Raw genomic sequence first — 63,938 nt, 5'->3', positions numbered from 1 at the left:
GTCCACAGGAAACCAGAGTGAGGGGAGCCCTTCAGTGTGTCCAGCAGGGGCCCCATCCACACAAGCGCTCTGGCCAGTCAAGGACTGGCTCTAAAGACCTCACCATATCATGGTTTTGACTTTGAGACTCCCATTCTCCTGTTCTTCATTTTGTATTCAATAAGCAGCCTTCTGAATTGGCTCCCTGATGCCTTGATATCAAAAAGGACTGGATGGTTTCCTGGACGAAAGTCAAGCATATTCCAGCTCCTGCAAGCAGATCTTCCCTGTGTGGTTCTTCACTCCACAACTGAGAGACCCATCATCTCTGGATAGACAAACACTGGTTCCTGAGCCCATGAGGCCCAGATTCCAGACCCTGTTAATGTGAGATTCTTCCAGAAAACCTGCTATGGTCCAAAGTGATGTCCCAATCTAGGTGCTGCCCGCACACTGGAAAACTTCCATGGCCTCCTCAATCCCATTCCAGGGATTCAGCTGGGGCCAGGTGGCTGCTTCTAGGGATTAGAGGGGCTTCCTGTTTGGGCAGCGTTGGACCAGGTGACCTGTAAGATCCTGTGTGGGAGATAGGATGAGTCTTTAAGGACAGAGAAGTGTTCTTGAGCCAGGTAGGGACAAGTGGCTGTACTTTTGTCCCTTTGTAACAACTGCTCATGGTCACCTTGGAGAAAGCCTGGCTGAAAACCTGGGTGTTTAGAGTTGCATCAGCCAGACACCACCCCAGGCTTCTGGCCTTTCCCTTCCTCCAGTGCACAGAAACAGAGTGTGTGTCTTGAGATACAGTTCATAAAAAGCCTTGCTCCAATATGGTTTTGGCTGGACAGAATGGTTTTTGCTGACGGAATGGGCACTCTCAGACCATTTAGATGCAGAGATTTAGAACTTGGTTGCAAAGGCTTGAGGCCAGTCCTGTCACCTCACAGATTCTGGCTTGGCAGAAGGAAACATTTCCTACCTTCTTGGAGAAACTTGTCTGAACCGCCCTATGGTAGAAGGACTTGGGTATCCCCAGAGTATTGTTTCTAGTCAATTTATTCATCTAAACATCCAAGAATCCATCTGACATCAAGTGAACCTCTACTCTGTATGGGTCCTTATTTCTGGGCGTTGAAACAGTCATGGATCCTGCCTTCAAAAAGCCTCCAGTCCAGGAATGAAAGTGGACGTGTCACTGACCCAGGAGAGAGCATATCCCGTAAAGGAGGTACTGATGAGAGAGCTGTGAGTTCAAAGAATTCGGGAAGGCTTGGTGGAGGAAGTGATATTTGGACGAGGCACGAAAGGGGAGACAGGACGCAGAAACGGGAGCGAAGGCATTTTGGACTGAATGGCCAGTGCAAGCGAAACCTAGGAGTGGGATGCTCCGGTGTTTAGGACGGCGCTTATTATGGATGCACAATTAGTTTGGAGAAAGACTGGGAACTTCTTCAAACACCTCTCGTGTGCCTTTCACTACTGGAAGAGTAATGCTGTGCTTGCTGAATGGATTCTCAAGATGAGGCCTGGGTGCGGTGCTCACGTCTGTAATCCCTGAACTTTGGGAGGCTGGGGCAGGAGGCTTGCTCACACCCAGGAGTTCAAGACCAGCCTGGTCAGCCTAGCAAGATCCTATCTCTATGCATGCACACACAAAATTACTGGGGTCTGGTGCTGGGTGCCTTTCTGTAGTCCCACCTACTCAGGAGGCTGAGGCAGGAGGATCACTTGAGCTCAGGAGTCTCAGGCTGCAGTGAGCTATATCACACCACCACACTCCAGCCTGGGTGACAGGGTGAGACCCTGTCTCAAAACCCCAGAATAACAAAGATCTGCCTGACTGCTTTTTAGTGTCTGGAGCCGGCCTGCGTGTGCATTCTGACCTGGGAATGTTACAGGTAGCTCCTGCCTGGAAAAATGCTGCACCATCTACCTCTGCCTCTGGGGGACATTAGCGTAGAATTCAACTGAACAGGTACCTGTTTGGCATCTACTATGTGACAATTGCAATTGGAGAGCAAAAATACAGAAGGTGGCCAAGCATAGATGGAGCAGCTAGCGTGCCCCGGGCACTCTGGATACATCGTCTCATTAGAACTTGAAAACCACCCTGTGAGGCTGATGGTTCTATTCAGGAATAAATAATGGGCCCAAGATCACAGCTTAGTAGCAGAGACAGGATTTGAACCCGGAGCAGTCTGCCGCCACCATGCAAGGACCCAAATAATGGGGTAAGCAGTTCTAGGAAAGGTATAAACACAGCTTGGCAGTTCAAGGAGGGTGAAATCTGCTCCAATTGAAACTGCATCATGGAAAAGGTGACATTTGGGACTGGGCAGGGTGGCTTATGCTTGTAATCCTAACAGTTTGGGAGGCTGAGGCAGGAGGATCGCTTGAGGCCAGGAGTTTGAGACCAGACTGGGCAACCCAGTCTCTACCAAAAATAAGTTGGCCAGAATTGATGGCACACAGCTGTTGTCCCAGCTATGTGGGAGGCTTGCTTGAGCCCAGGAGGTTAAGGCTGCAGCGAACTATGATCGTGCCACTGCAATCCAACCTGGGCAAGAGTGAGACGCTGTCTCTAAAAGGAAAAGGTGACATTTGGGATTCACTTTAAGCCCATGGATTTTAGCATGGTGATGAGCCTGTGAGCAAGGGAGGCTTTTAGGTTGAGAGAAGCTATTGCACAAGGGTATGAAGGCAGGACAGCAGAGGAGCTTAGTAAATAGATAGGGCTGCATAAAAGAGGCTGGAAAAGCAGATGATACCAAGCCTTGAATACCAGGGGCTGGTGGACAATGGGGAACCACTGATGGATCAGGAGCAGAGGAGAGACATGATGAAAATCAGGCTCTGGGAAAATGCAGCTGGCATCGGTGGACAGGATGGAGACGTGATGAAGGATGGAGGGTTTAAGAACCATTAATCCTGATACTTTCTTCTTAGGGGTGTCACATTACTTGCTAGTGTAGAATAGTTGCTGTTTTCTGTCTGCTGGTTGACTCTGTCTGATTCGTGTCTATCTCCAGCATCCAGCAAAAGACCAGAAGCACAATTTGTACAAAACTTATTGAAGAATTAACTTTAGTATTCAGTTCTCTGGTGGTGACAATGCAAAGAACCCCAGTGAAGCAGACGCATGTCCATGAAATCCCAATCAGACTCTTCATTGAACTTGGGAATTCGATTGTGATTTCTGGCCACTTATTGAGCAAGGTATTTACCTTTGCACTTCATGCGTAGCTTTTGTTAGGTGCTAAGTAGGAATAAAAGCAAAACCAATCCAAATCCTGTCATCAAAATTGGAGAGGCAAACTACGAAACATTTAGGTGAGAATGTCCCCTCCCCAGCTTTGACAGTCCCGTGGCCTAGTTTACTCATCCAATGAATTAGCACACATAAAGCACTTACAATAGTGCCTGGCAAATGCCAAGTGCTCAGCAAATGTTAGCTATTGTTAGGACTATCCATTCATTCATTCATAGAACACGAGTGATTTTTCAGTGCTAGCCATTATTTGTGCATTTTCATGCATGCTAACTCAAACTGCCACAACCAACCTGCTGGGGAAATGTCATACTTCCATTTGACAAATGCAGAGACTCAGGTTGTGACCATTTATCGGCACTTAGATTTTAATGTGCACACGAATCATCAGGGGGGCTTGTTAACTTACAGATTCTGACTTCAGCAGGTCTGGGGTCAGGTTCAAGATTTTGCATTTCGAACAGGATCCCTGCTGCTTTTGCAGCTGCCACTGCCCATGGACCATGCTGAGTAGCAAAGGTCTAAGCAGAGCCACTGCTGCTAAGTGGCAGAACAAAGTGCTCTACCTGGAACCTCTGAGTTCAAGTTCAGGGTTCTTTCCTTTTTTCAGTCCCTTTTGCAAGTCTGCTGCCGGGGATCAAGTGATTGTTCTCTAGATACGCACACATAGGCAAACAGGATTTAGGCAGGCCCTTTGATGCCATCATCAAACATTTATTGAGTCCTGGGAAAGCAAAGGGGTAAAGGCTGGTCTGTGGCCAAAAGACTCACAGCCTGGTTTGAGTGGGTGGGGGCAGGGGTCACAGCAGGCTGCGCTGGAGTCTTGCTCCTAAGTTTCAATGTTTGTTTCGTCGGACAGTCATACAACTGTAAGATCATCAGGTAGGTGTCTCATTGGTGCCTTAAATCCATCATGCCCAGGGTGTCACCTCTCTAATCTGCCCGTATCAGCTCCTCCCTGTGTTTCCCGTTTCTGCAGTGGCCGTCATCCTCAGATGGTTGTATGGCCTTCTTTGGCATTTTCTCAGTATATTTATTTATGAAAATGCGAGGGGACCAATTTCACTAGCTCAGAAGCACACTTTGCCCACCTGAAGAAGAGAAATCAAGGTTTAAGCCAGGCGCAGGTTTCTCCCTAGTGGCCTGAATGAAATGGACACCAGAGGGCGCCTCAGAACCACTTTTCCTACAAACGAGGTTTGCACTCTTCCCCCAAACAGGCCGTTTTTGCTTTAAGACATGGTCTTCTGGTGATACTGGGCGAGGATTTGAGTCAGTTACAACAGCAAAGTACACATGCCTGTCTTCTCTTTCTTCTCCTTCCTATTGCTAGCACAGAGCTTGTTCACCTTTAAAGGTCACAGCGATACATCCCTTTGATTTTTTTTTTTTTTTTTTTTGAGATGGAGTTTCACTCTTGTTGCCCAGGCTGGAGTGCAATGGCACGATCTTGGCTCACTGCAACCTCCGCCTCCCAGGTTCAACGGTTCTCCTGCCTCAGCCTACTGAGTAGGTGGGATTACAGACGTATGCCACCATGCCCGGCTAATTTTGTATTTTTAGTAAAGACTGGGTTTCTCCATGTTGGTCAGGCTGGTCTCAAACTCCCGACCTCAGGTGATCCGCTCACCTTGGCCTCCCAAAGTGCTGGGATTACAGGCATGAGCCACTGTGACAGGCCATCCCTTTGATTTTCTTTGCTTTCCTCCCTGCCCTCAAGGTCTTGAATGCTGTGCACAGGCCCTGGGAAGGGTAAAGGGAATAGACATTTGTTGAGTGTCCACTGTGAGCTTTGCCCTGTGAAATGCATTGGCAGGTGCTCTGTCATTGAGCAGGGGAATTCCTGGTCCTGTAAGATTTCATCAGCATATAATAGATAATTCTATCTTTAGAAGTAACATCTGCTGAACTAGATTGCTTCCAGAATAGGCTGCATTCCTCCTGGTGGGAATCCTTGAGTGCATTACATTCTTCATGGCTTCAGAATTGGAAGCTTGGAGTCGGCCGTCGATGCTGAACCCCTTTCCTCCTCCTCTTCCTGTGTCCTCACAGCTGAACTGCCCTGGGCACTCTGGTCTTTCCAAGATGACAACCAGCAGGCCTGGTTAACATGGCCATACCAGAGCGTAGGTGGCTGATGACAACTTCATGAAGAAATGAAGGGCCAGGGATTGGGGACACCCCCTCGGGTAGAACATCCCCTCTCTGGCCCCCAGGGGCCTATCAAAGAAGGGGTGTGGATAAGACCATCTAGAGCTGCTTCTCACTCTTAACCAGTCTTTGCCAGTGGGGGGGATTTGAGGCCTGATGACACAGTGGGGACCATATTTTTAGGTTGGTATTTTTCATGCTTTTCACATTAAGCCATATGGCCAGAAATATTCCTTCTAGAGATTGCATTATTTTGGATAAGATTGTAGAATGTTAGAAAGAGTCATAGGGCCGGGCGCAGTGGCTCACGCCTGTAATCCCAGCACTTTGGGAGGCCGAGGCAGGCGGCATGAGGTTAGGAGATCGAGACATCCTGGCTAACACGGTGAAACCCCGTCTCTACTAAAAACACAAAAAAATTAGCCGGGCATGGTGGTGGGTACCTGTAGTCCCAGCTACTCGGGAGGCTGAGGCAGGAGAACAGTGTGAACCTGGGATGCGGAGCTTGCAGTGAGCTGAGATTGCTCCACTGTACTCCAGCCTGGGCGACAGAGCGAACTCCATCTCAAAAACAAAAAAAAAAGTCACAGAAACTTACTGTCATGGAAAATTAAAAGAATTTAATGCTGGAATTGCCAGCAGGGCCACCCATGTCAGACTTGTTCCCAAATTATTCCAATGCTTAGCACGTTGTCAGTACAAGGTAGGTGATCAGAAAAATAATGAATGAATGAAACTTCAGTGAATTAAACCCTAGAATGACTGATAGAATTTGAGACTCAGAGAATATTAGAATTATGGGAAAACGTTATTCACTTATTCAGAAGAGGGAGCTGAGATCCCAGAAGTTGGTGACAGTCTTCCGGGTGCTGAAGGATCCACGGCTCCTGGGGCAGGGTTCTTTCTACAGAGAAGGGGTAGCCTGGGAGGCTAGTGATGGTCCAGGACATATCTCTGAGCTCTCAAGCAGGAATGGGTTTGCAGGAAAGGAATTTTCCAGAGGGAGGGCCTTTGGTGCCAATGTTCCCCAGGACTGGGACTACAGCAGCCCGAGGCAGGACCTCGAGGGACAGGGAGGAGGCCGAGCACAGCCTCAGCAGGGCGGGGTGGGTCCGGTACACAGCCTGTTGGGGTAATGGGCATATTTGCGGTTGTAGGTGCCCAGGTTGCGACGAAAGCAGAGGGCGGCCCTCTTGTCACACTCGCAGGTCAGCCGCTGGCAGGTGGTCCTGCCGGCTGGATGGGACAAAGTGAGTCAGGGACCACAGAAGCTCAGGATATGTGTGGGACAGCTCTTGGCTGCTCCTGGGTCCACGTTCTTGACCTGGACCAACTCCATTCTGATGGAAGCCCAAGCTCTCGCGTTCTTTCAGGGATGGGTGAGACAAGGGCGGGGTGCACTGTGGCTCGGGACACCAGGGAAGCTGGAAGCTTGCCCACGCTGACTGCCCTTAGCTCTCTCCTGCCTTAGAGACACCACTTGGCTCGCTCTCACTGCCCCCAGCCAGGGGGATTTCTAGGCAACCCCTGCACCCCTGTGTGATGCATTGCTGATGGCGGATTGTGGCCATCAAGCAGAGAGGACAGCTACGAAAATGACAGCAACTCACTCTGACGGCTACGTGTGCCCCGGAGTGGCGTGGGCCCAGGCTGGAAGCCACCGGGACCAAAGCTGGGGTCTGCTTAGGGCCCTCTGCCTGTCCTCATCAGAGTGGATAGAGCCCAGTTTTCTGCCCATGCCCAGCCTGGGAGTCAGACTTCTACCCTGACCTGCGCTCCCAAGAGCCAGCTGGCATCAGCTCTGTAGGGGCCCAGAAGGCTCCTCCTCTCTCCACTGCAGCTGCCTTTGTCACCTCTGCCTGCAGTGGCTCCGGCTCCCTTTTGTCCCCATGACTGTATCTCACAGCTCAGACCAGGTGCCTAATTTCCCCACGTGAAGGTGAGCCTTCCTCTGCCGTCAGGGCTCTGCCCACGCCTGCTATGTCAGCAACACTCAGGGTTGGAAGGGACTTAACACTGAGCCGGTCAGCCTCTTTTTGGGGGCTCTTTGCAGGAGCTGGACTGAGCTGGGGAAGTAGCTATAAGCCTCTCCGTTTTATAGATTACGAAACAGGGGCTTTCCAGGGATTATATCACTTGTCCAAAGTCACAGGCAGGTGGAAGGTGACGCCCTGAGTAGAATCCAGAGCTTGTGTCTCCACCTACCTGCCTCCTCCTCTAACTCTTTCTTCCAGCCCTGATCCTGGCAGGTGGCTGCTCCTGCCTTTCATGGACTTCCAGCAACAGGGACTCAGTACCTGGCACATTGCCCTGCCGAGTTGATGACTGCAGAGGAAATGGAGCCAGCTCTGCCCCGCCCCCAGGACAGAATTTAGAGACCTGAACTGAGTCTTCTACGACCTCCCGAATCCTTCCGCGCTGAACCATCCGCCCACCAGGCCCTGCCCTTCTTTCAGGCTGCTCCTGGCTTTGTGGCAGGGAGAAAGCTTGGCTCTCCCGTGTGGGGTCTCTGCACACTCTCACTTGGTTTAGGCTGCTTGCCTGGGCCTGGGACTAAAGGAAAGCTAATTGGTCCAAGTGGGCATTGGACATGGCAAAGCTGAGCAAATGGGTCCAGCCTGACAGTCCCAGTGAGGAATCAGCCTTTGGAAACCACGTCTGCTGTCCCCAAAGCCCCAGCTCGTTCTGTCTTAGGGACTTCACCTTTAGCTCCTGCTGAGGCCCTGGGAGGGTGCCTGAGTCCAGCTCCTCTGGGCCCTGGCTCAGCTCAGCCCCTCCGCTCCTCTTTCCAGAGGCTGGAGCTGGGAGATACCTGGGGCTGAGGGCTGCACTGATGGGGTGTGGGCTTCTCTAGCCTGGGTACTCAGTGAACATCTGGGTCTCCACTGTTACATGGTGATGGGAAACCCCATGCCTCCAGCCCGGGGTCTGGCTCTGATAAGGCCCAAGGTCACCATCAGGAGGGGCTTCCTGTCTTAAGCTGCCTCCACCCACCTCACCACAGGGTGTCTGTGTCACTTCAGGGCCGTCCACCTACCGCAGAAAATGCCACGTTTGCTGACAGAGAAAAGATACTTTTCCAGTTTGGGCTCACAGCCCAGCTTCTCCAGACGTCCGTAGCAGCAGTCGTGGGCGTGGCAGCACCTGTAAGGGTCATGGTCGACCTGGGGGGACCTGTGGGCCAGGCTGGGTTGGACCAGGGGCTGCTCGGGGGCCCAGAGCCCAAAGCGGCCCAGAGGAGAAATCAGCCTGAATTTTCCAGGCGCCCCCCCTTCTCCCAGGATCCTCCCAGGATCCCCCAGCTCTTCCATCCCCATGGAGGTCCCCCTGCAGGCTGCCTCCTTACCAGTCAGTCTCATCCACTGGCCAGTGGGAGCCGCCGACACCGCAGTAACAGCCATAGTCGTTGTACTGCAGGGCAGACTTGCCTGTCATCTTCTCGATCATCACCCCGAACTGGACCAGGTTCCCTGTGACCAGGGCCACTGTGGAGAGGGAGAGGGAGAGGGAGAGGGAGAGGGAGGGCCCCACCCTCTGCAGCCAACTTCCCCGATGTCCCCTCAAATCTGATCACAGGCATCTCTCCAGTTGTCCAGTTAAGCTCACCTCCCCAAAGCAACCCACTCTCAACAACAAGCATGGTAATAAGTAATATTGCCAGTGACATCCTTTGCACCTTTATCTCCCTGGTCTTCACCTCCAGTGTGTCGGCCCCTCCAATGTCCACTCCCACTATTATCTTCTATCTACAACACTATCACTCGTTCACCCCTTCCAGGGGCTCCTCACCAGCCACCGGTCCTCCCTAGGTGTCGGCCCTTATCTCACCCAGGAACACTCTGTCCCCCCAAGTCTCATCAGATGGCACTGGACCTGTCTCCTGTCCACCTCAGCTGACCTCCCTGAATTCCTCCCGGTGCTCCTGACTCAGCCATGGGGCTGAATCCTGCTCACCTCGGCAGGTTGGAGCCAAACATGGAAGCTAGGGTAGGAGAAGGAGCCCAGGGTGTGCTGTCCAGGATGCTCCAGCCCCTGGCCCATGTCCCTCACCCCTCCCAGCCTGCATTCTCCTCCCTTCTGCTCCAGCCACTGCTGGCTCAGGCAAAACTGGCCTTGGGGTCACCCTGGTGGCAGGAAGGGGGCAGCCTGCAGTGTTTGGCATCCACCATGCCCTCGGTAGGGCCAGGCTCAGGGGCATCTAGGGAGCTTGGGGTTGCCAGATGGGGCAGAAGAAGGCTGAAGCTCACAAAGATCACTTACCCAGGAGGCAAAGGAACACCAGCACGTGGGGAGGTTTCATCCCAGGTTGCTGGGAAGGGAGGTGCACAAGGAGCACAAAAGGCAGCAGAAGAAAGCAACGGGGGCACCTCTGATCTCAGGGCACCTCCTAATTAGTTAAATACCCAGGTCCTGTCCACTCCCTGTCATTAACCCATGAGTGCCCAGTGATGCAACAATTCTTCCAGGTCTGACACTTTGGCCAAGTCCCCGGGGAGGGGCTAGCTGGGGCCTGTGGGCTCTGCTTCCAGGCAGTGTAGGGTATGGCGGGCAATCTCGTGGCTCTTTATACTCACACCCTTCCCGTAGCCCACCCTTTCCAAGAAATCATCCATTGACCAAGCTGCAAGGTGCGGGCTGTGCCGGGTGCTTGTCATTCTTGATATCTTTTCCTCATCCCCATTTGACTGAGACTCAGAGAGACTGAAAAACTTCAGTTCTCACAGCCTGGAAGTGCCCAGGGCCAAGTCCGTCCTGTTTCCAAGTTTCCACCCAGGCAGAACCGGAGGCAGGAGACCCCCGGCCTGGCCTGGTGCTTCCCCTCCCCGACCCTCCTGCTCTGGTCTGTGACTGGGATCACTGACCGTGCACCTTCGTCACTGTTCAGGGCCTTGGAGTCTTGGTTCCACTGCATACTAGGCGGCCTTGGGCAGATCCTTTCCCTTGCTTGGAACCTCGGTTTTCCTGCCTGTATTATGGGGATAGAAGGTGTCCCTCTTGCCTCCCGCACAGGAGGATGGAAAACACGCAACCAGGCAGCCAGTCCTCACCAAGTACTGGCTATGCACCTGGCACCGTGCCGAGCCCCTTTCAAGCAGGACCACAGCCCCATCTTACAGAGGAGGAAACTGAGGCACATGTGTAAGTGATGAGCTAGAATTTAAACCCAGGCAACCCAACGAGCTTCACCTGGGCCAATTCATCCAGCACGAAGTGGAGGTGGTGCCTAGCACCCATGCTACTTTTAGTGGCCCCAACAGAATGTGTTAATTTCTTATCAAAGTAGGAGAAAAACAAGTATCATCACACCTGGATTATATTTGTCTTCAAACCAACACAGTCATAACATTTAATTTTAATTTTTTTTTTATATGGAGGAAGAGCCCACAAAGGCCAATGTGCCCAGGGCCCATGACAACCGGGGTGCTGCAGCCCTGGGCCTAACCAGCAGGCTCCTGGCTTCAGGAGCTGGTCTAGGGCCTGGTGCCAGCCTCCCTTCCAGGAGAGGAGACTAAACCCAGTGAGTCTGGGTCTCACCCTACAGGCTGGAAGGAATCCCGACGCAAATTCCCTGACCCCAACCAGCTGGAGGATAGAGGCCCAGGGAAGTTTCACCTTGGAGTAAGGAGAGGAGGGCTGAGCGTTAATACTCTTGTGTAAAAAACCTTTTGTTGGCCGGGCACGGTGGTTCACGCCTGTTATCACAGCACTTTAGGAGGCCAGGGCAGGTGGACCACTTGAGGTCAGGAGTTCGAGACCAGCCTGGCTAACATGGCGAAAACCCATCTCTACTGAAAATACAAAAATTAGCCAGGTGTGGTGGCAGGCACCTGTAATCCCAGCTACTTAGGAGGCTGAAGCAGGAGAATTGCTTGGACCTGGGAGGAGGAGGTTGCAGTGAGCTGAGATTATGCCACTGCACTCCAGCCTGGGCGATAGAGTGAGACTGAGTCTCAGAAAAATCAATCAATCAATCAATCAATAAGAGTAAAGCCCAGGAGGCCGGGCGCGGTGGCTCATGCCTGTAATCCCAGCACTTTGGGAGGCCGAGGCGGGCGGATCACAAGGTCAGGAGATCGAGACCATGGTGAAACCTTGTCTCTACTAAAAATACAAAAAATTAGCCGGGCGCGGTGGCGGGCGCCTGTAGTCCCAGCTACTCGGGAGGCTGAGGCAGGAGAATGGCGTGAACGAGGGAGGCGGAGCTTGCAGTGAGCAGAGATCGCACCACTGCACTCCAGCCTGGGTGACAGAGCGAGACTCCGCCTCAAAAAAAAAAAAAAAAAAAAGAGTAAAGCCCAGGAAACCCTTGTCTCCTGCCCCTCCCACTCATTTCCTGCTAATAACTCCTCCTGGGACTCTTTTCATGCTGGATCCTTCTCACCCTGCTTCAGAGAAGACTTCGAGGGAGAGGGTCAGAGAGGTGAGTCCACCTGCCCAGGATCACCTAGCAGCTGTGAGTCATGGTCTCCTGAGAAGGGAGACCTTTGTTCACCATTTCCTTTTGATCTCCTAGCAGCCCCTGGCTCTCCTGGCCTGGGTTATGAGAGCCCAAACAGTGAATCACTGAGGAGTTACCTTCTAAACAACTGAAAATTAGCGTCGATTCCCTGGGATGTTTGGCCCACAGCCATTCCTGTGGTGGCATAAGGCGTGTTTCCCAGGAAGGGCCAGGTTTCGGAGACGATCCCTTTTGTGACCCATTTTGAATCCTGGCCCGGCTAGGACAGGGCTCCTCCAAGTCCCTGCAGGTCTGTACCTGTAGCAGAAAAGTAAAGACTATAGGGCCAGAGCCAAGCGGAAAAAGCCAGGCAGGCTTCCAGGTGAAGGTGCTCTCAGTTGAGGTTTGAAGCTGGAGTGTTGGTAGGACTTGGACTTGGAGGGCAGTTCAGACATTTGGGGAAAGGTAATTGATTTTATGGTCTTCACCCATTGGCACAATGTGGTAGAAAGCATCAGCAAGACCAGGGCTTGAGTGATGACCCCTGCACTTAGGGGCTATGTGATCTTGGCCAGTACCATCACTTCTCTGAGCCCAGCTTCATCTTCCATAAAATAGACTGTCCTCCCAAGGTTGTAGACCAGAAGAAAAGGAAATGAAATATGTAAAGCCTTTGCAGGAGGCCTTGCCCAGGAGCCATAAATATCGGGTCCCTCCTTTTCTCCTTTCCCCGGCCATGGAGGAAGCAGATGCTGTCCCAGGAGCTCAAGGCACTTACTCCCACTGGGGTGTAGCATGTGATCCGGCCAGGGCTCCAAGCACTTTGATGGGATTACTGTCCCTACTTGACAGATTTTAACTTTCATGATGGAGGGTTGTTAGGGTAGAGGTGAGTGGAGGGAACAGGGCCCAGCCTCTCAGTGATATCTTTTTTTTCTTGATATAAACTTGTCCCTTTTAGCTTAGAAGTCACCATCATCATCATCATCATCATAATCACTATCAGTATCATCATCATCAATAGTACCATCATCATCACCATCGCCATCACCATCATCATCACCATCACCATGAATATCATTAATATGGTTTTATCTGTGTCCCTACCCAAATATCACATTGAAATGTAATCCCCAGTGCTGGAGGTGGGGCCTGATGGGAGGTGATTGGATCATGGGGTTGGTTTCTAATGGTTTAGTACCATTCCCCTAGTGCTGTTTTCCTGACAGAGTTCTCATGAGATCTGGTTGTTTAAAAGTGTGTAGCATCTTCCCCCTCCCTCTATTCCTTCTGCTCCAGCCAGGTAAGACATGACTGCTTCCCCTTCACCTTCCACCATGATTGTGTGTTGGGGACCAGCCTCAACACCACCTGTAGGGTACCTGAAGTCCGGTGGCAAAAAGAAATGAGAAAAGACAGGTTAAGAGTTCATAAAGGTGGGAGCCAGGGGGCCAGTTACAAAATGGAGGCTGCAAAAGGCTCAGAGCTCTAGTCTGCACACTATTTATTGAGTACAATCACTTAGATCTAAGAAGCAGATGTTCAGGGTGGAACAGTGAAAGGATGGCAGTGTGTCGTAGGCGTAATTTATAGCAATAGCAGTTTAAATGAATCTCCTTTATGCTCAAACAGTATATCTTTAACTTATCGGAGAGTAGCTAGTGGGAGTGGGCTTAACTAGGAGCCTGCATGTCTCTCCACTTTCCAGTGCTTCAAAGGAGTGTCTTTCTCCTTGAACACAGTGTTTACAAATAAGAGAGTGGGTCTTGCTCTGAGCATGGGAACATGACGGCAGTTAGGAGGCTTTCCTCCTCAGAGGCCTCTTGTGGCTTTCCACAATTTATTGTCCTATATTTTTATGGCCAGTTTATACAGACACCCCAGAAGCCCTTTTCCCAACATACCCCCCTTTTTTCTTTTTTAAATCTGCCATTGCTTTATGGCTTGTTCGTGGTGTCTGTTTTTTTTTTTTTTTTTTTTTCCAGAGGCATCTTTCACATCTGTAGACTAAAAGCAAACAGTGTAAACAGATACACATTAAAGCACAATTTGCAGTCGTTGATCCTCCAATGGTCTTAATTCATTTAAGAGGAATTACCTTTGAAAGTCCATCAGCAGCTCCAGTGAGAGTGTTAGTCCTAGGCAGGAGAGTTAAATGAGCCTGAGATGCTTTAAAAACCTGTTCCTTAAATTTGGCTATATTTAATGTTAAATTTTTATTCTTTCCTTCCAGATGATGTCTAACTTTTTTTCTAATGATCTTTAGTAGCATTATACAAATGGGGAGTTATGCAGAAATCAGAAGTATTCCAATTACATTTGCAAACGATGCTCTAAGCTCATTATACGATCTCCTATCTAAATAGCAGTCTAAGATCATTTGTTTGATTTGCCAATTGTTGGTCTATCCGGGTCTGAGAATTCTACAATTTTGAGGAATTCTTTTGTCAATTATTTACATATTTTGCAGTTTGAACAGAGGAGTGTAAAGCAATTCTAGCAGCCGCAGCAGTAGCTGTGACTGCAATAAGGGTAAAAATAACTTTTGTTGTTCTGGTAAACATCCTTTTAACATTTCTGTGATGATATGAATGGAAGGAGAGGCTTCTTAAAGTCTATTGAGGGAAACCGGTATCCAAACTCCTTCTCTAGCAACACAGATGTTTTTACACCAAACATGGAATCAATACAGGTGAAAAGGCGACAGTTTTGACAAGTAATAGTTTGAGAATTAGGTCGAATATCAATACTTCCGACCATCAACATAAAAGGAGGCTTGACACAACTTTGAATGGGCACCGTTTGGTTGGAAGAAAACTGGTACACAAATTGAAGTCTCTCACTTTTTTTGAGATAATAGTTTTCTTCCTAAACCTGAATATGAGATTGGGCCATCATTAACGTCGATAATTTGGGATGTTCAGGGTCTATTATTGCATTAATCATTTTCGGATGTGGGCCAGCCATACCAAAATCAGTCCAAATTATGGGAAACGGGGCACGTTTTTTAGTGTAAATAGTGTCATCTTTTTGACAGTATAGTTTCTGTTTTAGTCTTGTCTTGGATCTATTATTCTGATTGGTACAATTAGCTGCAAAGGGTCCCCTTAGGGGACCCATCAATGACGATTCCATAGGAATTATTTTGTAGTACCACAGCGTGATCAGAGATGCAATTTTTCCAAATCAATATTTCTAAATTGTTTGACCATTGTTGTGGTTTTTGACACCTCTCTTTTCTGGGCTTGAAGTGTTTTAATTGAACCGAACTTTGTGAATGATTCAGGCTCCATCCACAAAATAAATGATAGGATACTGATCTTTGATTATGACCTGGAATTTTAACTAGCCAATGTTGTCGGTAGCCTTTTAAGCAACCGATAGCCATCCCTATGCAAAGAGAGGGGAAGTGATAACCTGTGGACACATTTATTAACATTCCTTCCTTGTCTGGGTGACAGGGCCCACGAATATCTGTAGACTGAGGCATCCAAACACTATCATTAACATAAACCTTAACTGGGGGTTCCAACTATGTGACAGGCCTAATTAAAGGTGGAAATGGGACATATGCCTAATAGGTATAATTTTGGTCTGCTGTACCCACAGGGAGACTTATTGCCATAGTAATTACCACAGTTATAACCACTATCAGGTTACTTGAGGTTAGTGGTTTTTTTGTGCCTTTAGGTTTTTTTCTGCAAGCTGGGTCAGCCTCTTGATCTATCCTCAAATCGGTGGGCTTGCTTGATGGGTTTTGTTGGTCTTTTTTTAAATAAATTATTATTATACTTTAAGTTCTAGGGTACATGTGTACAACGTGCAGGTTTGTTACATATGTATACATGTGCCATGTTGGTGTGCTGCACCCATTAACTCATCATTTACATTAGGTATATCTCCTAATGCTATCCCTCCCCACTCCCCCTACCCCATGACAGGCCCTGGTGTGTGATTTTCCCTACCCTGTGTCCAAGTGTTCTCATTGTTCAATTCCCACTTATGAGTGAGAACATGCAGTGTTGGTTCTGTCCTTGTGGTAGTTTGCTCAGAATGATGGTTTCTAGCTTCATCCATGTCCCTACAAAGGACATGAACTCATCCTTTTTATGGCTGTGTAGTATTCCATGGTGTATATGTGCCACATTTTCTTAATCCAATCTGTCACTGATGGACAATTGGGTTGGTTCCAAGTCTTTGCCAAGTCTTTGTTTATTGTGCCTCTATAAACATACGTGTGCATGTGTCTTTATAGCAGCATGATTTATAATCCTTTGGGTATATGCCCAGTAATGGGATGGCTGGGTCAAATGGTATTTCTAGTTCTAGATCCTTGAGGAATCACCATACTGTCTTCCACAGTGGTTGAACTAGTTTACAGTCCCACCAACAGTGTAAAAGCTTTCCTATTTCTCCACATCCTGTGCAGCACCTGTTGTTTCCTGACTTTTTAATAATCACCATTCTAACTGGTGGGAGATGGTATCTCATTGTGGTTTTGATTTGCATTTCTCTGATGGCCAGTGATGTTGAGCATTTTTTCATGTGTTGGCTGCATAAATGTCTTCTTTTGAGAAGTGTCTGTTCATATCCTTTGTCCACTTTTTGATGGGGTTGTTTGATTTTTTCTTGTAAATTTGTTTAAGTTCTTTGTAGATTCTGAATATTAGCCCTTTGACAGATGGGTAGATTGTAAAAATTTTCTCCCATTCTGTAGATTGCCTGTTTATTCTGATGGTAGTTTCTTTTGCTGTGCAAAAGCTCTTTAGTTTAATTAGATCCTATTTGTCAATTTTGGCTTTTGTTGCCATTGCTTTTGGTGTGTTAGTCATGAAGTCCTTGCCCATGCCTATGGCCTGAATGGTATTGCCTAGGTTTTCTTCTAGGGTTTTCATAGCTTTAGGTCTAACATTTAAGTCTTTAATCTGTCTTGAATTAATTTTTGTATAAGGTGTAAGGAAGGGATCCAGTTTCAGCTTTCAACATATGGCTAGCCAGTTTTCCCAGCACCATTTATTACATAAGGAATCCTTTCCCCATTTCTTGTTTTTATCAGGTTTGTCAAAGAGCAGATGGTTGTAGATGTGTGGTATTATTTCCAAGGGCTCTATTCTGTTCCATTGGTCTATATCTCTGTTTTGGTACCAGTACCATGCTGTTTTGATTACTGTAGACCTGTAGTATAGTTTGAAGTCAGGTAGCGTGATGCTTCCAGCTTTGTTCTTTTTGCTTAGGATTGTCTTGGCAATGCGGGCTCTTTTTTGGTTCCGTATGAATTTTAAAGTAGTTTTTTCCAATTCTGTGAAGAAAGTCATTAGTAGTTTGATGGGGATGGCATTGAATCTATAAATTACCTTGGGCAGTATGGTCATTTTCACAATATCGATTCTTCCTATCCTTGAGCAGGGAATGTTCTTCCATTTGTTTGTGTCCTCTTTTATTTTGTTGAGCAGTGGTTTGTAGTTCTCCTTGAAGAGGTCCTTCACATCTCTTGTAAGTTGGATTCCTAGGTATTTTATTCTCTTTGTAGTAATTGTGATTGGGAGTTCACTCATGATTTGGCTCTGTGTTTGTCTGTTATTGGTGTATAGGAATGCTTGTGATTTTTGCGCATTGATTTTGTATCCTGAGACTTTGCTGAAGTTGCTTATCAGCTTAAGGAGATTTTGGGCTGAGACGATGGGGTTTTCTAAATATACAATCATGTCATCTGCAAACTAGGACAATTTGACTTCCTCTTTTCCTAATTGAATATGCTTTATTTCTTTCTCTTGCCTGATTGCCCTGGCCAGAACTTCCAACACTGTGTTGAATAGGAGTGGTGAGAGAGGGCATCCCTGTCTTGTGCCAGTTTTCAAAGGGAATGCTTCCAGTTTTTTCCCATTCAGTATGCTATTGGGTGTGGGTTTGTCATAAATAGCTCTCATTATTTTGAGATACGTTCCACCAATACCCAGTTTATTGAGAGTTTTTAGCATGAAGGGCTGCTGAATTTTGTTGAAGGTCTTTTCTGCATCTATTGAGATAATCATGTGGTTTTTGCCTTTGGTTCTGTTTATATGCTGGATTACGTTTATTGATTTGCATATGTTGAACCAGCCTTGCATCCCAGGGATGAAGCCAACTTGATCATGGTGGATAAGCTTTTTGATGTGCTGCTGGATTTGGTTTGCCAATATTTTATTGAGGATTTTTGCATCAGTGTTCATCAGGGATATTGGTCTAAAATGTCTCTGCCAGGCTTTGGTATCAGGATGATGTTGGCCTCATAAAATGAATGAGGGAGGATTCCCTTTTTTTCTATTGATTGGAATCATTTCAGAAGGAAAGGTACCAGCTCCTCTTTGTACCTCTGGTAGAATTCGGCTGTGAATCTGTCTGGTCCTGGAGTTTTTTTGGTTGGTAGGCTGTTAATTATTGCCTCAATTTCAGAACCTGTTATTGGTCTATTCAGGGATTCAACTTCCTCCTGGTTTAGTCCTGGGGAGTGTATGTGTCCAGGAATTTATCCATTTCTTCTAGATTTTCTAGTTTATTTGCACAGAGGTGTTTATAGTATTCTCTGATGGTAGTTTGTATTTCTGTGGGATCGGTGGTGATATCCCCTTTACCATTTTTTTATTGCATCTATCTGATTCTTCTCTCTTTTCTTCTTTATTAGTACTGCTAGTGGTCTATCAGTTTTGTTGATCTTTTCAAAAAACCAGCTCCTAGGCCGGGCGCGGTGGCTCAAGCCTGTAATCCCAGCACTTGGGAGGCCGAGACGGGTGGATCACGAGGTCAGGAGATCGAGACCATCCTGGTCTACACGGTGAAACCCCGTCTCTACTACAAAATACAAAAAACTAGCCGGGCGAGATGGCAGGCGCCTGTAGTCCCAGCTACTCGGGAGGCTGAGCAGGAGAATGGCGTAAACCCGGGAGGTGGAGCTTGCAGTGAGCCGAGATCGCGCCACTGCACTCCATCCTGGGCGACAGAGCGAGACTCCGTCTCAAAAAAAAAAAAAAAAAAAAAAAAAAACAAAAAACCAGCTCCTGGACGGGCGTGGTGGCTCAAGCCTGCAATCCCAGCACTTTGGGAGGCCGAGACGGGCGGATCACTAGGTCAGGAGATCAAGACCATCCTGGCTAACACTGTGAAACCCCGTCTCTACTAAAAAATAGAAAAAAATAGCCGGGCGAGGTGGCGGGCGCCTGTAGTCCCAGCTACTCGGGAGGCTGAGGCAGGAGAATGGCGGTAAACCCGGGAGGCGGAGCTTGCAGTGAGCTGAGATCCGGCCACTGCACTCCAGGCCGGGCGACAGAGCGAGACTCCGTCTAAAAAAAAAAAAAAAAAAAAAAAACCAGCTCCTGGGTTCATTGATTTTTTGAAGGGTTTTTTGTGTCTCTATCTCCTTCAGGTCTGCTCTTATCTTAGTTATTTCTTGCCTTCTGCTAGTTTTTCAATGTGTTTGCTCTTGCTTCTCTAGTTCTTTTAATTGTGATGTTAGGATGTCAATTTTAGATCTTTCCTGCTTTCTCTTATGGGCATTTAGTGCTATAAATTTCCTTCTACACACTGCTTTAAATGTGTCCCAGAGATTCTGGTATGTTGTGTCTTTTTTCTCATTGGTTTCAAAGAACATCTTTATTTCTGCCTTCATTTCTTTATGTACCCAGTAGTCATTCAGGAGCAGGTTGTTCAGTTTCCATGTAGTTGAGCGGTTTTGAGTGAGTTTCTTAATCCTGCTTCTGGTTTGATTGCACTGTGGTCTGAGAGACAGTTTGTTATAATTTCTGTTCTTTTAGATTTGCTGCAGAGTGCTTTACTTCCAACTATGTGGTCAGTTTTGGAATAAGTGTGATGTGGTGCTCAGAAGAATTTATATTCTGTTGATTTGTGGTGGAGAGTTCTGTAGATGGCTATTAGGTCCACTTGGTACAGAGCAGAGTTCAATTCCTGGATATCCTTGTTAACTTTCTGTCTCATTGATCTGTCTAATGTTGATACTGGGGTGTTAAATTCTCCCATTATTATTGTCTAAGTCTCTTTGTAGGTCTCTAAGGACTTGCTTTATGAATCTGGGTGCTCCTGTATTGGGTGCATATATATTTAGGATGGTTAACTCTTCTTGTTGAATTGATCCCTTTACCATTATGTAATGGCCTTCTTTGTCTCTTTTGATCTTTGTTGGTTTAAAGTCTGTTTTACCAGAGACTAAGATTGCAATGCCTGCTTTTTTTGCTTTCCATTTGCTTGGTATATCTTGCTCCATCCCTTTATTTTGAGCCTATGTGTGTCTCTGCACATGAGATGGGTCTCCTGAATACAGTACACTGATGGGTCTTGACTCTTTATCCAATTTGCCAGTATGTGTCTTTTAATTGGAGCGTTTAGCCCATTTACGTTTAAGGTTAACATTGTTATGTGTGAATTTGATCCTGTCATTATGATGTTAGCTGGTTATTTTACTTCTTAGTTGATGCAGTTTCTTCCTAGCATCAGTGGTATTTACAATCTGGCATGTTTTTGCAGTGACTGGTACTGGTTGTTCCTTTCCATGTTTATTGCTTCCTTCAGGAGCTCTTGTAAAGCAGGCCTGGTGGTGACAAAGTCTCTCAGCATTTGTTTGTCTGTAAAAGATTTTATTTCTCATTCACTTATGAAGCTTACTTTGGCTGGATACGAAATTCTGGGTTGAAAATTCTTTTCTTTAAGGACATTGAATATTGGCCACCACTCTCTTCTGGCTTGTAGTGTTTCTGCCGAGATATCCGCTGTTAGTCTGATGGGCTTCTGTTTGTGGGTAACCCGACCTTTCCTCTGGCTACCCTTAACATTTTTTCCTTCGTTTCAACTTTGGTGAATCTGACAATTATGTGTCTTGGAGTTGCTTTTCTTGAGGAGTGTCTTAGTGATGTTCTCTGTATTTCCTGAATTTGAATGTTGGCCTGCCTTGCTAGGTTGGGGAAGTTCTCCTGGATAATATGCTAGGGAGTGTTTTCCAACTTGGTTCTATTCTCCCCGTCACTTTCAGGTACACCAAACAGACGTAGATTTCATCTTTTCACATAGTCCCATATTTCTTGGAGGCTTTGTTCATTTCTTTTTATTCTTTTTTTCTCTAAACTTCTCTTCTCACTTCATTTCATTCATTTGATCTTCAATCACTTATACCCTTTCTTCCACTTGATCAAATTGGCTACTGAAGCTTGTGCATGCATCACATAGTTCTTGTGCCGTGGTTTTCAGCTCCATCAGGTCATTTAAGGACTTCTCTAGACTGTTTATTCTAGTTAGCCATTCATCTAATCTTTTTTCAAGGTTTTTAGCTTCTTTGCAATGGGTTCAAACATCCTCCTTTAGCTCAGAGAAGTTTGTTATTGCTGATCATTGAAGCCTTCTTCTCTCAACTTGTCAAAGTTATTCTCTGTCCAGCTTTGTTCCATTGCTGGCAAGGAGCTGTGTTCCTTTGGAGGAGAAGAGGAGCTCTGATTTTTAGAATTTTCAGCTTTTCTGCTCTGGTTTCTCCCCATCTTTGTGGTCTTATCTACATTTTGTCTTTGATGATGGTGATGTACAGATGGGGTTTTGGTGTGGATGTCCTTTCTGTTTGCTAGTTTTCCTTCTAACAGTCAGGACCCTCACCTGCAGGTCTGTTGGAGTTTGCTAGAGGTCCACTCCAGACCCTGTTTGTCTGGATATCACCAGCAGAGGCTGCAGAACAGCAAATATTGTAGAATGGCAGATGTTGCTGCCTGATCATTCCTTTGGAAGCTTCGTCTCAGAGGGGCACCAGGCTGTATGAAGTGTCAGTTGGCCCCTACTGGGAGGTGTCTCCCAGTTAGGCTACTCAGGGGTCAGGGACCCACTTGAGGATGCAGTCTGTCCATTCTCAGATCTTAAACTCCATGTTGGGAGAACCACTATTCTTTTCAAAGCTGTCAGACAGGGACGTTTAAGTCTGCAGAAGTTTCTGCTGCCTTTTATTCAGCTATACCCTGCCCCCAGAGGTAGAGTCTACAGAGGCAGGCAGTCTTCCTTGAGCTGTGGTGGGCTCCACTCAAGGTTCGAGGTTGCCGGCCGCTTTGTTTACCTACTCAAGCCTCAGCAATGGTGGATGCCCCTCCCCCAGCCTCTGCCACCTTGCAGTTCAATCTCAGACTGCTGTGCTAGCAGTGAGCAATGCTCCGTGGGCGTGGGACCCTCTGAGCCAGGCGCGGGATATAATATCCTGGTGTGCATTTGCTAAGGCCATTGAAAAGCGCAGTATTAGAGTGGGAGCATCCCGATTTTCCAGGTACAGTCTGTCACAGCTTCTCTTTGCTAGGAAAGGGAATTCCCAGACCCCTTGCACTTTCTGGGTGAGGCAATGCCCTGTCCTGCTCCATGAGCTGCACACCCTGTCTGACAAGTCCCAGTGAGATGAACCCAGTACCTCAGTTGGAAATGCAGAAATCACCGTCTTCTGCGATGCTCACACTGGGAGCTGCAGACTAGAGCTCTTCCTATTCAGCCATCTTGGAACCTCCCTCCTTGTTGGTCTTCATCTGGCCAGCTGAAATGTTCATTCAAGCCATCAGATGTGCTTGGAGGTGGAGATCTTGGTTCCAAAATCCTTTTCTCTTCATTGGAATTTTGCTCATGGTAAAGTTAAGATGTCTTGTAGATACCTAAACTGAAAGCTGTTTTTCTCTTGGGGAAATAAAAGCAAACCCTCTTCCCCATGTTATAACTCTCCTTTTTTCCTAGGTCTTTGTTTTAAAGTCCTTCCACCACACAGGTTTTGCCTCATGAACATTTACCTTCTGTCCTGTTAAATGTTGTTCAGTTGCTGTAGTAACCTGATTCTAAGAGATGTTCAAAAAATTTAAGGTAACAAGAGCCAATTGTAATTGCATATGAGGGGTGGAATATTCCTTATCTCCCTCTATTTTCTGTTTATGTAATTGCATTTTTAAGTTTGATTGGTTTGCTGAGCAATCGCTTGCCCTTGAGAATTATAGGGGATACCTGTACTGTGTTTAATGCTCTTTTGTTTTAAAAATGTTTGGAAAGATTTACTACAGTAGCCTGGTCCATTGTTGTTTTTACGACAGCAAAACAGGAAAGCAAGTGTCTTTTTATATGTGCTGCAGTCTCACTGGTTTGGCAAGTAGCCCATATAAAATGGGAATATGTATCTATGGTCATATGGACATAGAAAGTTTGCCAGATGCAGGAACATGGGTGATATCCATTTGTCAGATCATGTTAGGTGTCAACCCTCAAGGGTTTACACCAGTTTCTTGATGTGGTAGTTGTAGTACCTGACGTACCTGACACTGAGGACAATGTTGTGCAATGTCCTTGACCTGTTTTCACATAATTTGATATTTCTTTTTAAGTCCTGCTGCGCTAAGGTGTGTTAATGAGTGGAAACTTTAGGTATCAGTACGTATGGGGGAAAGCAACAAGTCAGCTTGCTCATTTAGTCTCAGTCAAGCATCCTGGAAGATTGGTATGTGCTCAGATATGAGTTAAATAGAAAGGAAAATCCTGAGTATGCACAGTTGTTTGTAAAGAGTTGAACAATGATAAAGCTGTTCACCAATAATATATTTAAGGAAGGCAGTTTCAATATGCTGAGTAGCTTGCACAACATAAGCTGAATCTGAAAGAATATTAACTGGCTGATTAAAATCTTTTAATACTGTAATCACTGCCTATAATTCAGCTCTTTGGGCAGAGGAAAAGTTATGATGTGTTTTTGTTGTTTTGACCCTTCTTACATTGTTTTTTAGTATGTCCCATTTGTCCACAATTTTAACAGGACCCTGAGAACTTTTGTGTTATTTCTAAACTTTTAAACCTGCCATTGCCTGGGCTAGGAGATTAGTTTTGTATACATGTCCTCCATTGCCATCACAGGCTTTAATATATTCACTTAATACCTTGTCTTTTGATGCTTTTCCTTTAACAGGTCTAATGGCTGGCTGGCACTCAGAATTAGCATTCTCAAAGGCCAATAGTTGGACAATTGTCTCTTGGGCGTGTGCATCCAGGATAACCTTTTGAGCTGCATCATGCATGTGGGCAGTGAAGTCCAGATAAGGTTCCTTAGGGCCTTGTCTGACTGAATTAAAGGAGGGATATGTAACACCGGGATCCTGAATCTTCTCCCAGGCCCTCATACACACTGATCTGATTTATGCAATGGCTTCATCATTCATCACTATCTGTTGTTCTATTGTACCCCAGGCTTGTACTATTCTAAGCAATTGATCAGAGGTAATGTTAACAGGAGGCTGAGATCTAGCATTTCTATGCACCTGATTAGTGGCCTCATCTGTCCAACAAGCCTTAAATTGTGAAAATTGAGAAGGGGATAAAGGAGACTGAGCTAATGTCTCCCAATCATAGGGACACAGACATTTGTCATAAGCCACAGCCTGTAATAAAGTCTGAGCATAAGGTTAGTTAGGTCCATACTGCCCTATTGCTTGTTTTAGATCTTTTAATATTTTAAAAGGAAAAGGTTCCCAGTGAGCCTGAGCATGCCCCCCAGCCTGCTGAGGTGGTATCATAGTCACTGGAAACTGCCAAGTCTCCAAGTCCCCACTTTCTCTTGCCTGATGAATGGAAGCCTGTATGGCCCTTTCTCCATAGTGAACTGCAGGATGAGCCTGAATTGCCCCCTCTCCATAATGAACGCAGGTCGGGCAATAATGGGCACTGCGAGCTGAGTCTTGGATTCCCTCCCCCTGCACTCACTCGGCTGAGGAGGAGGTGGCTGTTCCAGACATTCCTCTGAAGGAGCTTGGGCTGAACAATTTTCTGAGTAGGTTTAGGGAGACTGGGGGGATTGGCAGAAATCACCTCCAGACTCTCTTTTTTGTTAGTACTTGGTAGAGGTGGTTCAGAGTCCTGATCATTAAACTCCTCTCTCACCTCCTCTGACTCAGCCTCATCATCTGTCTGAAAAGGCTCCAGTGCTGCCTGCATCAGTAACCAAACTGACTAAACAGGCAAAGGATTTCCTTTTCCTTTCTATGTTCTCTTTTAAGGTCCTTTCCAACTTTTCCAGTCTTTTAATTCCAAAGTTCCCTGTTCCAGGAACCAAGGGCAAAATTGTTCCACAGCATGAAACAAATCCATAAGATTTTCTGTATCAACTTTTATCCCACCACACTTCAAGAGCTGCTGTAGCAAGCTCAAATACATGGTGTACTTACTTTCAGTTTGTCCCATTTGTGTCCCTAGCTTTCTCCGAGTGCCCTGTTACCTGCAGAGCTTAAAACTTTTTTGTCCTAGGGAGTCCTTTGTCCTTCACTCCTCCATTTCACATACTCGAATGTTCCTTCACCGAATTCTTTCAGGCCCCACGTTGGGCGCCAGAATGTTGGGGACCAGCCTCAACACCACCCATAGGGTACCCAAAGTGTGGTGGTGACAAAGGAATGAAAAAAGACAGGTTAAGAGTGGGAGCCAGGGGGCCAGTTGCAAATTTCGCTCTGGGCATGGGAATATGATGGCAATTAGGAGGCTTTCCTCCTCAGAGGCCTCTTGTGGCTTTCCACAACTTATTGTCCTATATTTTTTATGGCCAGTTTATACAGACACCCCACAAGCCCTTTTACCAACAAATGTAAGTTTCCTGAGGCCTCCTGAGAAGCAGAAGCCATTATACTTCTTGTACAGCCTACAGAACCTCTTTTCTCTATAAATTACTCAGTTTCAGGTATTCCTTTATAACAATGCGAGAATAGACTAATACAATCACCATCATCATCATCATCATCACCATTAATATCACTATCCTTATCACCATCATCATTATCAACATCACCATCATTATAGTCACCATCACCATAATTATCACCATCAACATCACCATCATTGCCATCAACATCATCATTATCACCATCACCATCATCATCATAATCACTATCAACATCACCATGATCATCACCATCACCATTATCATCATCATAATCATCATCAAATTACCATCATCATACTCACCATTATTATCACTGTCACCACCATCACAACCACTAACATCACCACCACAACCATCATCATCATTATCCTAACAATAAAAATGGCAGAACAAATGAGTCTCATTTGTTAATGCCCTACATGGTAGCAGTGTGCTGAGGGCCCTTATCTGCTACATCTCATCACTTGTCACAGCCTTGTGTTGGTTCCCTCAGACCTTTAAGAATTTCTGGCCGGGCGCGGTGGCTCAAGCCTGTAATCCCAGCACTTTGGGAGGCCGAGATGGGCGGATCACGAGGTCAGGAGATCGAGACCATCCTGGCTAACACGGTGAAACCCCGTCTCTACTAAAAATACAAAAAAAAAAACTAGCCGGGCGAGGTGGCGGGCGCCTATAGTCCCAGCTACTCGGGAGGCTGAGGCAGGAGAATGGCGTAAACCCGGGAGGCGGAGCTTGCAGTGAGCTGAGATCCGGCCACTGCACTCCAGCCTGGGCGACAGAGCGAGACTCCGTCTCAACAACAACAACAACAACAACAACAACAAAAAAGAATTTCTAAGCAAAATGAGATAACCTTATTCCTGGAAGAATTAATTGCTTCTTCAGTCAATAAACTATATTGAGGACCTACTATGTGGTGGGCATCCATCAGAGAGCAAAACCAGGTGTGGTTCCTGCCCTCATGGAGCTTACAGTCCACTGGGGAGATAGATATTTCTCATTACATACTGAATGGACACTTACAAATAGAGATAAGTAGCTTGATAGAAAGTTCCATGGGGTGGGCCGGGTGTGGTGCCTCACACCTGTAATTCCAGCACTTTGGGAGGCTGAGGTGGATGGATCACAAGGTCAGGAGTTTGAGACCAGCCTGGCCAATATGGTGAAACCCCATCTCTACAGAAAATACAAAAATTAGCTGGGTGTGGTGGTGCGGGCCTGTAGTCCCAGCTACTTGGGAGGCTGAGGCAGAAGAATCGCTTAAACCCAGGAGGCAGAGGTTGCAGTTAGCCGAGATTGCACCACTGGACTCCAGCCTGGGTGACAGAGTGAGACTCCATTTCAAAAAAAACAAAAAAACAAAAAAACAAAAAAAAAACAGTTCCATGGGGCTGTGAGAGTGTTTTATGGGGCTGTCTCTTCTGGGTAGGGAGTCAGTGAATGCTTCTCTATGGAAGAAATGAATGACTGGGAATCTCAAGAAGTTCCCTGGGTAGAGAAAGAAGTAGAGAGAGTTTAAATGGAGGAACAGCCTGTGCAAAGGCCCTGTGGTCCGAGGGAGATGGCACCCAGGAAAGGCTGAAAGGAAGCTGAGGACCTGGGGCTGGTGGGGGGTGGGCCTGGAAGGGCATGATTTGCTGGGAAGCTGACCCTGGGACCTTGACCTCCTGTTCCCTTGACAGAAAGGCTTTTGCTTGAGCTGTTTCAAGTGGCTTAGAGCCTGTAGGTAGTGGCGAGGACCAGGGAGTCCCCCAGGAGAACGGGACACTTTTCTGACAGACCCTGTGCTATTTTCATCCTGGTATTGCTCCCCGCAGCAGGGAGCCTCTGTGGGCACCCAAAGGCCTGGGAGGCTTGTCCCTCTAGTAGGAAGAAACTTTGCACAGCTGTCATCACACAGCTGGGCTCCCCTGTCTGTGATGGAAAGTAAAGAATGGGAGTCCATGGTGTGGGGTTGTTGTCATCTTTTAGAAGGTCACCAACATCTTTGTTAAGTGGCACAGCTGGGCCTGGTTGGTCTTTGTCCAGGGAACAATGGAGCGCCAGGGGACCACTCCTTCAGAATCTAAGGAGTCTGAGACACAGGAAAGAATCTCACACGGGGTAGCGAGAGATGAGGCTTCTGGCTCTGTCCCTAGCCTTGGGAGGCACCCCCGGGCCTCTGTTTTCTCATCTGAGAGAAACTGCAGGCGCCCATGCAGTTCTAAATCGTGCCATAGCCTTGGCTCTGGTGGGAGCTTTAGTGGGGGATGACAGATGGGAAAGAGGCTGGGTTCCAGTAATCTGTTGCTAGTGACAAGCCACCCCCAAACACAGTGGCTTTTTAAAGCAACAGCATTTTTTTTTTGTTTTGTTTTTTGAGACAGAGTCTCACTCTGTCACCCAGACTGGAGTGCAGTGGCATGGTCTCAACTCACTGCAACCTCTGCCTCCCGAGTTCAAGTGATTCTCCTGCCTCACCCTCCCAAGTAGCTGTGATTACAGGTGTGAGCCACCATGTCCGGGCTAATTTTTTTTTTTTTGTATTTTTAGTAGAGATGGGGTTTCACCATGTTGGCCAGGCTGGTCTCAAACTCCTGACCTCAAATGATCTGCCTGCCTCAGCCTCCCTAAGTGCTGGGATTACAGGCGTGAGCCACCACACCCAGCCAACAACAGCAATTCTTGGGGTCAGTTGTATTTCTCACAATTCTTGGGGTCAGTTGTATGGTTCCTTTGTTGGTGTTCCCTGGGCTTGCTCAGACGGCTGTCATCCACTGGATGGCCAGCTTGGCTGGAAGGTCCAAGATGACCCCACTGCCATGTCTGGTAGCTGGTGCTGGCTGTCAGCTGGGGCACCTCAATGCCCTTCCTCCACTAGGATGAGGGGTGTGCCACTCCTTCATGTGGCTTGATGGGCTTCCAAGAGGGCAAAGGCAGAAGCTGCTTCACCTCTGGAAGCCCCGGCCCGGGGACCCACCTGCAGTAGTGCTTTTGCCACATCCGTTTGATCAAAGCAAGTTACAATGCCAGTCCAGATGCAAGGGGCCTGAGAAATAGATGCCACCTCTGAAGATGGGGAGTAACAAAGTCACATTACAAAGAAGCTTACCTGCTGGGATGGGAGGCATTTGTGGCCATTAAACAATGTATCACAGACTGATGGGAAAAGCACCATTCTCTGGGATAGCTTCAAAATGACTTATACAAGGCATTGGCAAACTTCTTCTGTAAATGGCCAGATAATATATATTCTAAGCCTTTGTGGGCCATATGGTCTGTTGCACTACTCAACTCTGTCCTTGTAGCTCAAGAGCAGCCATAGGCAATAGGCAATCCAAAGGGCATGACCATGTACCAATAAAACTTTATTTACAATAAAAACAGGCTGGATTTGGCTCATGGGCCATAGTTTGCCAATCCCTGACTTACACATACACATTGATGATTACTCTGGGAACATCTTGAGGGCAGGAACAATATTTCATAGAGATTTTGTAGAGATTCATGTCCCTGCTTTTAGACATGATAAGTTCCTGGAGTCCGTTATGTTTCAGCTTATTCATTCTTTCAGTAAATATTATTGGGCGCTTACTATGTGAGGTGCTATTCTAGGCACAGGGCAAGGAAGACAGACAGTTCACTTGCTTTCTCAGAGCTTGCATTCCACTGGTTGTAAGGAACAGAAAAAAATGGCTTAACCATTACAGGGAATTTTGGCACAAGTAACTGAAGAGTCCATAGGTAGATCAGCCTTCAGGTTAGGTTTGATCGGGACTCAGGTTCAGTTTCTCTGTGATTTTCCACTTGCTTCTGCTTTCCTCCACATATTGGATTTGTTCCCTTTATTCTGAGTTTTATTTTGCCAATAGTAGCGATATGAGCACCAGCCAGTGGCTTCCCGGGGCTACCTGCTTCCTCGTTCTCATTCAAGAGAGAGACCTCTTCCTCCACCATCAGCAAGAGCTCTAATGGGCTCACCTTAGGTCCTTTGCTGACGGACTCAATTGTTGTGCTTGGGAAAGTGGAAAGTGGTAGTTGGCTTAGATTTGGATTACCATGACCAGTGACCCCTGATGGCTTACACTCATCAGAGCCCACTTCCTGGGACTAAGCCTGGGGCCAGTCCCGTTTCCTGCTGAAACAATGGGTGAAGGACAGGATGTATGTCAGAGAGGCCATCACAGTAAATAGGAGCCATTGCTAAGCAAAAGTCACAATCTATCTTCCAGTTATTCCATAGGAATCAAAGCACGAGGGGTCAAAGCAACAAGCAGTGAAGTACAGGGGGTTATTAGGTGGTGTCAGAGGAGCAGGGCAGTGAGACATGAATGGTCAAAGCTGGAACTGGCTTCTACTTATAGGCCTTGGGTGTATCAGGCCTGAAGAGGCCTTAGAGATTATGTCATCCAAACCTCTCATAGTATATAAGGGGAAACTGAGGCCTAGAGAGGAGTAGGGATTTGCCGAAATTCACTCAGGGAGTTAGTGGCCAAATTCGAGGTAAAATTTGGGTCTCTGGCCTTTCTGTTTCTTTGTTTCTCCCTCACATTGAGCACAAGCCCCTGCAATTAGCAGGTATTCAGTAAAGATGTTGATTTGCTTTCCTTCCAATTATGGCGAATCCATGCATGGGGAGGGGGTATATTCACAGTAGATGTATCTCAAGACATTCACGAATCTCCAAATTTACAGCTGATAGCAGGCTGCCTATTAACATACCATGATAACATGCATCGACTTTGGACAAACAGACCTGAGTTAAAGTCCCAGTTCTGCCACTTATGAGTTCTGTGACCTTGAATAAGTTACTCAGCCCCTCTGAGAACCCTGCACACTCGGGGCCTGGCAGATTGGACATACGTGAGGCATAACTGAAAACCATTAAGTAACCCCTCACACTGAATAACTGCCCAGGCAAAAGACAAGTAGAGAATAAAGAGCCACATTGCAGTATAGATGCTGAGGACTGGCTCAGTGGGTTGCCCAGCACAGTCTATGAAACATGATAGTTGTACACACCAGCCTTCTTTTAAATCCTTATCTGCTGGTGGCTCATGCCCGTAATCCCAGCACTTTGGGAGGCTGGGGCAGGCGGATCACTTGAGGTCAGGAGTTTGAGACCAGCCTGACCAACATGGCAAAACCCTGTCTCTACTAAAAATACAACAAAAAATTAGCAGGGCATGGTGCTGACTGTCACACCAACTACTCGGGAGGCTGAAGCAGGAGAATTGCTTGAATTGGGGAGGCGGAGGTTGCAGTGAGCCAAGATGGCGCCATTGCACTCCAGCCTGGGCAACAGAGCTAGAGCTAGACTCCATCTCAAAAAAAAAAAAAAAAAAAAAATTCCTTATCTGAACCCTATTCCTTTCTGGCCAGGAACAGTTCCCTGGAATGTTGTGGCTCACACTCTGCTCTTTAACCAGGTAACTCCTTCCTGTCTCGGCACTGACGTCACTTCACCAAATAAGCCATATTAGTTAAGATAATGCTAGTGGCTGCGACAAACAACTCCTCAAGTTTCGGTGACTTAACATAAGTTTATTCGTCTTTCATGTAACAGGAGAATGCAGGTTGGCGAGGGTTGAAATGGGGTCACGGGGTGGGGCACTCTGCCCGTGCCGCCTTTCAGGGATCCAGGTTGATGAAGGCTTTTCCGTCTTTGACATGTGGCTTTCAAAGTCACCCTGAGTACTGACATCAGCCAGCAGACAGGGAAGAGAGAAGGTGTGGAACAAAACACCCATTTCTTTTTTTTTTTTTTTTTTTTTTGAGACAGAGTCTCGCTCTGCCGCCCAGGCTGGAGTGCTGTGGCCGGATCTCAGCTCACTGCAAGCTCCGCCTCCCGAGTAGCTGGGACTACAGGCGCCCACCACCTCGCCCGGCTAATTTTTTTGTATTTTTTTTTACTAGAGACGGGGTTTCACCGTGTTAGCCAGGATGGTCTCGATCTCCTGACCTCGTGATCTGCCCGTCTCGGCCTCCCAAAGTGCTGGGATTACAGGCTTGAGCCACCGCGCCCGGCCAAAACACCCATTTCTTATTCATTTATTTTAACTTTTAAGTTCAGGGGCACAAGTACAGGTTTTTTATATAGGTAAACTCATGTCATGGGGGTTTGTTGTACAGATCATTTCATCACCCAGGTATTAAGCCTAGTACCCATTAGTTATTTTTCCTGATTCTCTCCCTTTTCCCACTCTCCACCCTTTGGGAGGCCCCAATATCTATTGTTCCCCTCTATGTGTCCATGTGTTCTCATCATTTAGCTCTCACTTATAAGTTAGAACATGTGGTATTTGGTTTTCTGTTCCTGTGTTAGTTTGCTAAGGATAATGGCCTCCAGCTCCATCCAAGTTCCTGCAAAAGACACGATCTCATTCTTTTTTATGGCTATATAGTATTTCATAGTGTATATGCACCACGTTTTCTTTATCCAGTCTACCATTGATAGGCATTAGTTGATTCTATGTCTTTGCTATTGTGAATAGTGCTGCAACGAACATATGTGAGAAACACCCATTTCTTAACCATTTAGCCTAGAAGCCATAGCCATCGCTTCTGTTCACATTCTACTGGTCAGAATAAATCACATGACCTCACTCAGAAGCAAAGGACACAGGGAAATGTAGTCACTGTCCAAGCAGTTGTGTTCATTCCAGTAATAATCTCCCAATGACCAAGGAAGAAGAACCAGAATCTTTGTTGTCTCTGTCACAGAAATCTATTCCATGTTTTTAAGGCATTTATACTTTTCTCTCATAGCACTCATCATAGTTTATTTAGCATTTTAAAAAATTTGATGACTCTTTGATTCTGTCTTCATTTGCAGATGCTAAGCTCCATGAGAGTAAGAGATTCATCATTATATCCTCAGTGCTTTGCACAGAATAAGTGATCAACAAATGCGTGCTGAATGAATAAAAGAAGATGTATATTTATTAAATGACTTTTTATATGACAATATATATTTATATATTGGTGCTTTTTATTGCAAGTGACAAAAGAACCAATTTTCCTAAGTTAAACAATAAAATGGCTTATTGGCGCAAGTCAATGAGGATTCCAGAAGTCTGGAAGCTTTCAGGTGTGGCTGGATCATGGTTCTGGCTCTGTTTCTCTTGTAGTTCTTTCTATCCTGCTCTGTCCTAGTGTCATCTTTGTTCTTAAGTTGGTTCTGTCATGGTTGCAAGATGACTGCATGTGCCACCGTGACTGACCTCCTACTTCCTCATGGAGAGAACAGAGGAAGCACAACTTCCCACAGTCATTGAATAATAGTCTTCAGCTTTGTTCTGCTTAAACCTAGCTCAATCTTTGTTGCAAAGGAGATAAGATGGAAGCTGATTGGGACTTATCCTTTGGGGTCCACCGTTGGATCTGAGGGTGGGGAAATAGTTCACCCAACTGCACAATTGCTGTGCAATATGGAAGGAGCGGCTCCCCAAATAAAAATACAGGTTCTGGAAGGAAGGTGTTAAGAGGCAAATGGATGCTGCTGAAATAATCAAAGCATGTCCCTCCCACTACTGTGTTTCTAGAAACAAGGGCATTTCTAAAACCATTTATAGTAAATCCAGAAATGCCTATTACATTGGAAGTGGGTTAAGGAGAAAGGCTCACTGTTTTGAGGTTGAGGAGAAAAAACAAATCCAAACTAATTTAATAAAACTGTGGAGCTGAAACTACTCTCAGAGAAAAATTCAGAAGAACCTCAACTGGATTTGGGCAATTCTGGAGATATTAGCTGTAGGCCCCAGAGTCTTTTTTTTTTTTTTTTTTTGAGATGGAGTCTCACCCTGTCGCCCAGGCTGGAGTGCAGCGGCCCAATCTCGGCTCACTGCAAGCTCTGCTTCCTGGGTTCAAGCAATTCTCCTACCTCAGCCTCCTGAGTAGCTGGGACTACAGGCGCCCGCCACCACGCCCGGCTACTTTTTTTTTTTAATTTTTGTATTTTTAGTAGAAACGGAGTTTCACTGTGTTAGCCAGGATGGTCTCGATCTCCTGACCTTGTGATCCACCCGCCTTGGCCTCCCAGGTGTGAGCCACCATGCCCGTGCTCTAGGTCCCAGAGTCTTAATCTTGGCATATGAATTTTGTTGTCATAAGTTTCCAGAAGATACATCATGATATCCAGGAGAGCATACCAAGGCCCAGAGTGTTTTCCTGTCAGCCAGAACACAAAACAAACAACACAAGTCCCTTAAACAAAAATAAATGACAACCAAAGGAAGAAAAACCAGCAAGATTAGGTGCAAAACAAAGAGCACGTCTCAAAGACAAAGCAAACCAGCCCTGGTCCTCCCAGCAAATCTTACAACACAAATAGAGACACTGCCAGAAGTCAGAAAGAAATTGCTAGAACAGAAGCAACCACCCCAGTGTTGCCTGGAGATGCTCAAAATAGGTGCAAATTAATGGTTATCAAGTCCTTACAAAGAAAGAAAAAAATTGAACACATTCCATATAGCAAACATTTGCTTTTCTAACACTCTGCTGATTGAAAAGATGACAAGACTAAGTGCTAATCCCAGTGGACACAGAAAAGCAAATGTGTGAGCATCTGAAACAGAGGTGTGGGCGTCACAGAGGAGGGGACAATTAATTCTGCCTGGAGGCTTTCAAGGAGAGTTGCAGAGATGAGCTGTCACCTGGGCTGACCCCTGAAGGATGAACAGGGTTCAGCTGATGGTCGAGGAGACTCAGTAGGCGCTGTGGGTACAGAGGCCCCACAAACTCAGAAGCCCTGTGGACATCTTTGCATTTCTCTGCTCAGCATTCATTCTCCCTTCCTTTGATGCCATCATTCCACTTTTCCTTTGGGAAAACCCCTCTCTCATTCTATGTGGTCCTGTTGGAACTGCTTATCACAATGAGACTCCACCCCCAAAGGCTGGTACACGATCCAAGCCAGCCAATCAGCCTCTCTCCTGGGACTCTGCCTCTTCAGCAGAGTGATCCATTAGCCTAATGCCTCTGTAGCAGAGCCATTCTGTCCTTAGTGTCTTCAAGAGACTATCTGTGAGGTCATGTTATTGAGAGTCCCTGGGTTCTGTCCCTCCCAAAGCCTGGTGAATCAGCTCTTGCTTCTATTTCATGAATCATCCAGCTTGCTTTCTTTTTGGCTTTAGTTAGCCAGAATAAGTTTTCACAGCTTGCAACCAAAGAACTTTAACTGATATGGAAATTAGTACCAGGAAGAGGGTTGCAGACAATAGCCCCTAAGGGAAATAGGGAATCGGGCAGAGAGGAGACTGTGATTAGGTGCACTAACTGCCCATGACACCCACAGTCACTAAACAGCCACCTGCTCACCATGGGCAAAGCTTGGGGGACTGGTTGGTTGCTGACATATAACAATGGGGAGGCCTCATGATGGGATGGTTGCCTCGGCAACATTAGGTTAATTAAAGAGGAAAATACTTGTCATCCCTGGCACCACCCAATATATTATGGATAACATTTCTTTGTTTATTTCTTCTGTTTCCACCCTCCTTAACCCCCCAGTGCCTAGAATGATGCCTGGCACCGAGTAGGCATCTAAGCATTTGGTGAAGAAATGTGGGTGTGAATAAACAGCAAGCTCACACTTAGGATTGCCTGAATATAAAACAGAAGATTTGTCCCAGAAAGAATGAAAGGAATTTGCTGATTTACATTCTCAAAAATCAAAGGAGAAACTGTTGGAATAGATATTGAGCCTCCCTAATGAAGAATAAAATGTTGGGTCAGGTTGAATTTATTGCTGTGAGTGCCCTGACCTGAGATTCTGCAATGGGATGTGCTGGTGTGGACAGCCCCTGTGAGCCTAATGTTGCCTAGGTTGGCGAATTCAAGTGCTGGTTCACATCACATGACATGGAAAGCCAGCCTCGATTGTCTGAACAATGAAGACAATGTAAAGGGAGGAATTAAACGTTTAGGATACATGAACTCCAGAGGGTATTTATCCTGTGCATCCTGCCTCCTGCGCATCCTCTTACTATCTCCCTGAAATGGTCCAGATTCCACTCCTGTCATCCCTGCTTTGAGAACCAGATTGATGAGGGGAGCATAAGAATGTTTTAAAAAGCTTATTCTTGGCTTCTCTTTCTTGGCCAGGGATGACAGTGGGAAGGGTTGCAGCTGAAATTCTTTCAGTATGCTTGAGGGATGCTGAGGTTGGTACAGCCAGGAGGTAACTACAGGGGCAAAATGGGTGTGGTCATCGTGGATGAAGTCATCAGATCTTGGAGCATGGACTAAGCCACATAGGAGTCCCCAGAAATGAAATGGGTGAGCAACCCACTAAAGTCTTGTTTGATATGGAGGTCAATGACATGAATATACAGGACCTCACCTTCAGTAGAGTTCTTAGAGTTCCTTAGAGTTCAGTAGGCTGTGCTTTGTCTGGATGTCCCCTCTAAATTAAAAGGTAAGACTCAGACTGGTGTTAGATTTCTATTAGGCACAGCTGCCATTCATTCCTTTAATCCTGGAGCTTCTTTTTTTTAAAAATTATCTTTGTGGGTTAGATCCAATGTTCTTTGTACTTGATATCGTCACCTTAGCTTACCTTCTTATGTTAATGAATGAACTGTATTATCAAGTCATTTTCTATGGAAAAAAAAAAAAGCAAAGTTCTAGGCCCTTCATTGTCCAAAAATATTTTGGTTGCATCATATTTTCACTGGATGTATATATAATTCTAGACCAGGGCTTGGCAAACTATGGCCCATGGACCAAATTCAGTCTGTCACCTGTTTTTGTAAATAAAGTTTTATTGGAACATAGCCATGAACATTCATGTCTATAAGGTCTACAGCTGCTTTTGTACTGTTTTGGCAAAGTGGAGTAGTTGTGACAGAGGCTTTTTACAGAAAAAGTTTGCTGACCCCTGCTTTAGACTAAAAGTAGTTTCTCTTAGGACTTGGGAGGTATTTCTCTGTTGCCTTCTGCCGTCTGGTGCTGATGACAAGGAGTCTGATGCCAATCTGATTCTTATTCCTTTGTAGATATTGTGTTTATTTCCCCTTCTATCTCTGGAAACTTTTAGGGTCCTTTCTTCATCTTTAGTATTCTAACATTAACGTGACTAGGCACGAACTTTTTCCCTATGTATTTTGCTGGGCCGTTAGTCGGGTTGTTGGATCCGAGGACTTATTCTTCAGCTCTGGGGCACTCTCATGTTTCTTTGGTAATTTTTTTATACTCTTTTTGCTTTTTGGATTTCCTATCAGCTAACTGTTGAACTTCTTGCTCCTCTGAATCTCTTATCTTTTCTTTTTTTATTTTGAGATGGAATCTTGCTCTGTCACCCAGGCTGGAGTGCAGTGGTACAATCTTGGCTTGCTGCAAGCTCTGCCTCCTGGGTTCATGCCATTCTCCTGCCTCAGCCTCCCGAGTAGCTGGGACTACAGGCACCTGCCACCATGTCCGGCTAATTTTTTTATGTTTTTAGTAGAGACAGGGTTTCACCATGTTAGCCAGGATGGTCTCGATCTCCTGACATTGTGATCCACCTGCCTCGGCTTCCCAAAGTGCTGGGATTACAGGCTTGAGCCACCGCACCCGGCCTTATCTTTTCTATTATGTTTTCTCTTTTATTGTCTTTTTCTTCTACTTTCTGAGAGTTTCCATGACTTTAATCTTTCAACCTTTCCTTGATATTTTTTATTTTTATTTTTTTTTGAAATGGGGTTTTGCTCTTGTTGCCCAGGCTGGAGTGCAATGGTGCGATCTTGGCACACGGCAACCTCCACCTCCCGGGTTCAAGCGATTCTCCTGCCTCAGCCTCCCAAGTAGCTGGGATTACAGGCATGTGCCCAGCTAATTTTGTACTTTTAGTAGAGATGGGGTTTTACCATGTTGGTCATGCTGGTCTCAAACTTCTGACCTCAAGTGATCCACCCGCCTCAACCTCCCAAAGTGCTGGGATTCAGGGGTGGAAGACATCTGGTCCCACTTGTTCTCAGGAGACTCTTGGATGGGAGCATCTGTGAGAAGCACATGGAAGTGAGGCTGAATTCCTGTGCTGGGCTTTGGGAACTTCATCAAAGATTCCTGGGCCCAACCTTGACTTGAAGAGAGTAGAGCCCCACTCTTCAAATACAGCACGTGATCACCAGGAAAGGCAGCCGTGCTGTACAGAGACCCTTTCCTGAATGTTCTCAGCTGGGCAAATCCTCAGGACTCCCACACAACTTCAAGGGAGGAGGAAGTGATTACCCCCAGAACATGATTTAAATTGTCCACCCATCTGGGTTAGGTGAGTCGAACTGATTTTACTTGGAAAGTTAAAGCAATGTGACATTTCTTGTGTTTGAATGTCATGGAAGAAATTCATACTTGTGACTCCTCCTCCTCCTGATCATCATGCTTGTCCTCGTCCCACCATCATCATGTCTCCCAAGGCCAGACTACACAGTGTGAATCACACCATGTGTGTGGTATTAACAACCAAGCTCAGGCCCATCTCTTTCTCGTTTCTCCCCACCAAGGGTTAAAACAGCTTGGAGTCATTTCCTACTCAGGCTCACCTTGTTAAACTTTGATAGACACAGAACATTTTCAGATCAAGCTTTGAAATAATGTGTCAAGTTCTTAGCTGTTGAGAGAACAAAACAAAGGTGATCTGGGAACAGATGAAAACAAATAAGATAAGTGACTTCAAACATTCCCAAAAAGCTGGCGGTGAAGTACAGAAGGAAAAAGCAATCAGTCAGTTAGACAACATGGCATGGGATCTGTAAGATAGCGTTTTGGATTTCCAGTGCATGGGAGGGGTTCTGATCAGAGCGGGCTAGTCCACAGAACTAGGCTCTGCGGCACACCTAGAAGGAAGCGGAAGGATTACTTAATTCATACATAAAATGGACCAAGCAGCATGGACAAAACAGTAATAATCATTCTTCAAATATTTATTGAGCATCTGTTATATGCAAGGTTTTGTCCAAACATGGAGCCTCTCCTATGTGTTTGTTGACCTGGAGAGGAGATAACAGGCACCGAAATAACTTTAACACACAGAAGAAAGTGATAAGGCTTTATCGTATCACTTAGAAGAGCTGAAGATAAAATTCTATAGTATTTGTGTTAAAATGTTTAAAAAAGTTAGACAAGTGAGACATAATGTTCTTCTGAATCTAGGTTAACAAGAGATAGAGCCTAAAGTTCATGACAAAAGCTGCCTGAATGAAAAACAAAAGTAGAATATACTAAGAATTTAATTCAATGAGCAGTGGTTGTGGGCAAAGGAAACACAAGATAAATTTACAGAACAATGCAATATAGCTCAACTCTGTGTGGAAACTTTGAAAGTAAACCATCTTCCCTTCAACAAAGGGGGAAAGCAAAGTGAAGTCTAACTATCCGTGGCTTATAAGAGCCTGATTAAAATAAAAAGCTATGACTGAAAAGGTATTATATGATGAATAAAAAAAGTCTTCAGAACTTTTACGAATGTGAGAAATGGAGGACTTACTACCATTGGTTAAAAAGTCACATAAGGCCGGGCGCGGTGGCTCAAGCCTGTAATCCCAGCACTTTGGGAGGCCGAGACGGGCGGATCACGAGGTCAGGAGATCGAGACCATCCTGGCTAACACGGTGAAACCCCGTCTCTACTAAAAATACAAAAAACTAGCCGGGCGAGGTGGCGGGCGCCTGTAGTACCAGCCACTTGGGAGGCTGAGGCAGGAGAATGGCGTAAACCCAGGAGGCGGAGCTTGCAGTGAGCTGAGATCTGGCCACTGCACTCCAGCCTGGGCGACAGAGCGAAACTCCGTCTCAAAAAAAAAAAAAAAAAAAAAAGTCACATAAAAAGCATTAAAGGAGATAAAGTTACTCCATAACGGAGAAGGATACAGAATAGAGAGCAACCTCCCATGGCTTGGAACGAACTGTGTTGATTTCCCAGAAATTTGCCATGAAATAAGGAAGTAGAGGATACTCATGTCAAAGAAATAGAGAATATGCTCCTAAATATTTTAACAGAAGAAAAAAGAAAAATTGTTGAATATTTTTAATAAAAAGGCACATGGCACCAGAATCTGGCCTCACTGGAGACTTTCTTTCAAACATTGGAAGGATAAATACTTCTTTTCTCTGCAACCTCAACCTTTTTCTTTTTTTTTTTTTTTGAGGCAGAGTCTCGCTCTGTCGCCCAGGCTGGAGTGCAGTGGCCGGATCTCAGCTCACTGCAAGCTCCGCCTCCCGGGTTTACACCATTCTCCTGCCTCAGCCTCCCGAGTAGCTGGGACTACAGGCGCCCGCCACCTCGCCTGGCTAGTTTTTGTATTTTTAGTAGAGACGGGGTTTCACTGTATTAGCCAGGAGGGTCTCGATCTCCTGACCTCATGATCCGCCCGTCTCGGCCTCCCAAAGTGCTGGGATTACAGGCTTGAGCCACCGCGCCCGGCCAACCTTTTTCTTTTTCTTTTTTCTTTTTTTGTTTTTTGAGACAAAGTCTCACCCTGACACCCAGGCTGAAGTGCAGTAGCATGATCTCAGCTCACTGCAACCTCCACCTCCTGAGTTCAGGCGATTCTCCTGTGTCAGCCTCTCAAGTAGCTGGGGTTACAGGCATGCACCACCACACCCAGCTGACGTTTTGTATTTTCAGTAGAGATAGGATTTCACCATGTCGGCCAGGCTGGTCTCGAACTCCTGACCTCAAGTGATCCACCCTCCTTGGCCTCCCAATGTGCTGGGATTACAGGCATGAACCACCATGCCCGGCCTTATTTATTTATTTATTTATTTATATTGAGATGGAATATTGCTGTCACCTAGGCTGGAGTGCAGTGGTGTGATATTTGCTCACTGCAACCTCTGCCTCCTGGGTTCAAGTAATTCTCCTGCCTCAGCCTCCTGAGTATCTGAATTACAGGCGTGCACCATCATGCCTGGCTAATTTTTGTATTTTTAGTAGAGACAGGATTTTACCATGTTAGTCAGGCTGGTCTTGATATCCTGACTTCAAGCAATCCACCTGCCTTGGCCTCCCAAAGTGCTGGGATTACAGGTGTGAGCCAACCAGGCTTATTTTTTGACTTTTTGATAATAGCCATTCTATCTGGTGTGAGATGGCATCTCACTGCGGTTTTGATTTGCAATTCTCTAATGATTAGTAATGCTGGGCCTTTTTTCATACACTTGCTGGCCACATACATGTCTTCTTTTGAATAGTGTCTTTTCATGTCCTTTGCCCACTTTTTTAATGGGGTTGTTTTTATCTTGTAAATTTGTTAAAGTTCCTTATAGATGCTGGATAGTAGATGTTTGTCAGATGCATAGTTTGCGAATATTTTCTCCCATTCTGTAGATTGTCTGTTTACTCTGTTGAAAGTTTCTTTTGCTGTGCTGAAGCTCTTTAATTAGATCCCATTTGTCCAAATGCTGCATGTTCTCACTTATAAGTGGGAGCTGAATGATGAGAACACATGGACCCAAGGAAGGGAACGGCAGATACTGGGGCCTACTAGGGGTAAAGGATTGGAGGAAGGAGAGGAGCAGAAAAAATAATTATTGGGTACTAGGCTTAGTACCTGGGTGATGGAATAATCTGTACATCAAACCCCTGTGACATGAGTTTACCTATATGATAGATCTGCACACATACTCCTGAACCTAAAATAAAAGTTAAAAAAAAATTTCTGAGTAGATTGTTTCATGTTACAGAAAAGGATGGGCATTCTTACGGGGGAATGCTTATGCCCTGTTCCTGCTGTTTCTTTCTGACATATGGAACATCCATTGTGTAACACTCCTGATCCCCCTCCACCCATTCCCTCATTCTTCTCTGGAAGAGTCTTCCTGATTGAAGTTTAGGAGAAGAAACCGGGCATGTCCAGTTCAGCCCCTCTCTCTCCTTCCTGTTTGAGTGTTGCCTGCCTGCCAAGGGCATGTGCTCTGGTCTGCTGCTGGCTGTGTGGCCAGCTTAGCTGCAAAGGCTCTGGCCCTCTGGTTGTTCAGCATTGCCCATGACTAAGTAGGTTAGTCATCTAATTCTGGGGTGTAGAATTAGGAAGCTCATTGTTTCCATAGTCATAAGCTACATCCTCCAATTTAGCCCTAATCGATGTTTTTAAAAGTCAGAAATAATTTGAGCTCTACCTGATTAATTCTTTTGTCTTTTAATTGGTCAAAAATATGGGCAGGCATAAAAAACAAACAGCCAGGCGCAGTGGCTCACGCCTGTAATCCCCGCACTTTGGGAATCTGAGGTGTGCAGATCACTTGAGACCAGGAGTTTAAGACCAACTTGGCCAACATAGTGACATCCTCTCTCTACTAAAAATAAAATTAAAAAAAAAAAAAAAGCTGGGTGTGGTGGCGCACGCCTGTAATTCCAGCTACTCAGGAGGCTGAGGCACAAGAATCGCTTAAACCCAGCAGGCTGAGGTTACAGTGAGCTGAGACCACACTACTGCACTCCAGCCTGGGTGACAGAGCAAAACTCTGTCTCAGAAAAAAAGAAAAGAGGCCGGGCGCGGTGGCTCAAGCCTGTAATCCCAGCACTTTGGGAGGCCGAGACGGGCGGATCACGAGGTCAGGAGATCGAGACCATCCTGGCTAACACGGTGAAACCCCGTCTCGACTAAAAAATACAAAAAAATTAGCCGGGCGAGGTGGCGGGCGCCTGTAGTCCCAGTTACTCGGGGGGCTGAGGCAGGAGAATGGCGTGAACCTGGGAGGCGGAGCTTGCAGTGAGCTGAGATCCGGCCACTGCACTCCAGCCTGGGCGGCAGAGCCAGACTCTGTCTCAAAAAAAAAAAAAAAAAAAGAAAAAAAGAAAAGAAAAAATGAACAAACATAAATGTTTTCAAAAGAGAACAAAGAAAAAGAAAAGAAAAAAAAAAAAACAGAAAAGAGAAAAAAAAATGGGCAGGGAAAAAAGATATTTTCTAATGACCTTGCCTCCAGACCCCAAATCTGATGTACTGGGTTGGAACTTAAAAAAAACACATGAGTAGAACTAAGGAAGCAAAATACAAGTGACATTTGAAGTCAGCTGCTGTTCCCATACAGGTGGGGATGCAAGTGACAATCTCATCAGACACAGGCAGCTTCGTGGGGAAGGACTTAGCAAAACATGAGCACCAGGATCCAGCAAAGTCATGAGCTATGCAGGCCTAAGTTTGTAGGCTGCTGCAAGTTGACCTGGAACTACAAGGGGTTGGCTTTCGCACATCTGCAGGGGATATCTGGGGTTAGCAGATACCAGAGGGCCATGGGGGCTTCAGGCAGCACGCACAGCAAAGGCAAAGATTCATTATGGGAGGAGAGTGGGACTTCCTCTATGCAAGTCCTGCAGACACTGGGGGCACAACAATGGTTTGCTGCATTTCCTGTTTCTTCAGCCACGTCTGCAGGCCAGGACTTAGGCTTCACCACTGTAAAGGGCAGTGCTTCTCAAACTTTTTTTTTTTTGAGATGGAGTTTTGCTCTTGTTGCCCAGGCTGGAGTGCATGGGTGTGACCTCGGCACATTGCAACCTCGGCCTCCTGGGTTCAAGCGATTCTCCTGTCTCAGCCTCCTGAGTAGCTGGGATTACAGGCACCTGACACCATGCCTGACTAATTTTTTATATTATTAGTAGAGACAGGGTTTCACTATGTTGGTCAGGTTGGTCTTGAATGCCTGACCTCTGGTGATCTGCCTGCCTCGGCCTCCCAAAGTGCCAGGATTATACGCGTGAGCCACCATGCCCAGCCTGCTTCTCAAACTTTTTTTTTTTGAGACAGAATCTTGCTCTGTCACCCAGGCTAGAGTGCGGTGGCAGAATCTCGGCTCACTGCACTCTCCGCCTTCTGGGTTCAAGCAGTTCTCCTGCCTCAGCCTCCCGAGTAGCTGGGATTACAGGCGCCCGCCACTGCGCCCACCTGATTTTTGTATTTTTTTAGTAGAGATGGGGGTTTCACCATCTTGGCCAGGCTGGTATCGAACTCCTGACCTCATGATGCACCCACCTTGGCCTCCCAAAGTGCTGGGATTACAGGCGTGTGCACTTCTCAAACTTTAATGGGGATTTGTTACATTGCAGATTCTGATTCGTTTGATCTGGGTTGGGAACTAAGATGTGGACCACACTTTGAGTACCCAGGTAGGTCCTCCCACAGACCTCCTGAATCAGGAACTGCATTTTAACAAGATTCCCTGGGTGACTTTCTGGCATGTTAAATTTTGAGAAGTGTTGCTCTAGAACCCTGGGGTTTCAGTGTTTGGCATTAAAAACCTGTGTAGTTGGCACAGAGGAACTGCCCAAATTCCATTTCTTTTACATTGTTTTGAGTGGCATCAGTCAAAAGACTCAACTGTAGAGCAGTGTTTTCAATCAGGGGTGATTTTGGCCCCCAGAGGACACTGGCAATGTATGGAGATGTATTTGTTGTAACTGGGAGGATACTGCTGACATCCAGTGAGTGCAGGCCAGGATGTTGCAAATCATCCTACAGTGCCCAGGCCAACCACCCCACAATAAGAATGATCAAGTCTCAAATGTCGATAGTGGTGAGGTTGAAAAAGCCAGCTATGGAGGGATCAGCCTTGAGTTTAGATGGCATGTCTACACGTTGTCAGTTGCACTCGAAGTCTCAATTTGGCTCCAGATTTTTTAGTTATAGAAGTCACATCATAGCCAAATACTGAACTCACTCACGGAAGGATGGTAGATTTCATAACAGAGAAAAAATAAAAAAGAAGGCTGGGTGCAGTAGCTCATGCCTGCTCTCCTAGTACTTTGAGAGGCCAAGGCGGAAGGATTGCTTGGCCCCAGGAGTTCAAGACCACCCTAGGCAACATTACAAGGCCCCATTTCTACAAAAAAGAAAAAAAAAATTAGCTGGGCATAGTGATGTGTGTCTGTAGTCCCAGCTACTCTGGAGGCTGAGGTAGGAGGATTGCTTGAGCCCAGGAGGTCAAGGCTGCAGTGAGCTGTGATTGTAGCTTGGGCAACAAAGTGAGATACTGTTTCAAAAAGGAAAGAAAGAAAGAGAGAGAGAGAGAGAGCGAAAGAAGGAAGGAAGGGAGGAGGGAAGGAAGGAAGGAAGGAAAGAAGGAAGGAAGGAAGGAGAGAAAGTAAGAAAAAGAAAAAAGGAATGGGCACTCTTATTATAACTATAACATGCCGTTTACCTATATTGAGGTATAGAAATGATGCAATTCAATTATTGTTGACTGGAGGCTTAAGAAGGCACTTAGAATGGCTTGCATTTTGTAATACAGTACTTTGTCTCTAGGGAGCCAGATTGCATAGGGAATTTAAAAAGGAACCAGGAGCCCAAATTATTTCAGAAGTGTGACTCAGTTTTTGTTTTTGTGGTTTTTAGAATCTGAAAAGGAGCAGTGCAAGAAGAAAAACAAAATAAAGGAAGATAGGAAAAGAGATTTCCTTAGAATAGTGGTTCTCAAAATGTAGTCCCCTACCGGTAGTATTGGCATTACCTGGGAACTTGTGAGAATGCAGGTTTTCAGGTCCCACCCCACACCTACTGAATCAGAAACTCTAGGGATTGGGCCCTGGAAATACTTTTTACAAGTCTCCATGTAATTCCGATAACTTGCTCAAGTTGGAGAACCACTGCCTTAGGAAAAAGGTTGAGATGTTAGGGGACCGATCAGACACATAAGATGGAAAATGAGATCTTGATGATCAGGCATCTATAATCCTCTAGCTGGAACTGAAATTGGGGAGAATAAATTTTGGGTCATAATCCCCTTGGATTTCAGTTTGCAAGGTAATATACCCGTTTTCTTTAATCTAATATGCTTTGATGTTGGTTTTTAAAAAATCTTATCTGAAGGGTCAATGGAAGGTTTTTTACAAAACTAGGTTATGAATGCTACCTGTCTGACAATTATAAGATGACATCGATTTTAAGATGCATCCAGATTGCAGAGATGTTAAAATGAGGAAAAGATGTGCATTTTAGAATAAATGATTAGAGCAATTCTCAGACTTCCGAGAATTTGGTAATGGGAGAAAGTTTATATTTAAATGCAGGGCACATTGTTGAAATTGGTTTTTGGAGCATTCTTCTGATTCATTTGAACTCATCGCAGAACCTCTGATAGGCTGTACCAGACAATGAGGCTGAAATGAAATTGACTGAATTAGAAATTGGAAATAGAATGTGAATTAATTTTCAGCTTTGGTTTGGTGGCAGTATTGTCAGGATTAGGTTCAGCTGTGAATGACAGGAATAAAACATGATGGTGGCTTAAACAAGATGGAAGCTTATTTCTCTCTCACAGATACCTGGAAGTAGACAGTCTTGAGTGTAAAGGTGAGTCCACCATCATCAAGAACAGGTGTCCTCTAACTTGCTGCTGTGCCGCTCTGAGTACTGTACCTCATGGTTCAATATAGTTGCTGGAGTGCCAGCCATTGTGTCCACATTCCACCTTGTAAGAGGGTGTATTGGGAGAGACTAGGACCAAGGACCAAGCCTAGGGGATTTGGGGTCAAGTAGAGGAGAAGGCCTGCAGTGGAGACAGAGAAGGAATGGCCAGTGAGTTGGGAGAAAAAACAGGAAAGTGTGGGTCAAATGGGAGGAGGGAGTTTGAGGACAGAGGGTGAAGTCTTCTCTTTCTGGTTGGGGCCACCATGTTCTTTTCTTGTTATACAATTTGTTCTTTAGAAAAATTCTGTTGAAAGATTCATCCTATAGAAACAGGTAACATTTCTCATGATCCTATCATTTCCGATTAAAAAATTATTGTTCCTTTCCTTTCCATCATAATTGTATACCTCTTTCTCTTGTAGCCATTGCATATACTAGGCACAGTAAACAGTATCGGTGAAGTGCCTTAAAATTCATCATAATCACAGCAAACACCATTCTCTCAAAACTACTCTGTCCCGGATAGCCTCCATTTGGCCTCCCAACTCTGCTCCCCACCCTGCTCCACCTGCCTTATGTGCATCCCAGGAGGCTGACCTGCATCGCTGCATCTACAGATCCCTTGCCCTCTGGCTTCTGGTTGGGTTTGGCAACAGGAAGGACCAGCATGGGAATCAGAGGGAGGGAGGAAAGTGAGAGTGGGGCATTTATTCCCCTGGACCCCTCCCACAGGTCTTGCTGTGGGCTGTTTGTGTCCTCCACTCAAAGTCACAGTTCCTGTGTCTGTCCTCACCACTCTCTCTGCATTCCAGTAGCCACTTCTTTCCCTTGACTTTTCAGGCTTGGCAATGATAACATCTACCACATTGTTACAGATTCTGTTACTGAAACACCAGGGGTTCAATGTAGATCCGCTGCTCCCCAAACAGAAAGCCAATTACTGAGATGACAAGTATTGCCAAGGAAGAAGGATTTAATCGGGTGCTGCAGTCAAGGAGATGGCAGCTCAGTCTCAAATGCACCTCACCGACCATCTATAACCAGGAGTCTATGTAGCAGGGAAGAAATGCAACAATGTGTAAGAAAACAGGAACTAGGGAGGGGCAAGGAAGGAGTCATGAGGAATGAGGGGTCCATGGTCTCATTGTTTGAATGTGGTGATCTGGTTTCAGCTCTCTGATACTTTTTTTCTGAGAGACCTAAAGGTTCTTTCCTGAGGAAGGAACTCAGAAAAAACAAATATGAATTTCCTTCTTTAAGATCAGAAAGGTCATGTTTATCTTTTGGATATATTTATTTGAAAGATCAGTCTATGGGGCTGTTGGGTCCGTTTCAATTCCTTGGGGTTTTCCCTACGCCTGCCCACACTTTTGCCAAAAGCCCCTTTATCAAAGTCTCCCTGAGTTACCCAATTTGAAGGAGCCAACTTTTTTCAATCTAGACCTTCACTGAGACACACACTCCAGTCCTTCAAGCTCACTTCCAGAACTTTGCTACGATGGCTCTTACGAAGATCACCATTGTCAGTCCAATGCCTGCCTCTCAAGTCTCATCTTACTGAACCTATCAGCAGTACTGAATGCGCTGCTCCTTCCTCCTCCTTGACCTATTGCCATGACAGGTCTCCACTTCCAGGACCTCTCAATCTCCTGGTTTCCTCCCTCTCTTCCTGGCTCCTCCTCTTCCTTCCCAGCCTCTGCCCAGGGTGGTGTCCCAGGGCTGTCCTTGGACCTTTTATCTTCTTCCTACTCTTTTAGTGATGTTGTCAACTCTCATGGCTTTACATACCATCTATTGGCTGATGACTCCTAAGTTAATCCCTGCAGCTCAGCGAACTCAAAATGCACTTATTCAACTGTCTACCTGACATCCTCATTTGGACGTCTAATAATAAGCATCTCAAACCCAACACAACCAAAAATGAACTCCTGATCTGCCCCCACAGGACTGCTTCACTCCACCTTTCCCATTTCAGTTGATGGCAATTTCTACTTCCACTTGCTCAGGCTAAAAACCTTGGAGTCATCCTTGATTCCTCTCTCTCTCACACATCCTGTATTCAGTGTCAGCAGGTCCTGTTGGCTTTCCCATCACATTATATCCAGAAACTGACCACTTCTCCCTGCCTCCACAGCTGCCTCCAGGGGTCTATGTAGCAGGGAAGAAATTCAACATCCACCTCTACCATCCCTCGCTGGTATTACTGCTATAAGCTACTCATCCCTTGCTTCTGCCTTGGCTTCCTAGCGTCTCTTCTCAATGCATCAGCCAGCATGATCACGGTTAGTGTGTCACATCATCTCACTTTGCTCAAAGTGTTGCAGAGGGTCCCATTCTCTCAGAGACAAAAGTCTTCTGGTGATCAATAAGGCCCCACATTGTCAGACACCCTGTTTTCTTTCCCTGCTGCATCCTGTTGTTCACCCTGCAGCAGGACTCTAGTCTCCTGGCTGGTCCTTGAACATGCCAGGCACACCCCAGCCTTCCTCAGCCCTGATTGTGAGGCGGAAGGACCCAACTTCAGACCAGACTGAAGACTGGCCGAAACTGGAAAGAGGCATGGACAACACCTCTCTGTAAGACACACCCACCAGCACCAAGGCAATTTGGCAACACCTGGAAGTTGCCACCCGTTTTCTAGCTAATTCTGAATAACCCACCCCTTAATTAGCGTGTCATTCAAAGTGGGTATAAATACGACTGCAAAACTGCCCCTGGGCTGCTCCTCTCCACTCTCTGCCTGTGGGGTAGCCCTACTGTGGAGCAATTGCAGAGCTGTAACACTGCTGCCTCAATAAAGTTGTTTTCTTCCACCACCAGCTCGCTCTTTAATTCCTTCCTGAGCAAAGCCAAGAACCTGCCCTGCATCTGTTGTTCCCTCCTCTTGGCTTCCTTCACCCAGATATCTGTGTGGTTGACACTCTCATGTCCTTCAATATTAGTTCAAATGCCACTTTCTCAATAAGGCCCTCCCTAAGCACCCTATTTTCAATGAAAACCCCTCCTCCAACTCCCTTTCCTCTTAACCTGCGGTACTTTCCCCATAGCATTTATCACCTTTTAAAGTACTATATAATTTACTTATTTGTTATGTTTATTGTTCATTGACTGTCTTCCCCTTCCTCCCCACACCGACCCATCACCCCAGGGCACAAATCTTGGACAGACATCTCTGTTATATTTATATTTATTATTATTTTTTTAGTGGAGTTTCGCTCTGTCACCCTGGCTGGGGTGCAGTGGCGGATCTCGGGTCACTGCAACCTCCACCACCTGGGTTAAAGCAGTTCTCGTGCCACAGCCTCCGGAGTTGCTGACTATTTTTTTTTTTTCTTTTTTTTTTTTTTAGAGACGGAGTTTCACCATGTTGGCCAGGCTGGTCTGACTGCCTCAGCCTTCCAAAGTGCTGGGATTAAGGTGTGAGCCACTGCGCCTGGCCCAGACATCTGAGTTATCTGACATTAATCTGGAACAAGCTGGAACACAATAGGTGCTCAACCTATGCCCTGTAAATACAGGTTAGTCCTTCTAGTCAACTGTGTGTGTAGAACTCAAAGAAAGAATCAATTTAAAAAAGTAGAAATAGTACAGATTTGGTTTATAACACAAGAAGAAACAGTAAAAACTAATGAAAGAAGAAAGGCAATCCCCCAACCTCTTGGGAAAATAATTCTAAACAGCTCTCATATAAATGCAGGCTTTTTAATACTGCAGAATATTGAGAGCATAATAATGAAAATAACATTTCACACTCACAGGTCATGAATTAAACTGTGCTCCACTGCACACAAAATCTGCCTCCTGTTTTGCTCCTTTTGCCATACTTGCTGTTGTTCTCATTCTGGTCTTGGGCATGGGCTCAAATTAAGGTCTAAGGGAGGGAACTTGCCAATTCCCAGAACTACTGAGCAGGTACCTTAAGTCCCCCAAAGATGTCACTGGGTTCCCACCACAGGTGTTGTGTTCCCCACCACCAGTGTCCCTCCACCCACTCCTACCTCCTTATCCCTGAGTGGTGGGTGGGGGCTTCTCTCCGGCCTGGCTCAGAGTTTGCCTGTTTATTTGGCCCTGGCCCAAGGCAGACCTTGGGGTGGGTGGACTTCCCCCAGCTCTTTAAGGAGTTAGTGGAGGGTAAAGTAACCTGGCTATGTAATGGAAGAGAGGAAACACCCGAGGTGGGAACCCAGCGAGATTCGCCATTCCCAAATTTGGGGGATTTCTGGCTCAGCATCCAGTAGAACTCGGTGCAGTTGCAAAGGCACTAGCCAGTTCACCTCCAGTCATGGTTGCAGTACTTCCAAAATTCTCAGCAAGGCCCAATCTCTGAGCAACCGGTCCAGGAACTTCCCCAGGTGTTAACAACACCTTCCCTTACACATGTTATTCTGAGCGACTGTTCCCAGACACTAAGCTGTTAGGAGTCAGTTCAATTGCGCACAGGGGAGGCACTGGTCTTTGAGCTGGTACTTTTCATCCACTTTTCCTGCTCTCCTTGCCCATTTGAATATGAACCTGGTTCCAAATGCTGTCTCAGCACCATGTGCTCTCCTGTTTCCTTTCCTGGATCTGATTCTCGATTACCTTGATTTTCTCTTTTTCCACTGAGATCAACTCCCACAGCACTAAGGTTCTTGTGGACCTTGGACCTCTCGAGGATTTAAGCATGGGGTGGGGACACTCCTGGTCCTGCAGGCTCTCTGTTTGCTTCCCTGGCCTGTCCCCCAATTCCTACCCATCCACCAGGAGGGCCTGGCTTCCACTTCCTTTGGCTTCTCCCTGCCTAAGGCCTGCCTTTGTGCCAGCTGCCAGTCAAGGGCAGGCATCTCCCACCTCCTTCCTAGTCTTCCAGGATCTCCTTAATCCACCTTTGTGTGTCTATCTCTTAGTGGCCCAGGTCTGCAAAACAAACTCCCACAAACTTGGTGGTTTAAAATAACACACATTTATTATCTTATAGCTCTGGAGGTCAGAAATCCAAAAACCAGTTTTGCTGTGTGCAAATCAAGGTATAGGCAGGGTCACACTCCCTCTGGAGTTTGTGATTAGATTTAGGGCCTACCTGGATAATCCAGGATAATCTCCCCATCCCAAATTCCTTGATTTGATCATATCTGCAAAGTTGTTTTGCCACACAAGGTCACCTTCACAGGTTGCAGGGATTAGGAAGTAGGTATCTTTGGGATATTCAGTCTACCACAGTCTCCATGGCTATAGCTTCTCCCAGGGGTGTTCAACCCTTAAGGAGACAAGTTTTTCTTGCCCTGATACCTGCCCTACATGTCCCACAAATCCCCAGTTTTTCAAGCCTAGGGGTGCACAGTGCGGCTGTACCACTTGTCCTGTTCTTGTCCGGGGCTGTGGGCCCAGGATCTCTGTGTGGGTGGAACCTGGTCTCAGGCTGGTTGTCCCACCAACTCTGCTGTATCCCATTCAAGGAACTTTCCTTCTTCCAGCAAGAAGGAAACCTAGTGAGATTCACCACTCCCAACTTCGGGGGAGTTCTGGCTCAGTGTCCAGTTGAACTTGGTACGTTGTTCTTCCTCTAGAAAGTCAATCACTGAGATGACAAGTATTGCCAAGGAAGAAGGATTTCATTGGGTGTTTGCACACACTGCCTTCTTGCACACACTGCGTCTGCCTGGTGCAGCGGAGAGCACCACTCCCTACCAGTTCTCTTCTGCTCTGAAACCCCATGCAAGGACCTCCCTGAGTAGGGGTGGGGGACCACCCTTCCACATTAATTCAGACTGTAAAGTGGAGCCCCTGTTCTTGGTTGAAGCATCCATTTGGGAATCTTCCCTGCTACGAGAGGATCCCTGCTGTTACCACACCTGGCCCTCTGCTGTTCTTATCTGGCTGAGAAGACATTCTAACTCACTGAGGGTTGGGTGGCACTCTTGCCCAGCTGTGGCACCCTCCTGCTCGCAGGTGCCCTGTGAACAGCTCTTGGCTCATGTCTGATGGTGTTTTGAGTCTAGGGGTGATTTGCTTTGGGCATGGCTGGGCTCCACTCATCAGTTCTGAGGTCTCCTCATGGGTGTCTCCTCTCAGCCTCCTTCCTTCCCTCCCTTTCTACCCAATTCCAGTCCTCCACTGCCTGTGGCATGGCCAGCACAAGGCGTGTTCTTGTGTCTGAGATTGGTGCTGTCTTGGGAGCATAGCAGTGGATGTTTGTATACTTCAGAGCAGACCATTTATGATCCATCTCTCTCATGTCCTCTCATAGCATAATTACATGTTTTGTGCCAAGTATCCTCTCTCAAAAAGCCTGAGTAAGAAGGAAACAGAAGGAGGTCCGGCAAGCCCATCCCCTGTCAACTGACGTGCCCCTCAGTCCAACTGCTTTAGAGGCGCCTTCCTTCCCAAGGGAAGGAGTCGTATCCATGTTAATCCGACAAGTCAATGAACTGTTACTGTCTTCTGTTCAGATAGGAAATCGGAGGCTCAGAGAAGTTCAGGAACCTGCTCTGGGTGGCCCAGCAGGTGGGTGGCAGAACTCAGATCGAGAGGTCCATTTGTTCCTCACCACACCAGTCTCACCAGTCTTTGTGAAGTGAGAATAAGTGCGGTGGAGAGGTAGCAGGACGAGCCGCACACAAACCTCTCAGACACCGAGTTGTAGAAGGAAGGGCGTTAATTCAGCTGGGAGCATTGGCAAGCTGCTGCCCTAAAATCTGAGCTCCCCGAGTGCACAATTTCTGTCCCTTTTAACGGCTCACAACACTAAAAATTTCACATGAAAGCATCGTGATTGGTTTGAGTAAGCAGGGGGTACGTGACAGGGGCTGCATGCCCTGCTGGTCAGAGAGAAACAGAGCAGGACAGGGAGTTTCACAGTATTCTTCTATACAATTTTTGGGATCTATGAATAACATCGGTTTCTACCTCATGGGTTGATTTTTAACTACTGGGTTTAGACCAGGCAGACCCAGGCCTGGTTCCGGGCTTGGAGCCGGGCTGCCTGTCTTTGGTTTTACTTGTTTTTTTTTTTTCTTAAAACAGGCACTGAGTATAAAACAATATGAGAGGGTCTCTCTCTTTCCTCAGAGAGACACAAAGGCATGACAACAAAAAGGCCACAGTCCCAAAAGCACAGTTCCAGAGTGTTGTAGGAGTTACTAAGAAATTATTTTAGGCAGATTGAGAGAAAAAAATGGTCCTTGGGAAGTTTTCGTTTTCTAAAGCACCTCCAGAAACTTTTCTTGTAAAGCCCCTGCTCTTAGAGCGGAGTGGGCAACTTTTGATATGCAAATACAGGCCCTTAGAAACTTGGTCCACCCAAACATGGCGATTCCAGCCACCTTCTTCTTGCCCTTGCCCCACACTTGCCTGGCAACATGTCGGCCCCCACATATCCCTCCCTGCATGTGTAAAACATCATGGTACACTGCATTTGCATATTAAAAGGCTAGGGTGAGAGGGCCAGTTTTTTCGTGGGCTACGTGAATGACGTGCCTGGTCAAACCAATCTCTATGCAAATGAGCCCTATGGAAATCAGACACCGCCTCCTCCAGCCTCTATATATAGCTGGCTGGTTGGGGTTCCCGCTCTAGGTTTTGGAGCTCCCCCCCTCCCGCCCCGCCCCTGTACAGGGGAGCTTCTTCTTTCTTCCCTCTTCTTTCTTGCCTATTAAACTCTCTGCTCCTTAAAATAACTCCACTAGGGCCCGGCGCTTAATTACGCCTGTAATCCCAGCGCTTTGGGAGGCCGAGGCGGGCAGATCAGCAGGCCAGGAGATAGGGACCATCCTGTCTAACAGGTGAAAACCCATCTCTACTAAAAATACAAAAAATTAGCCCTGTGGTGGCCATTGCCTCTAGTCTCAGCTACTCGGGAGGCTGAGACAGGAGAATGGTGTGAACTCGAGAGGCAGGGCTTTCAGTCAGCCGAGATCACACCACTGCACCTCAGCCTGGGCGACAGAGCGAGACTCCGTCTAAAAAAAAAAAAAAACAAAACAACAACCCCACGTGTGTCCCTGTTGCTTTTTCCAATTTGACTCCAGAGGAAGAACCTGGTGTTCCTCCACTCCTCAGAGCCATATCAAGAGGACAAAGCTCTCTCTCTTGAGTGGAGGCAGGAGAGAGACCCACACGACAGTGGCAGGTCTGAGGGGTCCCTGAGTCTCCATCATTTTGTGAGGTTCCATCAAAAGCCTGTATGAGTTAGGGCTCTTTCAATCGCAAATGACAACAAACCCACTAGGGCTGCCTTAGGTCATAAAAGGGCCTAGACAGGCTTAAGTAGCCTGCAGAATCTTTCCTGATCTGAAACACATGCCTCGCCTTCCCCCTGCTCTCTCCTATTCTGCTGTTTTGCTTCTCTTTATGTTACTTATTACTGTCTCTTTTCTCTCTTGAAATTTGTTTATTGACTGCATCTGTTCCTGTCAGTGCCTTGTAAGTGCCAAGAGGGAGGGGCCTTGCCTGTCCTGGGTTTCGTGGTGTTCTTAGTGCCTGGTTCTGCGCCAGACATGTTGCATATACTCAAAAGATGTCCTGTGGAATGAATGAATGGAAGATATGCATAGCGATATTATTATTGGACTATTAAGAGGATTGCACGAGAAGACACATTTAAAGTGCTTGGCCCAGGACCCGCCATGAAGTCAGTGTGCATTTTCCAGTAAGTGGGAGTAGTCGAGGCATGCTTTTGCTGCTGTTGTCATCGTGTCGTCCCATCCTGGCTGCAGAGTGCCTTTCTCCACCATGCTCTCATTTGGATGAAAGTTACTCCCAGGTCGCGGCCCACGTGAGGAGTGGGAACATCCCTTGGTTGGCCAGCTGGTTCTTTCATCCCTCTATGCTGCATAAAGTGGTTGAGGTAATTTATTCCCTCCAGGGAATGGAATTCCTCTGTAGCTTTGCCCTTGAAAAGTTCCCTGGGCTGGGTTTGATCTGCATTCGGGAAGCTCAGATGGTCTGGATTTTGGTTTCCAAGGTCTTCAGAGACCAGTAACAGCCTCAGTGTCTTGCTGGCCAAATAAAAGAGTTGGAAATCAAACTAAAGATGTGCTTGTGGAAAGTGACTAGAGAAAAGGTCATGTTTTCTCAAGACATAGCCTTTTTCTGGGAATCCATTCTTGAGCTAAGACAAGCAGCAGCACCGTCCTTGGACCTGGGAACTAGGACCTCTTCCCTAGTGTGAGGACTCCTAGGCCAAGGGATACGCCTGCTAGAGCCCGTGGCCTCCCTTCTAAACCATGATCTGAGTGTTTGTGACTCTGGAATTTCTTGCTCAAGTGACCCTGAATCACTTCCAGAACCTTTCTGGGTTGCCTGCCTAGGTTTATCCTGTTGAGTGAAGGTGACATTTGCTACAGGAGCAAGAAATAAGCTGTAGTGCTGATGGAGGGGGAGGGACATCTGAAATGAGTGGGGAGGAAGGGGATAATGAGTTTTAGTTAAGACCGTGGAGGCAGCTGTAGCGGCAGGGACTGCAGCTCCTTCCCTTCCCTTCTACAGTCGAGTCCTTCAGGCCATCTGGATGAGATGTTGAAGAGGACTCTGTGATCCCTCAGCCTTGCACTTCCCTCTAGGGTGAAGTGAGGGCACGCGCTATCACAGGATGGAAGAGGGCCCAGGTAGTGGTGTGGGAACCAGGCACAGTGGAAGGGCATGGGAGCATCTGAGAGGCTCATAGGGTAACCTCTGTGGGGTGTAGGATGTGCCTATCAGATTCTTTTTTTTTTTTTTTGGAGACCGAGTCTCATTCTGTCGCCCAGGCTGGAGGGCAGTGGCATGATCTTGGCTCCTTGCAACCTCCACCTCCCGGGTTCAAGTGATTCTCCTGCCTCAGCCTTCCGAGCAGCTGGGACTACAGGTATGCATCACCACGCCCGGCTAATTTTTTTTTTTTTTTTTTGAGACCTAGTCTTGCTCTTTTGCCCAGAGTTGGAGTGCAGTGGCGCAATCTTGGCTCACTGCTAGCTCTGCCTCCCGGGTTCACGCCATTCTCCTGCCTCAGCCTCCCGAGTAGCTGGGACTACAGGTGCCCACCACCACACCGGGCTAATGTTTTTGTACTTTTTTTAGTAGGGATGGGGTTTCATCGTGCTAACCAGGATGGTCTCGATCTCCTTACCTCGTGATCTGCCCGCCTTGGCCTCCCAAAGTGCTGGAATTACAGGCGTGAGCCACTACGCCCGGCTTACTTTTTGTATTTTTAGTAAGAGACGGGGTTTCACCATATTGGCGAGGCTGGTATTGAACTCCTGACCTCATGATCTACCAGCCTTGGCCTCCCAAAGTGCTGGGATTACAGGTGTGAACCACCGTGCCCGGCCCAGATTCTTTTAACTTCACAACTTCAGTGTCTTGTTGTGCCCTAGGCCAGTCCTGGGGCTAACAGTGAACCAGGCTTGGTTTCTAGTCTTCCGTTCACTCATTTATTGACTTGGTTAGTCTCTTATTCCATTATCTACAGAAAACATTTGCTCTCAAAGAACCATCTCTCTGCCATCAGTATGGACCTGACTTGATTTCCCTACTAACTAGGCAGGATCTGCCAGTTATATCCATCTTAAAACTGAGGACAAAAGTGAAATATAAATGATTTTTGGATTATCTGTGATCACCATTCATCTAGCCAAGCAAAGGCAATAATTGAGAAACGGGTACTTCATTCTGGTCCGATGGTATAAACTAGGACCCAGAGGGGCAACTGGCTGGCCTATCAGCTGACTCTCAAGGTGGAAAGACCAGACCTTAGATGGAGACAGCTCTGGGTTTGAGTCCTCACTCTCTCTCTTACACACATGAGACATGATACACTCTCGCACTCTCGCTTACACACTGCTCATGTATCATGCATTGATAGGATGCATTTCCAGAGGTGAGTTGCTGAGTGAAAGGATAAGCACATTTATAATTGACCAAGCCTTAATCCGTGTGCACCACGGCTTCACTTCATCGCATACTGTTATTGTTGGTTTGTGCAAGGTACCAATTTTATTTCGTCCTTCATCTTCCATCTCCACTACCAATGTATTCTTCCTATGTTTATTTAGATATATGGTTTCTCAAAAAATGTTTAGTGTTTGTTTGACTCTCTGTGGATGCTTTTAAACTGGTACACAGATATTGTGCTATACATTTCCCTTTTTTCTGCCAAGTTTGCAAATTAGCAAAGGCGCTGGCTCCCTGTGCCAAAACCATCCTAACAAATACATGTCTGAGAGAGAACCTTGGAAGATGGAATAGCAGAAGAACCTTTGCAGAGTCTTGCAGGAAGTTAGAATCTGATCTTGGCTGCTGGGTGTGGTTGTAGGGGAGAGGGGTTGGCTGTGCCCTGGAGCAGCGGATTGGTGGGTTTTGGCCAGCAGCAAGTAGGTTGGGAAGAAGCTGTTTAAGTTTTGTTCTTCTTCTCCTTTTGCATCATCATCCTAGAGCAACAGCTGAAATGCTCAAGTCCTAGAGATGATTTTAGGGCTGTCCCAGAGCCCTACTTGGGTGAGAAATTGACCCAGATGGATGCAGGCTTCTGAAGTGCCCTCAGCCATTCATTCCCTCATCTCATCCTGCACTGCCCTGCTGCCTTGCCCCATCTCAGGGAGGGCCGGTAACAGCTTTGGGGTGCTGCTTCCTGCCAGGGCTGCTACTTCCCAGATATTCAGGGATGAAACCGTGTCAACAGGAGCACCTGCCTGGGGTGGCAGCAAATGGGAATCATCAAATCTTGGACTCATCCCCTTCCCCTTCCCTAAGTTTATCTTGAAACACCCAGACTACACCCACTAGAAAAATGAAATATACTTGTCAACACATACCACCTAAAACAGAATTGCCAGAGTGGATGAGCAAGAAACGAAAATATGCACATTAAACATACTTATGTAGATAAGGAAAGATATTAGCAATATCAGGCAAGAACAAGTCATTATTTTATTTTATTTTATTTTATTTTTATTTTTTTTTTTGTTGAGACGGAGTCTCGCTCTGTCGCCCAGGCTGGAGTGCAGTGGCCAGATATCAGCTCACTGCAAGCTCCGCCTCCCGGGTTTACGCCCTTCTCCTGCCTCAGCCTCCCGAGCAGCTGGGACTACAGGCGCCCACCACCTCGCCCGGCTAGTTTTTTGTATTTTTAGTAGAGACGGGGTTTCACCGTGTTAGCCAGGATGGTCTCGATCTCCTGACCTCGTGATCCGCCCGTCTCGGCCTCCCAAAGTGCTGGGATTACAGGCTTGAGCCACCGCGCCCGGCCAACAAGTCATTATTTTAAAAAATCCCAAGTATAAAAGTTACTTAGGAAGAGTATAATCATTGAAATGGGACAGCTAGCTGAAGAATGTCACAGATAGAATTAGAAGCTTAGATTGAGACGTCTTCTCAGGGAAAAAGAATAAAAAGTAAATAGAGAAAATAGCAAGGAAAGTTCAAACCAGATGCAGTGGTGTGTGCCTGTAGTCCCAGCCACTTGGGAGGCTGACGCAGGAGCATTTCTTGAGCCCAGGAGCTTGGGTCTGTAATGCGCTGTGCAGATCGGGTGTTCTGCACTGAGTTGGGCATCAGTGTGATGACTTCCCTGGAGTGGGAGACCGCCAAGTGGCGTAAGGAGGGGTGAACTGGCCAAGGTTGGAAATGGAGCAGGTCAAAACTCCCGGTGCTAATCAGTAGTGGGATCACACCTGTGAATAGCTGCGGCACTCCAGCCTGGGCAACACAGGGAGATTCTATCTCTTTGTTGTTGTTGTTGTTTGTTTGTTTTTGAGACGGAGTTTTGCTCTTGTTGCCCAGGCTGGAGTGCAATGGCGTGATCTCAGCTCACTTCAAACTCCGCCTCGCAGGTTCAAGCGATTCTCCTGCCTCAGCCTCCCGAGTAGCTGGGATTACAGACATGGGCCACCACACCCAATTAATTTTGTGTTTTTAGTAGAGATGGGGTTTCTCCATGTTGGTTAGGCTGGTCTCTAACTCCTGACCTCAAGTGATCCACCCCCCTCAGCCTCCCAAAGTGCTGGGATTACAGGCATTAGCCACCGTGCCGGGTGGAGACTCTATCTCTTAAAAAAATCCAAAGAGATATGGAGTACAGATGCACCAACTTCCAGATGGTAGAAGTCCCAGAAAGAGACAGGAAAAAGAGAGGGAAGAAAATGTTTGAAGAAATAATGAATATAAAATTCCTATCATTAAAGACAGGTGAAAGGACTTCAGAGTACAAAAAGACCAGATGAAGAAAAACTGTCAACTAGACACACTGCAGTGAAAGTTAAGAACATCAAAGACAAAGAGAAATTTTAAAGGCTTCCAGAGGGAAAGAGCAGATACCCAATCAAAGATGAGGAGTCAGATTAATATCAGACTTCTTATTAGCAATATTGGAATGGGATTGGAAGAAATGGAGGAATGCTTTTAAGGTAATAAGGAAGAATGGAAAAAAAAAATGAACCAAGGATATTGTATCTTTCCAAATTGTTATTCAGTGTGAGGTTGTAAAAAATGCTTTCAGGAATAAAAGGCTTCAAAATTTTGCACGCAAAGACCCATGTTGAAAGTATTCTTAGATGAATACTCAGAAATGCAAAGTCTTTACCGGAGGGAGAGATGTGTACTCTTTCCCTAGATCTTTCTTTTCCCTAGATCAAGGCAGAGGAAAAGAAAAGCCCTTGGCAAGCATTGGACTAAGGCTTTATTTTAAGCACTTTTTCACCGCCTCTGTTTAGAAGCTAAAGAGCAATCACTGAGGAGTGATGTGGTCCCAACCTCACCCTGGCAGTCTATGAGGGTAGCCGGAAAGAAAATTACTCTATTTATGTTGTAATAAATGGTACTTATTCTAAGTCAAAGGACGAAAACAAACCGCTAATTCTAAAATCATTAAGGTCCAGACATGGTGGCTTACACCTATAATCCCAGTACTTTGAGAGGCTGAGGCAGGAGGGCTGTTTGAGTCTAGGGGTTCAAGACCAACTTAGACAACATGGCAAGACCTCAACTCTACAAAATATAAAAAAATAAAAATAAAAAATAAAAAAATTTAGCTGGGTGCGGTGGTGCACACTTGTAGTCCCAGCTGCTTGGGAGGCTGAGGCGGGAAGATCACTTGAGCCCAGGCAGTGAGTGATTGTGCCACTGCACTCCAGCCTGGATGATAGAGTGAGATCCTGTCTCAAAAAAGAAAAAAAATAATTAAGGTCATTGTCTTTCCTCAATTCAAATTCAACCAGTATTTCCCAGTTGGGGTTCATGGGGCGATGCTGCTCTGTGAACTGCTTCCCCTTCGTGGGGAGGTACATACAGAGACTGAGAGTGTTAGGAAATTTCAAAGCAATTTGACAGAGTAATTTTATTATTGCATCCAATAATAAAACATCTGGGTTTGTATTTTGTACATTTTAAATTTAACAAAAGTATCGATTTGAGACAGAGTTAGAAAAAAATGAAGAATAAATTGGTCCATTACCACGAATGGTTTGAGAAGCACTGGATTATACTGGGTATTGGCAAATTCTTTCTGCAAAAGACCATACTTTCTCTGTGCAATGATTCAGTTCCACTGTTGTTATGTGAAAGCCAGCATGAGAATTTACAACACAAAGAGCATGGTTGTATTACGAGAAAACTTTATTGCCACTAAAATATGATTTTAACGTATTGTTTTTGTATGAGAGATTCTTCTGATTTTTTTTCAAGCATTAAAAAACATAAAAACTATTCTTATCTTGCCTGCTAGACAAAAATAGGCAGTGCATAGATTTGGTCCACATGCCACAGTATGCCAGTCCATGGGTTAGACCATATTGTCTCTGAGAGTTAGTATCTGCCTTAGACACAGGAATGTTTGTGTGTGTTTGATGATGCTAATTTTCTTTTGAATAGGAAATATATTCATAAAGTTAAAAATCAAAACAATATAAAAATTATGTATCAAAAAATCTTTCTGTCACTCTATCTGTGCCAGCCTCATTTCTTGCCAGCCCTGTTCCCTACAGGTAGCCATTTTGATGAATTTCTTGCATGTTCTTTGAGTGTTACTCGAAATACTAGCACAAACATATTAACAGATATATTTTCTACATAAATGTGGCACACTGTTTATACTATTCTCCTCTTTGCTCTTTTCTGTTACCACCATATCCTGAAGACCTTTGTCCACTGGAGCAGAGAGAGCTTCCCTTGTTATATACGTGTATTGGGTCTCTTCTCTTTTTTTTTTTCTTTTTTTGAGACAGAGTCTCATTCTGTCGCCCAGGCTGGAGTGCAGTGGCGCAATCTTGGCTCACTGCAAGCTCCGCCTCCCAGGTTCACTCCATTCTCCCGCCTCAGCCTCCCGAGTAGCTGGGACAACAGGCACCCGCCACCACACCCAGCTAATTTTTTTGTATATTTAGTAGAGATGGGGTTTCACCGTGTCAACCAGGATGATCTCGATCTCCCGACCTCATGATCCACCCACCTCGGCCTCCCAAAGTGCTGGGATTACAGGCGTTTGTGTCTCTTTTTGAGTTGGTATCATGATTTATTTAACTAGTTCTCTCTACACATACTCTTGGATTATTTCCATCTCAATTCAGAACAATGCTGCAGTGAACAAACTTGCTCATATATCACTGTGTGTGTGCACGGGTATGTGTGTGTGTGTGTGTGTGTGTGTGTGTGGTGTGCGCCTGCATCCAAACGGTAAATTTCCAAGTGGAGTCAGTGACTGAAAGGATAAATGTGTTTGTAATTTTGATAGATATTGCCAATTTGCCCTCTGTGGGCGTTCTGCCCTCCTACCAGCTACCTATGAAAGTGCCCGTTTCCCCAAGCAGCCTTGCTAGTAGATCAAGTTGTCACACTTCTGGATTTTTATTCATTGTAAAAGATAAAAATGACATCTCAGTGGAATTTTAATGTGCGTTTCTCTTGCTATGTGTGAAAGTGAACATGACCAGGGCCGCCTCCAGCAAATGAAACATTTGGTGCAGAATCAGATAAGGTACTGCTTCTGGGAAGACAGATTATGGGAAGGCACCTCCTCTGGGGGAATGCAGAACTTGCTGGGCTGTGCAGGGGCTTTCTCCTGTGGGAAACTCAGCTCCCACCTGTGTCCCCTGTGCAGGGTGCCTTTGTGAAGCGATCCACACCCAGTAGCCAGATGGGTGTTATTAGAGAAATAGGCAGGGCTGTAGCTGGTCTAGGTGGCAATTTCCCAGTGGAACCCTGAACAGCAGGAGGGGAAGTAGCATCCGAGTAAGGGTAGGACCCGCTACATAATGTGTGTGACGGGGTTGGGTGCACTGACGCATGCCTGTAATCTTAACACTTTGGGAGGCCAAGGCAGGAGCATTATATGAGGCCAGGAGTTTGAGATCTGCCTGGCCAACATAGTGAGACCCCATCGCTATGAAAAAATAATAAAAATAAATAAATTTAGGCAGCCCAGTGCAAAATGAAGTATGGGAAGGAACTCTTGATTAAAGATTAGTAAGACTTTTCAGATAGCCACAGCAGAACATTAAACCAGGCGTGGCACCCTTCCAAACACAGGACGCCGTGGAACTGTAGGGGTTGCGCACCTGGGAAACCAACCCTGGTGACAGGATAGCACCCCCAGGGTCCAGCTGGTGGCCAGCATTATATCACCCCACTTTTCCTCCTTACTAGACTAGGCAACACAGGAGAAGAGCGTTCCATGTGGAAGATGTGGACTACAGCTTTCCAGATTAAGACCAGCCTTCCTGCTTTCTCCCAGCAGGCCAGTAGGAGCTGCTATTGCCTAGGGAAGAGGAGGGAGATGTCTGGGTTTCCTTGTAATAGTCATGGCACCTGTAGACATGTCAGACCCAAGGCTTTTCATTTGTCATCATTCTAATTCTCAAACACGCCCATGCAGGAGGCATCAGTGTTATCTCCATCTAGATGAAAGAATTTCGGCTTAGGGAGATGGGGGAGTGGGGATTTGACACAGCCCGTCCGATTCCAGAGCCTATTTTTTTTCGTTTGTTTTGTTTTGTTTTTATAAAGACAAGTTCTCCCTGTGTCGCCCAGGCTGGCCTTGAACTTCTGAGCTCAAGCAATCCTTGCACTTCAGCCTCAGCCTCCCGAGCAGCCGGGACAACAGGCACACACCACTACACTGGGCTCAGAGCCTGTATTTGTAACCCCTACCCCTCTTTGTTCTCATGCTAACAGTGCCTAGGGCAATGCACACACACACACACATATATATGATTTGCTAATTGCTTTATTCAGAAGAGACCCCTCGGAGTACAGTTTCTTTGGTTAAGCATGGAGTTGAGGTGGAGGAGAGCAGTGGAAGGCGGGAAATCTGCTGGGTGTCTCATTCTGGGTGGGTATAGAAGGGCTCTTGCCTGGCCTCTAGGATGGTGAGGGATGCTTTCTGCATTGCCAAGGAACTTGGTTAGGGTAGTGAGAGAGGGTATGAGAGAAGGAAACTCAGCATTGGGTGGAAGGTTTCCAGGGAAGAGGGGACTCAGCAACGAGGGGTGCTCCCTCTGCAGAGTTTATTGGAATAGTACTGGTAGTTTTTGTTATAGCTACTCTTGTTTCTAGCAAAACAGTAGGCAGCAGCCTTATCACATGCACACAGTTGACTTCTGCAGGAGTCCTGTTTTGCTGAAATCACAAGAAAATAAACACAAGATGGGAGTTTGTTAATATTCGGTGGCTTCTTGTGGGAACCCAGGGGTAGAAGACACAGCCCTGTCCTCCAGAAGCTCCTAGTTGGAGACAAACACCTGCGCTCCAGATATTTCTGACCAAGGGGGAGACAGAATTCTTGCCCTTGGGATGCTGGCCTCCAGCCTGGTGGAGACACAGCCAGGCACTGGGATACTCTCTCAAAGGCCTTCCTAACAGCCATCATCTCTTCCTCTTGCTAACAGATGTGTTCAGGAGGCAAAGCCCTAGCCCCGGGTGTCTGGGAATGGATTGTGATTGGTTTAAGCCTGGCAGGGTCATCCGTTTTTCCTTTGCAGTGATTGGTCTTTGTGTATTATGTTACCTTGTTCCAACCAATGAACAACAAAGGGAAGTCTGCTGGGGGCTTCTGGGAAAGATCTATTTCCTCCCTCCAAAAAGAGAGATGCCTAAGACGAAAGCCTCTTCCATAGTGTGAGGCCAGGAGGGTGGAACTGCAGCCTGTCTCTTGGCATTCCAGCTGTAGACACTG

General features: G+C 46.3%; 2 protein-coding genes and 1 long non-coding RNA gene across 4 annotated transcripts in view; 1 reads left to right on the top strand and 2 right to left on the bottom strand.

Annotated features, from left to right (window-relative positions):
- Positions 1-5,989: 5,989 nt before the first annotated feature.
- PLA2G2E (phospholipase A2 group IIE) lies at positions 5,990-9,808 on the bottom strand. Of its 2 annotated transcripts, none has more exons than XM_033228045.1 (4): positions 9,656-9,808; positions 8,742-8,880; positions 8,433-8,539; positions 5,990-6,519 (listed from the first exon to the last, which is right to left on the bottom strand). In XM_033228045.1, the coding sequence occupies exons 1-4, from the start codon at positions 9,693-9,695 to the stop codon at positions 6,326-6,328; spliced, it is 480 nt and encodes a 159-aa protein (XP_033083936.1). In that variant the 5' UTR covers positions 9,696-9,808; the 3' UTR covers positions 5,990-6,325. The 2 variants fall into 2 exon arrangements, with proteins under 2 accessions (XP_033083936.1, XP_033083938.1); XM_033228047.1 differs by having other exon boundaries at positions 5,990-6,631; positions 9,656-9,804.
- Positions 9,809-11,724: 1,916 nt separating this feature from the next.
- On the top strand, positions 11,725-32,568 carry LOC117093938. The gene is made up of 2 exons (XR_004441304.1): positions 11,725-11,816; positions 32,330-32,568. It is a non-coding gene; the product is annotated as an uncharacterized LOC117093938 (long non-coding RNA).
- Positions 32,569-62,972: 30,404 nt separating this feature from the next.
- Positions 62,973-63,938, bottom strand: part of PLA2G2A (phospholipase A2 group IIA) — a 4,254-nt gene continuing 3,288 nt past the window's right edge. Inside the window, exon 5 of the mRNA XM_033228044.1 lies at positions 62,973-63,382. Coding sequence (XP_033083935.1) covers positions 63,240-63,382 — 143 coding nt within the window. The 3' untranslated portion in view covers positions 62,973-63,239. The remainder of the gene's footprint in view (positions 63,383-63,938) is intronic.

This window comes from Trachypithecus francoisi, unplaced genomic scaffold (assembly GCF_009764315.1).
Source record: "Trachypithecus francoisi isolate TF-2019V2 unplaced genomic scaffold, Tfra_2.0 Lachesis_group12, whole genome shotgun sequence".
NCBI lineage: Eukaryota > Metazoa > Chordata > Mammalia > Primates > Cercopithecidae > Trachypithecus > Trachypithecus francoisi.
Note: the sequence above shows the minus strand (reverse complement) of the source record. Positions and strands in the feature narration are given on the sequence as shown.

Excerpts from the sequence above, each read along its gene's own strand:
- PLA2G2E (XM_033228045.1), bottom strand. The coding sequence starts at position 9,695 with ATGAAACCTCCCCACGTGCTGGTGTTCCTTTGCCTCCTGG. Across the intron at positions 8,881-9,655 it reads GGTGTTCCTTTGCCTCCTGG|TGGCCCTGGTCACAGGGAAC; the intron begins GTAAGTGATCTT and ends CCCTCTCCACAG. Across the intron at positions 6,520-8,432 it reads CAAACGTGGCATTTTCTGCG|GCTGTGTACCGGACCCACCC; the intron begins GTAGGTGGACGG and ends TTACCCCAACAG.